Raw genomic sequence first — 72,089 nt, 5'->3', positions numbered from 1 at the left:
CACTTTAGGACTCAAATCACATCATGCTACTCCTGTGCTTAAAATCTTCCACTTGCTTCCTACTGCACACTTAAAATAAAATCCAATCTTCTTACACTAGATTGTAAAGCCCTATGTGATAGACTCCCTGTATACTTCATCTTTCTTTACTATCTTTTTCCAATCTCTATGGCAATCTCACAATGTCTTGAGCACATTGGACTGTTTCCTATCTTAGGACCTTTGCATAAGTTGATTCTTCTACCCAGATTGCTCTTAACCATAAACTGTAATGTCTGGCTCCTTCTTGTCATTCAGAGCTTGCCTTAAAAACACCATATCATGGGGCACCTGGGTGGCTCAGTTGGTTAGGCAGCCGACTTCGGCTCAGGTCATGATCTCATGGCCTGTGGGTTTGAGCCCGTCAGACTCTGTGCTGACAGCTCAGAGCCTGGAGCCTGCTTCCGATTCTGTGCCTCCCTCTCTTTCTGCCCCTCCCCTGCTTGCTCCCTGTCTCTTTCTCAAATAATAAACATTAAAAAAAAAAAAAAAACCACCATATCAGAGTGTTTTCCTCTTACTAACCACCCAATCTAAAATAGCCAATTAATTTCTAAAATGTTACATTATTTCTCTGAAAACAATTTATCACTAGATGATCGTTTTCTTGTTTACTTGTTTATTTTATCTGTAACCTGCAGGAGACATTATCTTATGATATGATGAGCACACAATAAGTACTTAACAAATAATTGAATAAACAGGTTGGAGTCTTCCAAAAAATCCTCTGAAATCCCTACATTTGGTTGATTTCTTTGAGTCTTCCACTAGCCTCTTTCACGACCTTCCTTCAAGATGCAATGCAAGTTATTTAAAAAGATAAAGTCTTGCAAAGTTCCATTAACAACAGCAAACATGTGTGGGGAAAAAAATAACTAGAATCCAAACAGTATAATTTGTCCAGAAAGAACTGAACCCAATAAACTATTCCAAAGTCACAAGTCACTATCTCCTATTAAAGAGGAATCAATGGGGGCACCTGGATGGCTCAGTCAGTTAAGCGTCCGACTTCAGCTCAGGTCATGATCTCACAGTCCGTGAGTTCGAGCCCCACGTCGGGCTCTGTGCTGACAGCTCCGAGCCTGGAGCCTACTTCAGATTCTGTGTCTCCCTCTCTCTCTGCCCCTCCCCTGCTCATGCTCTGTCTCTCTCTCTCAAAAATAAATAAAAACATTAAAAAATTAAAAAAAATAAAGAGGAATCAATGTTTTTAAAAATAGGAATTTTAGCTTTTCAGTAAACAAACTGCTAGTGGTAAGAAGAGCCAGCTAAGGAAAATAAAGAACTGTTTTAGCCCAATGTCTTAATTGTTGTGTAAATTTTATTTTGGTTCTTCATTTTATCTAATTTCTACATCATTAAAATGTGACAAAATAGTTCAAGAAAGAGATGATTGCACTTAATACATAAAATAAAACTATTAGCATATTAGACATAATGAGATAATTTTTGTAAACTACACTAAATTTCTTAGAAGAAGCCTTACAAAATATTGTTCAATTGTGACACATTTACAGCAAAGGATATTAAATGAGACTCTTCTTCAGAGTTTCAGAAAAGACCCAGAGGCCAAAACAATCAGTGTTAAGTACCCCACATCCTATAGGGAGGAGTAACCATCATTGCACAACTTGGAAATAGGTGGTTCAAATAATTTTCCCAGCATCAGTTCATCACTAACATCTAAGCTTTGAGAGAAGGAGAATGCACAAAGGTAAAAAGTGGAGGATAAAAAACTTCAGTATAACCTTCTATTAATGACAAATAGAAATGAAAACCAAAGCATGAGAAAACAAAATCTACTTGAAAGTTAAAAGAATAACAAGATATTGAAGAATTACAATGCGAGGTTCTAGGGAAGACAAAAGCTTCTCAAGTAAGAAGTAAGTTTCTCAAGACAATATTATCAGTTTGGGATTACTCAATATCTTTGCTGATTCCTCAAAGTGTCCCTAAATGACTAAAAGGCTGAGCCTGACTTTTGATGACTTCCATGCACTATGAAGAAAAAGATCGATGTTCAAGTCCCACAAGTGAGGTACTATCTGGCAACCCAGAAGCAAATAGGTAAACTATAAAGAGAAAAACCGTTATAGGAACAGAAGATAACTGAATCATCTCAATTGCTAAATTTGGATTATGGTAACCTCATACTGGCTGTGCTACCAGGTGCCTAAAAAAACAAACAAAACTCATCTCTATAGGAAGGTATGCTTTAAATTATTTATCCAGACAGTTCTGCAAACACAAGGTCTAGCATGTTAAAACAACCAAAGAGACACATGAGACAACTCAACATGAATAAAGCCAGCAAAAACACTAACAATAGAAACACATCCAAATAGAATATAAAGTTGGAGTTATCTTGCATAAAATTTATAATAGCTATATTTACTATGTTCAGTGATATGAAAAAAGAAAAGATTGAGAATCTCATTAGCTACTTCAAAATATATATAAGAATGAAATGGGAATTCTGAAACTATAAAACACAAAAATGCAATAACCAAAATAAGAACTCAAGACAAAGCTGAGAAAACACTTAGGAAACTGGAGCATGGATTAGAAGAAAATTTACAGAATAAAAAAAGAAGTGACAAAAGAGTGGAAATACAGAACATAGTATGTATGACATAGATGATACAATGGAAAGAGCTTACTGAATTCAAGAACAAGAGAAGAAGGTGAGAATAGGAAAGAAACAATAGCTGAAAAGATTATAGCTGAGAACTTTCTAATACTAATGAAAGACTTCACAGATATGAGGAAAGTTATAGGATGAAAAGAGAAACTAGGTGTATTGCAGTAAAGCTTCTTTTGATAGCTAATGACCATGAAAGGAAATAAAAGAAGTATAATCTGATATTCTTTAGGCAGATGGATAATAACTATAGGTGGAAGCTGAGAGACCCAAGGAAAACCATGAAAAGTATAAAGACATGAGTAAATCTAGGAGCACCTGGGTGGCTCAATCAGTTAAGTGTCTGGCATTGGTTCAGGTCATGATTTCACAGTTCGTGGGTTCAAGCCCCACATGGGGCTCTGTGCTAACAGCTCAGAGCCTGGAGCCTGTTTCAGATTCTGTGTCTCCCTATCTCTCTCTCTGCTCCTCCCCATCTTGTGCTCTGCCTGTCTCTCTCTCAAAAGTAAATAAATATTTTTTAAAAATTTAAAAACAATAAAGACATGAGTCCATCTAAAGTAATCGTGATGGTTTAAGGCAAAGGCAATTATGCATATATAACATATATAATAATTATATGTAAAGTTTATATGTGTGTGTACATATATATATATATATAATTAAAATATAATAATAGCATACAAGTTAGGACAGAGAAATATGGTAAAGGCATTCCAAAATTCCGAAGTCCTTACATTGTCCTTTCAGATGATAAAAGTGTCAATTAATATTAGATTTTCATAAGTCAATAATTCACACTGTAATATCTAGAAAAGCCACTAATAAAATATTTAATGTGTATAATTTCAAGCTAATAAAAGGAAAAATTGGATATTTCTTTAGGAAGTTAAATAATCCAAAAACAAACCTGGTGAATGTGGAAAAACTAGAAAATACTTAAGATAACAGAGCTAAACTCACTATGCTGGTACATATGCTAAATATAAATATCCTAAGGCTCCAATTAAGAGATAAAGAATCTCAGACTGAATTAAAAATAACTGTATAGATAAATAAGACACATATCTAAAATATACAAGTATAAAAAGTGTGATTGTTCTATAGGTTACTAAAAGAGCTTTGTTAGAGTCACTCATATAATTATGAATTTGTCTATTTCATCTTGTAATTCTACTGATTTTTGCTTTATACACTTTCACATTGTACTAAATTCAGACAAGTTAGGAATTTTTAATCTTTATGGAACAGTACTTATATCTCTAGTAATGCTTTTGCCTTTAAATCTACTTCATTAGACTTCACTCTTACAGATATATCTTTTGTAAAATTATAGAAAAAGTAGTGATTACTTAAACATTCAAAGAATAGGGGTTTATAATGTAAATCCAAGTTCAAAGCCTTTGTTGTACTCCTTTGGTTAAGCTTCACAAATACATTGTATAACTTCGGTATCTGTGCCAGTTCAAATAGAAAAAGATGTCCTTCTCCAGCTTTCTCCTGCCAGGGTTTTCTACCATACTTCTCAGTTCTCAGGAGCCCTTTTGCCCTCTGGCCAAAAAGATTGGACTCTATCAGAGTTTTAACCTCCTCCCTCTTGTGCAGTTCCAAGTAGATGTTGTACAGTGGCAAGGGAAGAAGAAAACAATCATGGAGATTCCCCCCCATGTTCTCCTATGACGGGACCCCTTTTCCCACTTTCTCTATCCAAGATCTCCTTTCAGGATTTTAAATGCCTGTGCTACAGTACATTTGGAGCTGGTTTTGGGGAAAATCAAGGAGAATAAAAAGAAAATAAAAATGGGAATTACAGAGAAGGATGTCTCGCAAATGGAATGTATCAAAAGTCATCAAGGTGTGAATCAATTTTACATTGTCTATTCAATGTTGGCAATTTATATTCAGGAGTAAATGGAACCACTTTAAATTTCTGGTGGCTCTCACAAGTGCATGGGTTCCCATTTTGTCTCCATGAATAGTCATCTTCTACTATATTCTTGGAGAGCATGGGCCAATGATAATGAATAAATGATAATGAGGAAAAATCAAAAGATGAGATCTTCAATAAGAAAAGAATATCAACACTAATTATATATGTATATTCTAGGTAAATGTGTAAATAATATGATACTGAGATGCATTAAAAGGCCTGTAGAGTTCCTATTTATTTCTGACATTATTCTTGGTAGTTTAGAGGTATAGCCTAGTAATGTGTTTCAGAAGATGGTTATGAGAAATAAGAAAAACTCACTAAAAAATGGAATAATTTTTGCTTCTGTTTATCACGAAGATTATCTACATGAGTCAAAGGATCTTCAACTGAAATTCATTCAAGATATACCCATCACTTCCAATAGATTGGAAATTTGTCCATTATAAATATAGGTTCATGAGAGTAATAGAGTTACATTTTCATTTTATAGCTCTATCATTATGGCGTGAGTTGTCTTTAAAGAGGACTTTATTATTTCTATCACCTTCTTAATTGGAATCAAGGTATTATAAGTTTTCAGGAGACATCAGTGGTCTTTTAAATATTTGAGAGCTGAGCATAGATTTCTTTTGATTATCAAAAACTTCATCTGGGAGCCCTGGATCCAATTTGTCTATTACTATCAGTAGATAAGGTGATTCTGAGCTATTACACCCTGAAGAAGAATATAATGAAAATCTAATACTTTCAGTTTGTATATCCCTGTCCGTGTGTTTTGGAATTACACGATTCTAGGAAAATGTGAAAGTTATGATAGGCAAAAGACCTACTTGATAAATTTACAATTGTAACAAGATTGTGATACTGAAATCTGACAGCAAGATACAGTTCTTTAAGCCAAGTTGATAGATTACAAATATGTATCGATTACATTATAATCTATCACCACAATGCTAAACTGTTATCAGGAAGGGAAATACTTAAAAATACTTTAAAAATTAAAAAGAAGAAATTTAACCATACAACCTTGTATATTGGAATGTAAGAGAATGTTTATTGTCATTGCTGACTTAGTGTCTTGGGCAGGTGACAATTTTTGCTATAATTAGAAAGCTGTGACTAAATTTCCTAAAGCCAGAAAAGTTTCAGTGTTCTACAGCTGTGCTATCTAACTACATGTGGCTTTTAAGCCCTTGAAAAGTGACTAATCCAGATTGAGAGATGCTATAAGTTAAAATACATACCATATCTTAAAGATTTAGTTTGAAATAAAGAATATAAAACATCTCATTTATAATTTTTAAAAAGGTTATATGTTGAAATGATACTTCTGATGCACTAGGTCAAATAAACTATATATTAAAATTAATTCCATTTATTTTTACTTTTTTAAATGTGACTACTAGAAAAATTAAAAATACTTGATGACTCACATTTGTGGATCATATTCCATTTCTGTTGGATAGTGCTGTTCTAAACCATAGTGATAATAATATTAAGACGACTGGATAAAACATTCTACTTCTTATATTAGAACTCATCTCTCCAAGAAATTTTCTAGTGTGGTGTGCCCAGCAACCCCTCAACAATCATGCATGGTCCCCTTGGTTTAGTTAAATTATTTTATTCTTACTTTCTTATGGTATAAGCCTTGTTATATCTGCTATACATGTATGGGTGCTGCAACTTCTTATCTCCATGTCTGTTTCTCTTATTAGACTATGAGCTTCTTTGGGAGAAAGACCTATCAGCACATAGCATATTGCCAATAAAATATAAAGAATAAACTTTAAAAAAGAAAGAAATTGATAATTTTATTCATACCATGTCTAGGACGATTCTACATTAGTACGCACTAAATAAATGATGTGGCCTGGCTTGAGTAACTGAGTTAGTTAGGACACTGTTAAACTAATCACAATTAAAGAGGGCCTCCTCATTCCATCTGGAAAGTCTTTTAGAGAATCTCTTTTAAATTAACCAGAGGCAAATACAGATAGTACTACTGGTACTTAAAATGACAGAAATACACTATTTCAAGACTTTTGTATTAATGTATTCAACGTATGTTTACTTACTTTCTGTTAGGTGTCTGACATGGGGACACAAAGATTAATAAACATTATTACTGTATTTATGTAGTTCACAGCCCAGATGAGGAGACAGATATCAATGTATTCTGAACTACAACTGAAGAATGTGCAGATTATAAGGATGGAGAAAGTTATCAGTTCTTCCCGGCTTTATAGCAGAATTCAGGATTTAGCTGAAGCTTAAAAGATGAGGAAATGTTTCCACACACAGGTCAGGGGGTAGCAGTCTAGGGCAATCTACAAAGAGAAGTAAATAAAAATGGCAGCATTGAGACACAAAGGAGCTAGTAATTCTATATTTTAGAGTTAGGGAATGTAAGTTGGAAGTGGTAATAGGGTCAGTTAATTCATATACTCAATCTATCCAATAATTTGAATATTATTTCTTGGGGAAATGCAGTGTATAATCTTAGCAGCTCTAGCTCTAGAGTTAAATTTTCTGAGTTCAAATTTTCTACTACAACCTAATCACGTGATCCTGGGTAAATTGTTCTTAAAACAACTTTAAGCCTCAGTCCGCTTACATTGTACATTAAGAAAGGTAATGATAATAGTAATTACAATTTGTAATTACAATTACAATTTGTAGAGATGTGACAAGAGTTTAACAAAATGATCCACTTAAAATACTTACCATTGTCAATTCTTTCCAGTCAAAGATCATTCGGAACATACTTGTAGTTGAAAAAGCTGGGTTTGCTACTCATTACACAAAAATAGAAAAATATCAATTGGTAACGTGGGTGTCTCTGTAAGATGCATTAGAGAAGACCTATTATAAGATTTTGGCTTTGGGTGAGTGATTGGGGAAAATCCAAGAAAACAGGGGTTTGCTCTAGACTAGATGCTGTTGGAACATGGGGGCAATTCTATGATAGGGCATATCAGTAAATTGTATTCTTTGAGAAGGGCAACTAGAGCAAAGCTTAAGGCTATTATTGTTAAAGAAGCAGCAGCCATTCATATTAGCCAGCAGAGACGAGTGTTTGCTATTTTGGACAGTGATCTTGTTTTTGTCTGTACTTTAGATAAAGTTATGAAATGGTCTTGTTCTGTCTCACAGTCTCAGAATGACTTTGTCTGATGTTAGTCAGATAATTTATATACAAGAGGAGAATAAAATGGCCTAGCTATAAGTGTCAGACTAGTTCCTAGATGTCAGGGGCTGCTTTTTTTTTTCTTGGCACTGTGCCTAATACATAATAAGTACTCAATAAATATTTGAAGTTACTTTCAAGATGTCAAGTGGAGCTGCAAGTAAATAGAGAGTTTAGGACTATGTTCTGAGAAACTCTATCATTTAATGTCCAGGTATGGGAGAAAAAGGTTGCAATGGAAAATAAAAACAACCAGGAAGATGGAAGGAAAATTATGAGGGTATTATGTCATGGAAGCAAAAGGAAGGGGACTTTTTAAGAGAAAAAAAAAGTGGTGGAGAGCTAGCTGGTATTGCTAAGTCAAGGAAGATGAGTTCTGGACATGGAATTAGCAATAGGGAATTCTGTGGCAACATGGGTGAGAGAAATTTTAGTGGAGTAATGGAGAAAGTCAGGATTGGCAGAGTGAGAATGAGCAGGTGGCAGACCATTGCTTCCAGAAGGGAATTAAAATTAAGTGTGCAGAACAGTCATGGTAGGTCAAGGAGGATGTAGGTTCTGTTTTTTAATATAGAAACTATTTTTAATATTTAAGTGTTGATGATTCCAGTCAAGGAGAAGTTAAATCTATAGGAAAGAGAAAAATTGATAATGAAAGGTTCTAGAAAAAGCTGTAAGGAAGAAGGAAGAGAATCCAAAATAAATGTGAATAATCATAGGACCCATTGTGGGGTGTTTTGTTGGCTATTGTCTTTGTTTATGGCTTTCAAGGTATTAGCCATAATTGCCTAGATAAGGTTAAACTGATGAATGGTTCTAAACTGATACATAACATAATTATATTTATATTTCAGAAAGCTAACAGCATAAAATGGAAGCTGCATTCAAGGATTTCAAAACTGGAGGCACAGATAACATTTAGGAGGCTAGTCCAATCATCCTGAAAGGAAAAAAAAAAGGCACAGACATGAATGCCAGCAATAAGAGCTAGAATAGAAAAGAGGTGGAAAGTCAAGCTCTCAAGGATGGGGAACGGTGGGATATCAGTTATACCTCGTTTCATGAGGGTCACCAGGGTAAATGAGATGGGATATAGTGACTAACTCCTACACTTTAGACTCCAACAACTGGGGAGAAGGTAGTGCCACTCATTTTGTAAGAAATTCAGGAGGAAAAGAAGACTTGGACAGGAAGTCCAAGTCATGGGGAAGATTATGAACTTTTAAAAAACTCATGTATAGTCACTCATCCATTAATCAAATCTCTTAAAAATCTATTTTATGTCAGGAAGCATATTAAACTCTGAGGAAACAGTCATGAGCAAGAGAGCTGTATTCCTGTCCTATTACTGCTTACTTTAGGGGGTGTGTGTGTGTGTGTGTGTGTGTGTGTGTGTGTGTGTGTGTTTTCTTTTTTGAGTTTGAGATACTTCTATGATTTCTAAGTAGATATGTTAAATAAACAATTGAATAAACTAATGTAGGGTACAGAAGAAAGGTCTGGGCTGAAACCTGTGTCTGTGTGTGTGAGTAAAAAATACATATTTTTATGTACTTTTATATGCAAATATACATTTTTGTATATATCCACGTGGAATACTTGATTTACCTTTGAGTTTAGACAGAACTGGGGATGAATTCTAGCTTTGCCCTTCCAGGTGTAAGAACACAAATCATCCAGCATTTACTGAGCACATGCTATGTACCAGCCCAGTGTAAGATACCGAAATACAAGGTTAATAGTCCATTGTGCTTGCGCTGGAGACACTTCTGGATTTGTGCAGCAAGTTGATTTTCATCCTTGCCAATGTGAGAAAAAAAGCATCTTTATCATGGAGTTGTTAGGAGTAAATGGGGCAAATACACAGAATGCTCTATGGCTGACATATATTTCTCTGGATCATGCTATGAAGTCAGCTGAATAGTAGCATCATCTTTTAGGGTCACAATGTCACCGAAAGTACATTCTTCTAAAAATTAGTCACTACTTCTATTTCTGGAATTGTTAGTGTTCCCAATAAAGTGTTAGTTGTATTTATTAGCTTGCTTTAGGGAATCTTAACAATAGTTGTACTTTGATGAGCTGATTTTACAAGCCAGAGGCAACATTTTCCTGGTAGGATATAGTTATGTCAAAGAATCCATCTTGTGTAAATAAAAAATGGCACATCCATCCTGGAGTTCATGTCCCACTGAGTCTTGATGAATTAGCTTTTTACCGAGTTTCTGTTTACCTGTCTTATGCAATGCCTTGTCTCTAAAATAAAAGAGACTTATGCAATGTCTCTAAAAGTACCAGGATGACTTAGGGAAGTTGTAATTAAGGAAGGAACGCACAAGGAAGGGAATCATAAAAAGGGGGTATCTGCCATACATTTTCACTAGAGTTTGACAATGAATCAAGGTGCTTAACAAAGTTTTGTACATGAATATTTTCCATCAACTGCTTATGAAGTGTCAGCCCTTTAAATTCACATCGAAAAGCTGAAGATCCTTTGCTAGTCACAGAGCGTTAGGGACTATTGACCCAAGTCAACAGTTATACCTGGAAACCGCAAACCACCACAGAAGACCTAGAAAGTATTCACTTTCTACTTCTAGTAACAACTATCTTCATGCACCCATGGGTATGCTGCCTGTGAATCCTCTGTGCAATACTGCACAGAATACATTCAGTAATTCTTACCCAGGAGTATGTGCAAACCTTCTGGGAGAGCTGATTTCTACAAAAGGTGATTCTCACAAGAAAGCTTTTTTCCCTAACGTGAGCAATGTCTAATACACCTAACTACACCTCTTATAAATATATAGATAAAAGAGAGGAGGGTGAGGGTGGTGCTGTAACTCACCAGTACTAGTAATCTTAGCTTTCTTTAGAAAGAAGACATTCTCAAACTTCACTGTGCATTAACAAAGTGATTGACCCTAGGGAATATTCTAGAAGTATTTAGAGCTTTTTATGTTCACATGGAAAAATGGAGAAAATTACATTAAACTTCAATAAAGCATACAGGTATTTTAACCCTTTTCCATCAATCTTCCACCACATCTCTGGAAGTAGTATAATCTATTACCACATCAATGGTGCAATGAAACACACATATCTTTAGCATCAGGTTTTATTTCTGGTTATGGATTTAAATCCTTTTAATACCAAATCCCAAGGCTCTAGGACAAATTGCTGTCAGTGACATTTGACTATACATTAGTCATTTGGGGCTCAGTAGATTTTCATATGGGTTATGCCAACTTTCCCTACTCCATGTGGTTTTCCAACATAGTAAATGAAAGGAAACCACCACAAACTTTAGAATTAGACACAATTCACATAAGTCCTCTGTATTAGTCAGGGTTCTCCAGAGAAACAGAACCAACAGGACATATAGATACATATGTAGGAGGAGACTTATTTTAAGAATTGGCTCGTGTGATTATTGAGGCTGCAAACTCCCATAGTCTGCCATTTGCAGGCTAGTAACTAGGAAAACCAGTGGTTTAATTCAGTCTGAGTCAAAAGGTCTGAGAACCAAGCGGGTGGATGGTGAAGGTGTAAGTTTCAGAGTCTGAAGGCCTGAGAACCAAAAGTTCCAATGTCCAAGGTCAGCAAAAGATGTCCCAACTCAACAAGAGAGAAAATTTGCCCTTTCTTGTGCTTTTTGTTTTATTCAGGCCCCAATGGATTGGATGATGCTAAACCACACTGGGGAGGGTGGACCTTCTTTATTCAGTCTATTTAATCAAATGCTAATCTTTTCCAGAAACACCCTCACGCCCACAAATAATGTTTTACCAGCTAGCAGGGCAACCCTTGGCCAAGTCAAGTTGGCATATAAGATTAATCCTCTATTTCTACAATCATGGTGATGCTGAAAAAATAACACACTTTTTGATCTTTGGTTTCCTCATCCATAAAATAGTAATAATGATACATCTGTAGAGTTAAAAAACACCTCTAGTCTTAAAAAGCATTCACATGCCTAATATACAGATGTTCAATATGTTGTAGCTATTATTTTTAATTATAAATGTGGATTATTATCAACAAAGGCAAACTCTGAGATGCAATGATGGCAGAAAACAGCAGCATTTCAAGTACACTTCACACTGAAAAAGGAGACTTGAAATCAGCCCTTCCTATATGTCACGAACAAAGAAACAAAAGCATATTGAACAGTGCTATGTAATTTCTGTATGACAGAAAAAATGCCTACTAGTTCTACTGGTTTTAACCTTCTCCTCTCAATATGCTCTTTTCCTAAACTACCTGAAATATAGATTATAGGATGCAAAATATTTAGATGGCCCCAGGATTTCCACCCCTATGCTATACCCATGATTCAGTTTCCTTATATGACAAGGTTGAAGGAACCTTATTAGTGGTAGTAAAAGGCCCAGATTAGTTGACTAAATTAACCAAAATGGAGATTATCTGGGTGGGTCTAGCTTAATCAGGTGAAGCTTTTTAAAAAAAATTATTTATTTAAATTCAAGTTAGTTAACATACAGTGGAGTATCGGTTTCAAAGAGTTGAACCCAATGATTCATACCTTGCATATAACACCCAGTGTTCATCCCAACAAGTGTTCTCCTTGATGCCCATCACACATTAGACCACCCACCTCCCCCCTCCAGCAACCCTCAGTTTGTTCTCTGTATTCAAGAGTCTCTGAAGGTTTGTCTCCTTCTCTGTGTTTTACCTTATTTTCCTTCCCTTCCCCTATTCTCATCTGTTGTTTCTTAAATTCCACATGAGTGAAATCATATGATATTGGTCTTTCTCTGACTGACTTATTTTGCTTAGCATAATACACTCTAGTTCCATTCATGTTGTTGTAATTTGTTGAGGAACTTCCATACTGTTTTCCAGAGTGACAGCACCAGCTTGCATTCCTACCAGCAGTGTAAAAGTGTTCCCCTTTCTCCACATCCTTGCCAACATCTGTTGTTGCCTGAGTTGTTAATGTTAGCCATTCTGACAGGTGTGAGATAGTATCTCATTGTGGTTTTGATTCGTATTTCTCTGATGAGTGATGTTGAGCATCTTTTCATGTGTCTATTAGCCATCTGGATATCTTCTTTGGAAGAATATCTATTCATGTCTTTTGTCCGTTTCTTTACTGGATTATTTGGTTTGGGGGTGTTGACTTTGATAAGTTCTTTATAGATTTTGGATACTAACGCTTTATCCAAAGTCATTTGCAAATATCTTCTCCCATTCTGTAGGTTGCCTTTTAGTTTTGTTGATTGTTTCCTTTCCTGTGCAGAAGCTTTTTATCTTGATGAGGTCCCAATAGTTCATTTTTGCTTTTGTTTCCCTTGCCTCCAGAGACATATCTAGTAAGAAACTTGTATGGCTGAAGTCAAAGAGGTTGCTGCCTGGTCTCCTCTAGGATTTTGATGATTTCCTGTCTCACATTTAGGTCTTTCATCCCTTTTGAATTTATTTTTGTATATGGTGTAATAAAATGGTCCAGTTTCATGCTTCTGCAGGTTGCTATCCAGTCTTCCCAGCACCATTTGCTGAAAAAACTGTCTTTCTTTCCATGCATATTCATCCCTGCTTTGTCGAAGAAGAGTTGGCCATTCCTGTGCTCTATTCTGTTTCATTGATCCTATGTGTCTGTTTTTGTGCCAGTACAATAATGTCTTGATGAGTAAAGCTTGGCAATACAGTTTGAAGTTTGGAATTGTGATGCATCCAGTTTTGGTTTTCTTTTTCAAAATTATTTTGGCTATTCGGGGTCTTTCCTCTTTCCATTCAAATTTTAGAATTGTTTGTTGTAGCTCTGTGAAGAATGCTGATGTTATTTTGATAGGGACTGCATTCAACGTGTAGATTGCTTTGGGTAGTATAGACATTTTAATCATATTTGTTCTTCCAATTCATGAGCATGGAATGTTTTTCCATTTCTTATATCTTCTTCAATTTCTTTCATAATTTTTCTACAGTTTTCAACACATAGATCGTTTACCTCTTTGGTTAGGTTTATTCCTAGGTATCTTATAGTTTGGGGGACAATTATAAATGAGATTGATTCCTTGATTTCTCTTTCTGCTGCTTCATAATAGGTGTATAGAAATGCAACTAATTTCTGTGCAGATTTTATATTCTGTGACTTTGCTGAATTCATGTATCAGTTCTAACAGTTTTTTTGGTGAAGTCTTTCAGGTTTCCCATGTAAAGTATCATTTACAGTCATCTGTGAAGAGCAAAAGTTTGATTTCTCCTTGGCCAGTTTGTATGTTTCTTATTTCTTTTTGTTGTCTGATTTCTGAGGCTAGGACTTCCAGTACTATGTTGAACAGTGGAGAGGGTGGACATATGTTATAGAACTCCTCTGGGAAGCCATGTGGTCCAGGACACTTGTGTGTTGGGAGATTTTTAATAACTTGCCTAATTTCTTTGCTGACTATGGGTCTTTTCAAATTTTCTATTTATTCTTGTTTCAGTTTTGGTAGTGTGTGACTTTCTAGGAATTTGTCCGTTTCAACCAAATTGTCCAGTTTGTTGGCATATAATTTTTCAAAGTATTCTCTTATAGTTTGTATTTCTGTGGTGTTGGTTGTAATCTCTCCTCTTTCATTTGTGATTTTATCTATTTGGATCCTTTCTCTTTTCTTTTTGTTAAGTCTGGCTCAATTTTGTTTATTTGAAAGAACCAGCTTTTAGTTTTATTGGTCAATTCTACTGTTTTTTCTTTGTTTTTTTTTTTTTTCTATATAATTTATTTCTGCTCTAATCTTTATTATTTCCTTTCTTCTGTTGGCTTTCCCCTTTACTCATTTCTCCTTTTCTAGCTCCTTTAGGCGTAAGGTTATACTGTGTATTTGGGATCTTTCTGACTTCTTGAGATAAGCCTGAATTACAATGTTCTTTCCTTTAGAACTGCCTTTGCTGCATCTCAAAGGGTTTGGACTGTCATGTTTTTATTTTCATTTGCTTCCATGTATTTTTTTTTATTTCTTCTTTAATTTCATGCTTAACACATTCATTCTATAATAGGATGTTCTTTAACATCCATGTATTTAGAGATTTCCAAAATTTTTCTTATGGTTGATTTCAAGTTTCACAACATTATGATCTAAACATATGCATGGTATGATCTCAATCTTTTTGTACCTGTTGAGGGCAGATTTGTGACCCAGTTATGTACTCTATGCTGAAGAATGTTCCATGTGCACTTGAGAAGAATGTGTATTCTGCTGCTTTAGGATGAAATGTTCTGAATATATATTAAATCCATCTGGTCCAGTGTGTCATTCAAAGCCATTGTTTCCTTGTTGATATATTCAGATGATCTGTCCTTTGTTGTAAGTGGGATATTAAAGTCCCCTACTATTATGGTATTATCATCAAGAAGTTTATGTTTGTTATTTTATACTTAAGTGCTCCACGTTGGGGTTGTAAATATTTGCAATTTTCAGATCTTCTTCATGAATAGACCCTTTAATTATAATATCCTTCTTCATCTCTTATTACATTCTTTGTTTTAAAATCTAGTTTTTCTGATATAAGTATGGCTACTCTGGCTTAATTTTGACCTCCATTTGCATGATAGATGGTTCTCCATCCCCTCAATTTCAATCTGCAGGTGTGTTTAGTTCTAAAAGGAGTCTCTTGTAGGCAGCATATAGATGGATCTTGGTATTTTATCCATTCTGATACCCTATGTCTTTTGATTGGAGCATTTAGTCCATTTACATTCAGAGTGATTACTGAAAGATATGGATTTAGTGATTATGTAAACCATAGATTTGGTGTTTCTTGTGATGTTCTCTGATCCTCTGTAGTGTTTGTTGCTTTGGTCTTCATTTTTTTCCCCCACTCAAAGAGTCCCCCTTAAAATTTCTTGCAGGGCTGCTTTAATGGTCACAAACTCCTTTACTTTTTATTTGTCTGGGAAACTCTTTATCTCTCCTTTTATTCTGAATGACAGCCTTGCTGGATAAAGAATTCTTGGCTGCATATTTTTCCAATTCAGCACATTGAATATTGCCTGCCACTCTCTTCTGGCCTGCCAAGTTTTGGTAGACAGATCCACTGCTAACCTTATGTAAATTCTAAGTAAGTTTTTATGTAAGTTCCTACCCTTGTAAATTAAGGACCTTTTGTCCTTAGCTACTTTTCAATTCTCTCTTTACAGCTCTGTATTTTGCCACTTTCACTATGATGTGTTGTGGTGTTGACCTGTTTTTGTTGATTTTGAAGGGGGTTCTCTGTGCCTCTTGGACTTAAATGCCTGTTACCTTCCCCATATTAGGGAAGTTCTCAGCTATAATTTGTTCAAATAAACCTTCTGCCCCTTTTCCCCCACTCTTCTTCTTCTGGGATCCCTATGATATGGGTATTGTTTTGTTTTATGGAATCACTAAGTTCTCTAAGTCTGCCCTGGTGATCTAATAGTTTTCTTTCTCTCTTCTTTGTAGCTACATTATTTGCCATAATTTTATCTTCTATATCACCAAATCCCTTTCTTTGCTTCTTCAATTCTGTGACTGTATCACAGAAAGTTGGTTTTGCATCTCAGTTATAGCAATTTTTCAGGTCTTTGATCTCTAAAGCAAGGGTTTCTCTGGTGTCTTCTATACTTTTTCTCAAGCCCACATAGTAGCCTTATAACTTTTGTTCTAAATTCTTGTTCAGATGTATTGCTTCTATCTGTTTTGAGCAGGTCTCTGGCTGTGATTTCTTCCTGAACTTTCTTTTGGGGAAAATTCATCCATCTTGTCATTTGGACTACATTTATGTCTTTTGTGTGTTTTAAAAGCTTGTTATGGGGGCGCCTGTGTGAATCAGTAGGTTAAGTGTCCGACTTTGGCTCAGGTTGCAATTTGTGGGTTTGAACCCCACGTCAGGCTCTGTGCTGACAGCTCAGAGAGCCTGGAGCCTTCTTTGGATTCTGCGTCTTCCTCTCTCTCTCTCTCTCTCTCTCTCTCTCTCTCTCTCTCTCACAAATAAAACATTAACAATTTAAAAAAAAATAAAAAATAAAAGCTTGTTATGTTTCCTGCACCTGAGAGTATTACTATATTAAAAAGGGGTCATGCTCTGTTCAAGGCCTGGAACTCCAGGAAGTGTTTCTGGGGTATGCTGTGTGCACTCTGCTTTGTGGTCTGGCTGCTCTTTCTGACTGGACAGTCCTCTTCAGAGTTTCTTCTTGCTTGAAGTGGTGAGTGTTTGTACCTGTAACTAGGTGTGCTTTGACTTGTTTGTTGGAGTAAGCCTCACACCTGCTACGCTGTCCCCTTGCAACTGTGGAGCTCCTTCTGCCACTCCACAGATCAATTTCCTGGGTGTTCCAAGTGACCTGACTTCAATACAGCTGTGTTTGAAGGACAAGGAAAGCTTAGGGTCCCCCTACTTCTCTGCCACCTTAACTCCTCTCCAGGTGAAGCCTCTTAAAAGCAAGATTAGGCCTTCTCTAGATTAGAGAGATTCCCCTGCTGGCCTGAAAAGTAACTTTCATGTAGCGAGAGACCTGTGGCAGGGTCACAGGCAAAGAACTGGGAATGACCTTTTGGACCTGAGAGTGGCCCCTAGCCAGCAAGAGAAAGAGCTTAATCCTAAAGCTACAAAGAACAGAATTCTTCCAAAAATAATGTGCACCTAAAAGAGACTCCTGCAGTCTAGAAAGGGTCTGAGCTTGTTTGATCCCTTGATTGTAGCCCGTGAGACTTCTGACACACAGAAACAGTGAGATAATAAATGCATGTTTTCTGAACCTGCTAAGTTTGCGGATATTTGTTACATAACAGGAAAAAACTAATACAAAATCCACCTGTTTCTAACCTTCCAACAGGTTATTCACATAATGGTTCAGGAGTAGATACTGTCTACTGGTTTAAGAGTCAAAAAAGAATGTGACTGGAATAAAATGATTTCAGCAAGTAAGGCATTTGAACCAGCTCAAACTTTTCAAACATTTAGGCAGAAGTTAGTGGAGTAAGTAGGAGTTAGTTAGAATGCAATGTCAGGGCAGGGAAATATTTTTTTTAAAGGAGAAGAAACTTCATTCCAATTCCATTAACAAACCACTCACCTTTAGCAATAACTAAACCAGTCCAAATTGTAGTGGGTCTTAATTAAAGAGACAGTAACTTGACCACTATCCTAATAAAGCAGTCAAAGTGTTAGGACACAATTTAATTGGAAGAAATGACTGTGTTTACCAGCATAAATAATGTAAACAATCTCAAGGAACTAATTATAAGAGACTGGAAACCCTTCAGAGGGTTAATAATAAATTTAAATGTCAGTCCTTGAGTTTGGTTGGCTATATGACTTATTCTAGAGTCAGTCCCAGTCATTTACGGGTTCCAAATATGATATTAGGACTTAATATGTAAATATAAAGAAGTTGTAAACTTTGAAAAAGAGGAAAATTAGCTTGAGAATTACCATAATGGCCTCTTACTTGAAACCTGTATATAATGAAATGAATTAAGTAAAAGTGGCACATAATTACACATTTTTTAGGTGTGAGCCCATGATAAAGAAGAGGAAATCTTTATTTCTTTTTAATACAGAAAGTTAAAATCGTCAACTAGCAAAGCAAAGTTGTTCTGCGTTGAATTTCTTATCATCCTTGAAGAAATTTACCTGGGCTCACCTACGAAGAAAGGCATGCTAAAGACTGAGACACAAAAATGACTTCCGGAAAACTGCTAAGAAATGAAAAAGTACCAATGAGCCACATACTTTATTCCTTGTGAGCCAAGAACACATTAGTCATTTCAGAGAATTTATGTGAATAGATTTCATTCATGAGGACTTGAAAATTTAAATGTGAATGTCTGTGTCTGTGTGTGTATATTGGTAGATGTGTATTTGAGTATTTTCATGTGAGTGTGTAAATATGAATGGAAAGACAGAAAGGACATAGAAAGAAATTCACCCAAGATCTTTGCCTCTTACCTAAATGGATTTAAAAGCTATGTCAACCAAATTCTTACCAACACACACACACACACACACACACACACACACAAACTAAAAAACAAAAACAACTGATTTGTAGTTTTATATGAGTAGATCATTTAGTGTAAAGGTTGTATTTCAATGTCTCCTAACTGTTCTCCTTTATTCCCAATCCAGGTAAACTTAAAAAAAAAAATTCGTAAGGCTATCAACCTTAGCTAGCAAAGATATGAGACTAACAGTAAATACGTGAACTCCATTTTCTGACTATCTAAAGTTTGAGCACTGGTCTGGTATATCCACAGTGTTGATGGAACAGTGTGGATATCCTTTTTTTTTATGTTTGTTTATTTATGTTGAGAGAGAGAGAGAGAGAGAACACAAGAGAGGGCAGAGGGAGAAGGAGAAAGAGAGAGAGAGAGGGAGGGAGGGAGGTAGAGAATTTTAAGCAGGCTCCACACTCAGCACAGAGCCTGACACAGGGCACAATCCCATAAACCATGAAATCATGTTCTGAGCCAAAATCAATACTTGGATGCTTAACTGACAGAGCCACCCAGGTATCCCTGTGGATATCTTTGATAGCTATTACTCATGAGCCTGTCATCATTCTAAATATTTGTATTTGGAGGAACATGAAAAAATAATTTCCATCAATGTTGAGCAAATAATATACATGGCTTCTCTGGCTGATCAAATGAAAGTTAAGTTAAATCTCCTCCACCAGGGTAAAATCTAATTTTCCTATTGTAAGGGAATAGTTTTGGGAATATAAACAGGAGATTAGCACTAGTTTCATCATCACTTTTTTCTATTCCACAATAACTAACTTAATTTAAAACTGTTTTACTACTCAAGTATACATGTTCATTGTAGAAAAATTAGAAAATACAGAAAGTAAAAAGAACAAAATTAAAAGCATCCATAGCCTTTTACCTATTTTAGCTTTCTACTAGCTATAAAAGTATCTAAAGCCTTCCCTTTATCTAAGCAAAATATGTGTGTGTATGTGTGTATATGTATATATATGTATATGTATATATGTACGTATATACATGTGTGTATATGTAATATATATGCATATATGTAATTATATATACATGTATATATAATGTGTACCATGTATACATGTATACACATGTATATATAATTACATACACACACATACATACATATATGCATACATGCATAGCCTTTAAAAATACAATAGCGTGGGGCGCTGGGTGGTTCAGTCGGTAAAGCGTCCAACTTCCACTCAGGTCATGATCTCGCGGTTTGTGAGTTCAAGCCCCGCATCAGGCTCTGTGCTTATAACTCGGAGCATGGAGCCTGCTTCAGATTCTGTGTCTCCCCTTCTCTCTGCCCATCCCATGCTCATGCTGTATGTCTCTGTCTCTCAATAACAAATAAATGTTAAAAAAAATTTAAAAATACAATAGCTAACATAAAACTTAAATGGAAATTCCTCTGGGTAGCTAAATCACTCTGGGTTTTACAGCAACATAAGTTGGAGGGTGTAGCCAAGAGCCCCCCTGGGTCCTCTAAATTGCAGAGGGAAGCCCATGATATAGAGTAGGATACGGTGATATTTATCAACAATAATGTCTATATTTTCATAGATCCTAGCAATAAATACTTGTCACATATTTAATAGGTTAAATTTGTATTATAATATACTGATATGATACATACACACCTTGCTTCAGGGTGTAACTGCATTTCAGCATCGAACAGCAAGCTAATAAAAACTGTAGCAAGAAACAGTTTTACGACCCTCCATTGACTTGTGTTTTACATTATGTTATCTTATGGCAGACATCTGAATTAAAGGTTAACACACACTATTTAACGGTGTCTGAATGAATGTACAGTGCATGAATACATGCTTCTTGAAATTTTTTATCAGTTTTGATACTACACATGCTTTGTGATTGGGTTAAGACATGACTTTAAGTGGGTGATGGCTCCTGCTTGACTCTTTTGAGTAATAGGAAATAACACATTTTGTTAGGATTCCTTGAATTAAGTGCATATCCACCATTAAAGCGATCTGTCATTATTTTAGCAATGTCATTAACATCTACAATATAATTCACAGGGGCTTTGTTCTTCTTTCAAAATTAGTAGTACATGCATTTATATAGAAAGCTTGAAATACAAAAACAAATTTAAGCAGCTTTCAACTCCAAGCTATACAAATATTTTTAAATGGATTACATAGAAGGTATGACTTTACTAAGAAAGAAAAGCCCACAGAAATTATATATCCATTAACATGGATTAATGATATAAAATATGAATTACTTTTCTTTCTAATGTGACAAATCAAGAAATACAGTTTAGTGTACTACTAAACGTACTTGGCCTAATGAAAATAATTTAAATTACTGGGCTACTGAAAGTAAAAATCAGTATATAAAATTTATGATTTTTATATATAAATATTATCAGTCTTTAGAAATATTTTGGAAAATTTTTAATGCATAACAATAATGTATTAAGTGCTTAATAAAAAAGATAAAATTTTATTAGCAAATTTACATGGCAACCGTCAACTTTAAATTGCTAAAATAGATCTTATTTACTCCTGTGGATTCAGTAAATAGGTTAAGATTCAATTACAAATAATGCAAGGAGAAAGCTGACGTTTACAAAACAGAGTAGAGGTTTGGCTACAATAAAAGTATATTTTTCTATAGGATGCCTGCGTGGCTCAGCTGGTTACACATCTGACTCTTGGTTTCGGCTCAGGTCATGATCTCATTGTTTCGTGAGTTTGAGCCCCGTGTCTGGCTCTGCGCTGACAGTGTGGAGCCTGCTTGGAACACTGTCTCACCCATTCTCTCTACCCCTTCCCCACTCATGCTGTTTCTGTCTCTCTCAAAAATCAATAAATAAACTTAAAAAAAGAGTATATTTCTCTATATTCAGAATATATATACATATATACATATGTTCTATATATTTGTATATATAAAAAGTATATACTGTTGTATAAATATGAACTATAAAGTGATATTTATTTCCTGTTACCTAAAATTATTGACATGTATAAAAGCTTTCTTTGACAAAATTTTCATCTCTTGTCACCTCAATGGGCTGTAGACCTGGGGCGACAAAGGAACTGAGAAAAAGAGACGACAGTATAGTAAGGCACAGGGGACCATGAGATACCGAGGTTTATTGTACATCTTCTTATATACGTTTTCAGGAAAAACAGATAAGCAATGATTAACAACAGAAGCTTAGCAAAGCATGTCAACAATGTACATCTGATTCAGCTATCATAAGTATATTGCATACGAGAGCAGCCTTACAGATACTTACGCTCCGATAAGAATCTTTACGATAGAAGCAAAGACAAAGAAGGGAGTGGATGCACTGTGCTATATACAGCTGGCTTCCTTTAAGCAAAACATCCCTATCTACGTACTAAAGAACAGACCACACTTCCCGAGGGCAATTCACTCAAGTCCTTTCAGGTGATTTTTAACCTTAGGATCTTGAGTTTTCTCAGAGATCTTGGAGCCTGAACGAATATGCGCCTGTAGTCATTGTGGTGTTCTTGTTCCCACAATCACTGATAGTTAGGTTGCAAGTAAAATATCAAATGGAACTTAACTAGAAGCATAGAGACATTATAATCATTTTGTAGACCATAGAAATCTCTGGACTTGACCTGCTCTCTCTTGCAATGGCTCTTAGAATAATCTAGTACACGTTATAGATAGTTGGGAGTCATGTCTTTTCTCCCTCAACAGAGTAAAAATTCTTTAAAGTAAGGATTACTATTCTGTGTCTTCCCAAAATTCTCACAGACTTTAGCCCACCACTTTGCATGTTACAAATATTAAATTAATAAATGTCCTCCAATTATCTTAAATATGACATCCAAAATAATGCACTGCCTTGACCTCGATAGCTCTTTTTCCTCAAGATTCCTCATCTCAGCAAAATTTCCAACCATCTACCCTCTCAAGCAAAACACAGGGAGTTATCCACAGTTCTCTCTATAGTCTCAAATTCAGTCCAAATCCTGCTTCAAATCCTGTATTTCTCAAATCTTTTTTTTTTTTTATGTTTCCACTACCCCATTTCTTGCTAAGCCCTCTTTTTCTTAGCATCCATCCCAACATGGTTATGTAATACCTTTCTGATTTTAACACTTGCAGTATATTTGAGTTCCATTTCCTGGGTGCAAAAACATAATCTTCTGTGATACTGAGGTAAGTTTGGTTCAGTCCATTGAGAATTTGTGAGCATTTCCCAAATTTGTCCCATAGTAACCAAGCTGCAACCTCCTTCAGCTCTCATTTCTCCCCAGAGTTTTGCCTTTTTCGTAATTTTGCCCATCAGGAGTGACTCACCATTTGTTTGTGGTAAAACAAAAATTCTTAATGTTGCTTAAAGGATAAACCCAAGGAGGTGCCCAGATATCTCAGTCGGTTGAGCGCTAACTACGGCTCGGGTCATGATCTTGCAGTTCACGAGTTTGAGCCCCGCCTAGAGCCTCAGAGCCTGGAGCCTCCTTCAGATTCTGTGTCTCCCTCTCTCTCTGTCCCTCCCCTGCTAGTACTCTATTTCTCTCTCAAAAATAAATACAAAACATTATTTGAAAAAAGGATAAACCCGAGACATTAAACATATACTGTATTAGATTAGGGCCAACAAGCACTTAAATGTGGAAATAAAATGCTACATAGACAGGCAAGGATCAAATTTAAAGGATTACCAAGAGAGATCAAATCTGTGCTTTTTCTTCTTTGGGAGTTTTTAAGATACAGTGATAAATTTCTGGAAAACCGCTTCTCTTAAAAGTTAGTGGTCTAAATTCAAATGAAGCTAATTATTTTACTTCATCTTCTGTACCAAATCTTTTTTCCCCTAAAATAACCACCTTAGAGAACAAAAATACTGTCCCAATGGTGAATTATTATAGTGTACTAAACTGAGTTCATTGCTTCTGAGGCTTTTTCATGTAACATCCACATAATCAACACAAGATAAGTAAGTATATCTCGAATTGCCTCTCTTGTGGAGAAAGATATAGTACATGGCAAAAGAAATTTTACCCTACAAATCTCATGATAAACAAATTCCCAATTTATTTTTTCATTCAACCAACGCATATTTTCTAAGCCCTTTTACTGGTGAAAGCCAATGGACCATACATGGCCTACTTCCTCACACTTGATTTTGGATGCCTCATCAGGGTACAGAATTAGGTTCTCAAGCAAGGATAAAGGCAATCAACATATGGTATATAGTAATCATTTTGACATTACCCAGGATTCATGTGGAGATACCCAGATAACAAGATAGCTATAATGGAAATATCATACCGTTTGGAATCAGAAGACCACAATCTAAACCATATGTTAGATTCACACTATTTTAACTTTTTAAAATCATCTAAACCATCTGCCCTGAATTTTTTTTTCATTGAGTAAGCACTAAGCATTCCATTGAGGAAGGATTAAGTAAGATAATAGGTAGGTATTTGATACCTGCATGATATTCTGCATAATTGTTGCATTAGTCCTCACAATAATCTTAGAAGGCAGACACTGTTATTTTAATTTTATGGATAGGGAATCAGAAATACAGGGCTGAGAAGGAGGTACCACAGGCCAATTAATTAGTAAACAAGAGAATCTAGATGTAAACCAAGGTGGTGGTTTGACTTTAAAGTTAACACACTTTACTACAAAACATACTGTTTTCTTTATTAGATCATTATGAAGAATGAATAAGATAAATAAAAAATATGTCTTACAAAGCCTAACATACTATGTGAATTTAATGAAAATTGCTTATTGCTATTATTAGTCTATTACTAATCTGTTAAAGTTCTAATGTATTTCAGAGATTGCCACAATCTTGCTTATATTAGCAAACCAGAGAGGCGGGAAAGTTCCTCCCATATCCTTCCTGATTAAATGAAGAAAGAGTAGAAGGAAGAAAGGAAAATCCTATTACTATTCTCAGGCACTTTCACATAATATCTAATTAAACCCGAAAACACTCCCATGACTTAGGCATTCTTACCCCACTATAAGATAAGGAATATATGATCCAGAAAAATAAAAGAAATTTCCTGTTTCCAATACACAGGAGGATGGATTTAAGCTCATATTCACCTGATTTAAGAGCCCAGTTCTTTCTGCCCTATCACACTTTCTTACAAGATAGGGGATGAGGTATCTTCACTATCTCTAAGATAATAATAACCCAGCTTGCTATGTTTAGCATTTACTATAAATACATGTTTGAAGAATGTTTTCACTTGCTTAACAAAGAAAATGTCCTTATCTGGAGTTAAATCATGGATCTCTACTTCATTTATAACTTCTAGGAAACAATAGAAATTTGTGCCCCATTAGAATATTCAAATTAAAGTATAAAACCTTTTTCAAATGGCTAAAGGAAAAATTATGATTAATGGAATCATTTATAAATCTATCAGAAGGCCATATATGTAGTAGACCATATAACTGCATTCTCATACTTTGCTGACTTAAAGATCAGTAATTTTCTTATCTTGAGATTAAAGTTTATGTGTATAAACTAGTTCCATTCACAGTTTTTAAGTTCCACTAAATTGAGAGAATGAGAAATTAAAATAGACATATATTTTTTCACTGTTACAAAACATACATACTTTTTTTTTTACTATTACCTATACAGTTTTATTAGGTTCACTGTTTTTGTTAACTCACTGACTTTGAATGCAAACCTGTTGGTTGAAAAAAATTTCTACAATTAGCTTTAAATTAAATTTTTCTTTCCATTTATACACGTAATACCTGCCAATCTGCTTAAGCAGTTATTCACCTATTTACTATATATTCAGTTTTTTCTTACTCATTTGAAAATCGTTTTTGAACATCTGATATGGACTGGCCCCTCAGACTGAGGTACAAGAGATGCAGAAGAATGTAGCAGACTTGATCTCTGCCATCCAAAGTTCACTGTCTAGTCTTGGCAGTTCAACTGAAAGAAGAGGATTATACAAGTAGTATCAACATTATGTAATCAATATTTTCATAGTAGAAGGTACTGGTTGCTATGTGAGTACTTGACAGGGAACCTAACTTAGTCTAAGGAGTCAAGTAAACCTTCTGGAAGTTGGAGCGTAACATCTAAGGGCTAAAAAATGAATAGGAGGGTGAGAGAAAATGATGTGGAGTAGGCGGTACTCCAGAGAGAATAACCAAATTGCATATAGCCTGGTTTCCCACAGTGGCCATGATAGATACCATTCATTAGGCCCTATCTTGTAAAGAATAATCTATGCCTGCAGAAAAAGTATTTTGTGGACTTTAGTAGAAATACCATAGTAAGTACAGAAGCCATGTTTGAACAGCATTCTGAACCATGATTCTACAATATATGGTCTTAAACTAGGATTGAGCATAATTGTCAATATCAAGTGATATATTATCACCTTTAGATAATCAGGCATCATGTTCTATTAATTGGCATGCCAAGTACTTGATAGCACCAGATATTATGGTTAATGCAAATGATTATTTTTCCTGTGAGTTTAATTAAGAGTCTCCATATTGATGTAATTAAAACCGCAGTGGCATTTGAAATGCATCACCTAAATAAAGTACCATAAGATTTACTCTATTAAGATTTGTAAGAGATCTCAGTAATTGCAATTTGCATTATTTTCTTTCACGTATGTATTTCTCTGAAGAAATCAGTCACTGCATATATGTATGGCCATATTATCATCAAGTATTTCATTATTTTCATGGACAAAATTGTTCACGAATAGCACATCAACATTAGATGTAGGAACAAATGTTTTTTCAATATTTAAATTTAGGAGTTCTCATTGCCCATTATCTATCTATTAAGAATTACAAGTTCCAGTTTAACAGAGAATTCCATGTTAATCGCATGCTTTATAATGAGACTGTTTGTTATCCCTAGCATGCAACACACTTGATTAAAACCTTCAGTGTACTCACCAAGCTGATATTTTTTACCTACTGCCTTCACCTCTGGTACAGTGTAATTTTCAAAAAGCAAAATGCAGAAGAGTATCATTTATTGTTAGCTTCTTCTACAGATATCCTGTGTGCTTGTAACTCTCTGACATGTACAGGTAGCCCACACAGGACAAAGAAAACATTACCCGTAACAAAGGAGCCATTTATATCTCTGCAATCCAAATCAGATCCTGCCCCAATGGCACCCTAGACTACACGCACACATATGGAAAATTGTCAATTCAGTAATGGCAGGTAATTTCCATTCTATTTAGGAAACTGAGGCTCAAAATGGTTAAACAATGGTGGTGTATGATTTAAACCCAAACAAATGATCCAAAGTCTGCAATAATAATCTACATGCTACTAACTCTCAGGTGTTAAAAAAGAAAAGAATTTCTTTAATTAAACGTTATTTGATTTTTTCATGGGTAATAAATATAAATAAATAAGCATAGTAAGTCCCCCAAATACTGTCTTGAGTCCTATAAGTTCTAACCATCTCCCACCCATATTTCCAGAAAGGAAAAAGAAAGGAAATCCAAATAGTAACTTTGAAACACTGCATTTTACCTCTGCTTACAAAAACTCTAGCAGTAAAGAAATATTTGCATCATAATATTATGGAAATATAGTAAACATAACATAGGGTCGTTTTACTGGAGAAGCAGTTTTTTCAAAGCAAACAGGGAGGAAAGAACAGATGTATAATAAAATGAAACCACCACATGAAACTTTATTTGTTCCTATTGTGATCGCCCACATGGTGTGGTACAAGAATATGTAACTACTCCCTGTTCTGGTTACTTCTGAGCATATCACTATACAAAATTATTATATCCAGTGGCTATTCGTAATGTAGAAAATGAATATTTTATTCACAGAAAGCAGATGAAGATTTCAGTCCTGAACTTTTAATTTTTTGTTTGTGTGTATCTATGACTACTCAAAAGCTCAATCCTAATTTCTGAGGCACACTTCCAAATCTTTTTCACATCTATGAAGGAAGTTTATCTTCAGGCCTCTGAGAAGTAATTAAGATTACTCCTACTTTACAAATAGGGAAACAGGGTCATAGGTCAATGTAACTTACATAAGTGAACAGACTTGCAACAAGATGGTACCTTAAAAATGATTAACTGCCTTCTTTTCAAAACTATCATTGAAATGGCTATCCATGTACAAAATGAGAGAGCCTATATCAGCATTGGATACTGTCCATGGGAACATCATGCATTAGAATTCCTTAGTGGTCTGCTACTGCAGACATTACTAGAACGAAGGACCGGCTCAACCCATTATCACTCTGGAGCATCTAAAAAGTGAGTACACGGAATCCCAGCATAAATCCATAAACACCTTCTAATTTGATTGGGTGAGGATAACTAGAGGCCACTGTGAGCAGGGATCACACGACAAGTCTTTTTCTCCTACGGTAACCATCCCAGAATGAAAGCACTGCCACAGCTAAATCCTGCCGGAAGACAGCTACGGTGAGTTTAAAACATAGCCCCCCAGGGCACCTGCATGGCTCAGTCGATAAAGCATCCCACTCTCGATTTTTGCTTTGGTCATGATCTCAGAGTTCATGAGATCTCCTGCTTGGGATTCTCTCTTCCTCTCTCTCTCTTCCCTTTCTCCCGCTCATATATGTGAGGCAAGAATGCTTGTTCAAGGGGACCAAAGACCCTCATGGAACCATGAGGCCAGGGAATAGCACTTCGTCCCCCCATATATACATATCCTAGGCAACATAGATTGAAAAGATCTGTATTTTGTTATGTTTCCTTGGAACTACATAATAGGGAGGAAATTCATACATTCATTCCAGAATAAAACAAACAAAAAACTACATTATCTCTAAAAGGAAAAAAAAATCATGTTGTCTTCAGTTATTTCTCTAACACAAACTTTCCAGGACAAAACAGAGCATGAGCTACAGTTTTGAGAGAGATTTCCCTCAAACATTTAAAAAAAAGAATAAAGCATAGCCTCCATAACATTTTGCAATTGTTTTATTTAAATGATGACATATTTTTTCCCCTTCATATTGATCTACCTTTCAAAACATCAGCATATTTTCATATGCCAAGAGATGTTTCTTGTTTTGTTTTTCCTATTTGTTTCGGGTGCCTCTATGTTTGATAATATCGGGATATTGGGTAAATTTTGTCTGAAAAGTGTGATTCTATGTTTAACTGTGCCTTTGATGTCCAGAAGGAGAAGTAAGGAGAAAGTTAATAGTTAGCTATAGTTTTACTTTGTCGGATCAGAAATTCCAATAACCCAAAGGGAAACATCCTAGAACTGAATTTGAGTATTGCCCCCATTTTGGGGAGGGAGGGTGTGTTGTTATAGTTACCTTCTGCTAGGTAAGGAAAATACAAGGCACATAAAATACACACACACACACACACACACACACACACACACACACACCCCAAAGCAATCATTGGGATTTTAAATGAAATTTCTAAATTTAAGAGAAACAGAGAGAAAGAAAATAGAGGAGAAAATAAGTGAGGAGAAGAAGGAAGAAGATAAATTTTCTGGGCTGAAGAAAGATACACCTGGGGACTGAAGGACACCAAATATATAAATACCAATACCAAATATTTAAGCTTTGGATGGAAGGGACCACAAACAATCACAAAGAAGAAGGAAGAACCGGGTAAGAAGAGATAAAAATATCAGTTGGTTAATAAGTCTGAATGGAGAACCTGACTTAAATCTGAGGCTGCAGCAGCATTCCCAATGGATTAATCATGAATCAGACAGATACACCCATATAGTCACTAGCACAGCAGTGTGACTGCACGACTCCAACACAGGGGTTTACACTTACCACAGGGGTGAGAGAACACCGGACATATATCCTCTCTGTAGGCAGGATGTACTAAAAAGAGAGAGAGAGAAATGTTCAGAAGGATCTCACCATCATTTGCCAAACTCACAAATCAAACAAGTAACTCCTTGGAGGGAATGTACAAAATGGGAAGAATGCTGACTTGAGGGGACCAAAGACCCACATGGAACCATGAGGCCAGGGAATTATGCTTCCTTCCCACATATAAACATACCCTAGGCAATACAGACTGAAAAGATACATATATTTTTTTATATTTTCTTGGAATCACACAATAGGGAGGAATTTCATCCATCCATTCCAGCAAAAAATAAACAAAACACATTAACCTCTAAAAGGAAAAAAAGAATAATCAAGTTGTCCTCAGGTTTTTTATTTTTCTCTCTGTAACATTAACTTTCCAGGACAAAATGAAGCAATAGCTACAGAGTTTTAAAAAATAAAATGACACTAAGCCAAGAACTAACAGAAATATATTGCCAGGCATATTATAAGAATAAAAGAAATATGTTGCCAAAAACATAGAGCTCAGAAACCTGCCACCCACATTATAGTCCTTAAAAATTATCCAAAGCCATCCTCCAGCTGATGGAGAAGTGGATCTAACACACTTAAAAATATGAGCTATTATATTATAAAGGGGCAGTGGTAATGCTCAAAAATATTATATCACAGCACTGCTTGACTATTTCTTATACATATGTCCATCAAATTTCATACAAACGTCATAATATTAAATATTGAAAAAGAAAATATATGTTCTAAAAATGAACAATAACCTGAATTTTGAAATTCAGAATTATGCTACAATGAGCCAGAAATTTCAACATGGTAGGTATGTGGGGAGGAAGCAACTAAAGTACAAGTACCTGAATTTTTCATTTTCTTGAAATCACTAGAAATTCCTTCATTTTTAATTTAATAATTAGAAAAATGTATTTAATATATTAAAGAATACTAGTAAATATATCTTCCTTTCATATTTCAATGGACCAACAAAATAAGACAAATTAAAATATCTGAATATTGACACTCCTGGGTGGCTCAGTCAAGTGAGCATCCAACTCTTGATTTTGGCTCAGATTATGCTCCCAGGGTCATGGGATCGAGCCCGGCTGAGCATGGAGCCTGCTTGAGATTCTCTCCCTCTCTCTCCCTCTCTCTCAAATAAAATATATATATATATATATATATATATATATAACTGAATATTAAAATAAAAAGAAAACAAATTATGGAGTTGTGAGTTGAAAAATAAATCAAAGTTTAAATGATAGGCTAGACATAAGTTAATAAAAATTTTAAAGGAGTATGTATAAATTGACTAATTTAGACAAAGATATACTCACCACATACATTTTGTGTTTTTAGTAAAAAAAAAAAAGTGACTGAAAAGTTAAAGATTAGATGAATAGCTACTAAATAGCAAATGACAATTAAAAATAATATGTAAAATAAACATAAGAAATGATTCTTTCAAAATTGTAAAATGAAAAAAGATCATAAATCTAAAAAATACAGAGCAAAGAAAAATCAAGAATGAGTTTAAATCATAGAATAACACTATATGCAAAATCATGATGACTTTCTTTTTGAAAAAATTCACTGAGAAGGTCAGTTTTCTCGAAAAACATAAACTATAAAATTGATGCATAAAATAAGTAGATAATGCTTTTATAAGAAATTTTTCTAAGCTATCAAGGCATTATACTCAAATATGTCTTCATGCATTGATATATTTACAGATTAGGCTTTCCAGAATTTTAAAGAGTAAATGATTCTCATATCATATAAATAATTCTAAAAAGTAGAAATAAATTAAAGTATTCATAATTCACTTTTATATAGTTAGCATAATGAAAATGTGAGAAAAATGTATATTAAAAAAAAACAAAGGCTGACAGCTAAGACCTCTCTGAGTCTTTATTTCAGTCCTTGGTTTAATTTATTTTCTTGTTGTAAATAAGAATTATACTCACAGAAGGTATTACTAAAAAATTTCAGCTAGGGCTTCAAATGAATTTATTAATTATTACTGTAAATATTAATATCTTTACATGCCAAGTTGTCCAATACAAGAAGAGGGTATAACTTTGCATTTTCTGAGCTTTAAGCATCTTTAATACAGTTTTAATTATTCCCCAAAGAAATTTCAGGAATTCTTTGTTTAAATATAAAATACTTTATACTTTTTGTTGATAATGCTAAGTAAAATCTTATATTTTGTTAAATTCTCTGGTTGCTTGTTACTATTGACTTCTCATTAATAACTATCATAAGTCAATCTTACATTTGGAACCAGTCATAACAATAATTCTGAATATATGGTCAGAAAAATTATAGTGGAATATGAAAATAAAATAGACATTTACCAGTTATTGGCTGACAAATATTCTGAAATATTATTACAATATGCAATTCAAACAGAAGAAGAGTGGATTCAGGAGTAAACAGCAATAATGAACAAACTTTTTTATACAAAATTCATTATGAGGTCTACATAAGTGGGTTTTTTTAAGTTTATTAATAATAATCTGACAGTAAAATTTCAGATGATACCAACATGGGAAGTTGGGGATACAGATGAAAACATAAATATGCTACTGTTCTTGATTTATATAAAGAGAATATACATAATGACCAGAATATGATAGAAAAATATAAGTTCAACTATGTTTATTAAAAATCTGAAAGTCTCGGGGCGCCTGGGTGGCGCAGTCGGTTAAGCGTCCGACTTCAGCCAGGTCACGATCTCACGGTCCGTGAGTTCGAGCCCCGCGTCAGGCTCTGGGCTGATGGCTCGGAGCCTGGAGCCTGTTTCTGATTCTGTGTCCCCCTCTCTCTCTGCCCCTCCCCCGTTCATGCTCTGTCTCTCTCTGTCCCAAAAATAAATAAAAAACGTTGAAAAAAAAAATTAAAAAAAAAAATCTGAAAGTCTCTTTTCTCTTCCTTTGCAGAGACAGAGGAATGAGCCAGCTCTATTGATATATTCAGCATGGCTGGGGCCAAGGAAGCAGCTGAATGTTAGAATTTGGGTTGAATATAGACAGCTTGATTGACTAAATAAATATAATGAAGGTAATGGGAACAACCTTCCTCTTTGTCAAAGAAAGAAATTATAAATATAAAAAGGGGGAGGGCTAGAATAAACCCTGTGATGTGTGAACACAAAGTTTTTTACATAGAAAGAAAAATATAGAAATAAGTATAGAGATATATGTGGACACGCATGTTTCCTAGCTCTGTCCTAGAAGCAATGACCCCTCAGTAACAATGAGTCACTGAGCCTCCAAATCTTCATTTCCATACTGCTCTTCACTAAAAAGAATTAGAAACCCTTGGACAAATTACTGTGTCAGAAAATAACTCCTCAAAGAATGAAGTGGACAGATAAAAGAACACAAAAGCAATCTGGAAGGGCCAAATCTCAGAAAATCTAAGTATGAACATAAAGAAAAAGATACTAATGGATTATAACCCATTGAATAAAATGGGACTCCATGACTCTACACTAATATTAAAAAAAAGAGCAATACCTGGGGGAGACTACTTTATTTTACAAAAGAATGCCAAGTAATAAATCTGGGGGGAAAATGGAATTGATAAACCCCTTTGATAATCATCATAATAATTATTTCAGGCAAATATCAGCAACGGACACTAAAGATGGTAGGCAAAATTTTGATGAAAACCAGGATATTTACAAAGTATCCCTCTAAACAATGGCATACCCTAATTCTAATCCTGAAAAAACAAGACAAATCCAAAATGAGGAACATTATACAAAACAAATGGGTCTATATTAAATATGTGTGTGTGTGTGTATATCAAGTTGATGAAATTCAAGAAAAGATTAATAGACTGTTCCATATTGAAAAAGACTGTAGACCCATGATGATGATTCTTAAATACAATTTATGACACGTGACTGGATATCGGGCTGGGAAAAAATAGAGGGCATTATTAGAACAGCCAATATATTTTACTGGTGATATTACATCAATGTTAATTTCCTTATAGGATGATTATAATGTGTTATCTAGGAGAGTATCCTTGTTTAAAGAAGTGCACACTGAAATATTAAGAGGCAATGGACCACTTACTCTCAGGAATTTCAGCCAAAAGTATATATGTATGTGCGACTAATGTAGTAAAAATTTATTTTTATGTTTTTAAGTTTGTTTATTTCTTTTGAAAATAGAGCACAGCATAGAGAGAGGGACAGAGAGAGGGAATCCCAAGCAGGCTCCACACTGTCAGTGCAGAGCCTGATACGGGGCTCAAACTCACAAACCAAGAGATTAGGACCTGAGCCGAAGCCAAGAGTTGGACGCTTAACCGACTGAGCCACCCAGGCATTCCCCCCTCAATTTTTTTTTTAAACAGCCAGAATCTGGGTGAAGGGCTTATAGGAGTTCTTTGTATAATTATTACAACCTTTCTGTAACTTAGAAATTATTTACAAATAAGTAAAAGTATTTAAGGGTGGCTAATAGAGAAAGAAATATAATGAACAATTTTCAAACCCAGAGAGAAAAAAAAAAAAGACAGAAAAATGAAAGAACAAAAAAGGAAGTCTATAAAGTAAAATATATCAAAAAAAGAAAAGATTTTTAAAAAGCCCAAGCATATCAGTAATTATCATAAATAATTATTCAACCTCACTTTTTTAAAAAAAGAGACTAATACAGCTATAAAAAAAAGCAAACTGCCATTATATGGTGTTTATAGGACACACACCTAAAACAAAATGACTCAGGGAAATTGTAAATACATAAAAAGAAAAGTATACACTTTTATAATTTAAAAAGTTAATGTAGCAATATTAATCTCATTCAACATAAAATTAAAGCAAATTCATTAAAAGAGACTAGCAGTTTATATTTATAAAATAAATAATAAATTGAGAAGATATAGTATCTATAAACCTTTCGTACTTAAAATATACCTTCAAATATGCAAAGTATATTTGCATAGGATAGTGCAACAACTATAGATATATAGATATATATATAGAGATATATAGATATACAATACATATATAATATTGGTGGGAGACTTCAGAAAATTCTTAGGAATCAGCATGAGGAGAAAGAAACTATAGAGAGATTTGAAAAATATTCAACATATAAAATATTCAACATACATTCTTTGAAAAACATTTGAGGAGAACCTGGGTGGCTCAGTCAGTTAAGCATACAACTTCAGCTCAGGTCATGGTCTCGTGGTTCATGGGTTCAAGCCCTGTGCCAGGCTCTGTGCTGACAGCTCAGTCTGGAGCTTGCTTTGGATTCTGTGTCTCCCTCTCTCTCTGCCCCATCCCCCACTCACACTGTCTCTCTCCATCAAAAAGCAATAAACATTAAAAAATTAAAAATAAAATTAAATAAATAAATAACATTAGAAACAAATGTAGAAATTGACCAAATTCTAGACAACAGGCAAGATGGATCATGTAGTTTGCTCAATGACTACATTGTAACTAAAAAGCATTTATTTATAGAATGTAACAAAGGAGAATCTAAAAATGTAAATTAAATGTTAATTCATTATGAAATAAAATTATATAAGATCCTAGTTTAACCTGAAAAGAATGCGATTAATGTTAACATTCATTTATAAATGTAAAGATGGCACTTAAACTGGAAACCAAGAGGAATGTCCTTGACTTAATAAAAGGTATGAACCAGGGGCACCTGGGTGACTCAGTCAGTTAAGCAACTAACTTCAACTCAGGTCATTATCTCACAGCTGTGAGTTTGAGCCCCGCATCGGGCTCTGTGCTGACAGCTTAGAGCCTGGAGCCTGCTTTGGATTCTGTCTCGCTCTCTCTCTCTGCCCCTCTCCCGCTCGTTCTCTCTCTTTCCCAAAAACAAACATTAAAAAACATTTTTTTAAAGAATTTAAATGAAAAATAAAATAAATAAAAATAAAAGGTATGAACCAAAACCCATAGCAGTCATTATGCTTAATGGTGAAATATCACACGTCTTCCAGTTAAAGTCAGGAATGAAATAAGGATGCTGTCGCTAAGGATACTCTTACTGCATTATAACTTATATAAATAAAACTAGATGATCTGGTCTCCAAGTAACATAAGAAAAAGAAAATTAGATTAAGATATTGGAAAGGAAGAGACAGGTGTCTGTTATGTGTAGAGTGTGCAATTACCTAACCTAGAAAACAAAAGACAAATCAAGTATGAGCTACTAACACTAGTATTTAGGAAGGTGACTGGATACAAGATTAACATATAAAAACAAATGGCTTGTCTATAGTCTAGTGTGGAAGAAAACAGGTAACCAAACAAATCGGAACCAAAACAAACTGTTCCGTTATGATGGTGGTGGTTAAGTAAGGGATTTCAGAAACCACATTATTAAATTCCATGACAACAGGAACAAAAAAATGACATAGCTCCCAAGACTATAATAACATAGTGAAACTGTAATCTTTTTTAAAAATAATTTATCTTTAAGAAAACTCAGTTAACTTACTGTGGAATCATGTACATTAGTTAGTACCCCTTTTGTACCACTGTTAATTTTTGCAGTAATATATTTATCTACAACTGTAGTTTTTAAACAACTAAGCTACATAAACAGTCTTACGTGAAAAACAAGAATTACTAAAACGTTTATTAAAAATAAAAGAATTTAGGGATACCTGGGTGGCTCAGTCGGTTAAGTGTCCAACTTTGGCTCAGGTCATGATCTCACAGATCGTGGGTTCATGCCCCACGTCGGGCTCTGTGCTGACACCTCAGAGCCTGGAGTCTGCTTCAAATTCTGTGTCTCCCTCTCTCTGCCCCTTCCCCAGCTAACACTGTCTCTCTCTCTTTCTCTCTCTCTCAAAAATAAACAATCATTAAAAAAAAGATTTAAAAAATAAAAATAAGAATTTGTATCTTCTACTGCAGTCTAAAACTTAAAGACAAATGGATACTTTTGAAACATTACTTGGCCCTTTGAAAGTGAGCTAGAAATTGAGCTGGAAGTTGATTTCTATTTCTAGAGAAAAAAATGCATATTTCTAATCTTATGTCATTTTTATAATGAGGGGTTTTTGTTATGGACTGAATGTTTGTATCTTACCAAGATTTGTATGCTGAAATCCTAACCCCAAGGAGGTATTTGGAGGTGGGGCCTCTGGGAGGTGATCAGTTCATGAAGGTAGAGACCTCATGCTGGGATTAGTGCCCTTATGAAAGAGACCCCAGAGAGCTCTCTTGCCTTTTCTGCCATGTGAGAACACAGTACGAAGATGGCTGTCATCTATAAATCAGGAAACAGGCAGGTCCTTAGCAGATAGCAAATCTGCCTATGTCTTGATATTAGACTTCCCAGCCACCAGAATTGTGAGAAATAAATGTTTGCTGTTGAAGCCCCCCTTGTCTATGATATTTTTGTTAAAGCAGCCTTAACTAAGTTTGCATATCTTTCATCCCAACCAGCAATAATACCAGCAATTTGAACATATGATACAAATCTCATTCATAAGAGTAACAAAAATCATAATGTACCTGGGAATAGTATTAAAACTTTTATACATAAAACTATATATTTTTACTGAAGGGCATAAAAGAAGACTGACTAAGGAGAAATACCACTTCAACTGACGTGATGGTCTCATATTGCAAACCTGTCAGTTTTTTTCTCCAATTCAATCAATAAATTTGATCCATTCAAAACCAATAATTTTTGTGTGTATGTGAGAGAGAGAAAGAGAGAGAGAGAGACAGAGAGAGACAGAGAGAGAGAGAGAGAGAGAGAGAGAGAGAGGGACATGGAAAAATGATAACTGGGTAAGGGTTGGAATTTAATATGGTAATTCAGGTGGACTTTAACCTTACCTTTAGCAATTTGTTTTATACACAGAGACGAAGTGTTCAGGAATTAAGTGTGCAATTAACAACTAGTTTTAAAATGACTTGAAAGGTATTTTCTCCATTTTAATGGTGTTGCTGAGTATGTTTATTGCCTATATTCTTTTTATTCATCTCTTTTTTTACATTTCTTACAATAAACATGTAATATTTTCAAAATTAGAGAAATATATTAATTTTAAAATAAATACCACATTAAAGAGGAATACCACCTGACTCTTAGTCCAGAACTCTACAAGATTACAACATCTAGATTTATTCCACCAAAAATGTATACACAAGTTTTTTTTTAATATTTCAATTATAGGGCCCTAAAGGGGAAATATAACTTTAGTGGTCTAGAAATCTATAGTCCAGCTTGATGCCAATAAGTATCATCTTTTCATGAAGGCCTGTGTATATTCTTGTCAGGGACTCATGGGTTATGCCAGGAAGCATTTAAGAAAAATAAGGAGCTATGGCTTTACATTCCTGAGAAGAGTATAGTCTAGAAGTTCCCTGAGAAGTAAGCATGTTTATAGAAACTCAGGCTTTAATTAGCCAGGACCTGGAGGTCACTAAGAACAATAATAAACAATCTTAATCATCACTTTAGCACAGTGCTCAGAGATGCGTAAGAAACAGAGCAGCCAAACCAACCCTGGCAATTAATACTAAGTTTAAGATCACAGTCAGACATACTTACCACACAGTGGCCAGTAAGGAATACTGGCTGTATCAGATACACCCAGTCATAACTCTTCCAGTACTGTGGCAAAATTATAATGAACAGATCAAAACCACAACATCTCCAAAATCTACTTATGTTAGATGTACTTTTTTTAAAAGCATATTTTTGAGTCATTTGAAAAACTGTTGTGACAATTTTTCAGTGAATCTAATATGGAAATTATGTCCAGGCTGTATCAAACATAAAAGATATTAATCATAAAATAGAAACTTCACTCGGACCATTAAAAATATTGAGAAAAAGTTTGAAATGATTCAAAAGAAGAAGTTCTCTTTAGAAAATTCACTTCTGAAGTATACTTAGTTGTTTAAGAAAAATGAAGTTCTACTTTAAGAATGGAGCAACAACAGATTGATGATTTGACCCTCATTTAAAATGCTATTATTTATTACTCTTTGTTACTTCATATACTTTTTTTCAGAATTATGGGCATTGATCATGCATCCTCAAAAGATTCATAAAGAAAATCCACTGTAGCAGTAATAACATAAGTACAGTATATAAATATAGAGAGACCTGGTTTTCCTCCCCCACAAAATTAGCATTTTTAATCTAGTAAAAACCAAAGGCAAAATTGTCACTTTAACTGAGGCAATATGTGAAGTTTTCACTAGTACCTACTTCGTCAAATGAGTCTTTGTTTTTTTTTGTTTTGTTTTGTTTTTTTAATCAAGGACAGAGGTGCGTGGGTGTCTCAGTCGGTTTAACGTCCGACCCATGATCATGATCTCACACTTTGTGGGATCAAGCCCCACGTTGGGTTCTGTGCTGACAGCACAGATCCTGCGTGGGACTCTCTCTCTCCCTCTCTGCCCCCCCTTCCTCAAAATAAATAAATAAACTTAAAACAAAAAAGCAAAATCAACAATGATGAAACCTGAGAGAATAATATTCTACTCAATATGACATGTTGAGTTACTGGTATCTATCAAAATCTTGACTAGTAATGGAAATTTTTTCAAACTATTTTTTTCTGTCAGCTATAACATTAGTGAGTCAAATGTATTTAAAAGTAGAATGGTCAGCTATTGGCAAAACTGTATTTAAGATACAGATTTTGTTGTAAAAAAAATAATGCTTAACAGAAATAGAAAGTGAAATTGCATTTGTACAGTGGCTAGTAGTCCTTGAGGCAGACTTTGAAACAACTTTCCACCAGAATGTCTATGAAAACCAAACAATAAACTTCATACCAGTGCCCAGTCAAACCCTTGGAGAGAAATTATTGTTAACATATAGAGAAAATTTACCCTTCAGATAGGACTGACAAAAAAAGGAAAGCCCACTTGATGTGAAAAAAGGGAATGTAGGAAAGTTTCCTTCATCACTACCTTTGGGCTCAGATAATCTGTAACTTCCAGAATCACTGGGCCACTTCCTTTACTAGATCTATGCTGCTTTTGTGAAGACAAAGTAGATGTTCAACTCCCCACATCCAATCCAAGTCCTCCAGTGAAGGATAAAGAAAGCAGTTTGTAATTGTTGAGTAATGGAATGAATTAATCTTTTTGTATTCCTTTAGACCTAGAAACTCACAGAAGGTGGACAAGCATCAATTTTGACAGCAAGTTTCCAGGATGTTTAGCCCTGACCAAAAGAACTTTAGAGCTAAAAAACAGGAGCAGAGAGGACCTGGTACAGATGAGTATTACAGAGGTGGAATGGGCATCTATTTGAGAGCGTCCTTCTGTACTGGTCCAAGGAGCAACACCAGAGAAACAGACCAGACACTGGAAACTGGGAACTGTGCTCTGAGCTCCTGAATCAATCTGCTTTCCTGCCCTACCTCCAAAGGAGATTCTACCAGCATCCATGTGGACAGTGAGTAGAGCCAAAGAACAGACCTATACCTTCGGTGTTGACAAATAATGACAATAGAAGACTTTTTCCTTTCCCATGAATAAGAAGAAAGAAAAAGAAAACCAAAAACATGGAGCCTGTGAAAAATACAAACAGGGGAAAGGAAATGCATGCTGAAGACCAGAGTTAAGCCCTCTTGTGAAAATAATCTGGTATAAGAACCAGGACAAACTTGGGGGAAAAAAGCATGTAGCATCTACAATAGCATGTACAAGCATATGATAGAGGAACAGAAAGCCATGAGGAAATAACGAGCTGAGACAAACAAAAAGATGAGATGCAAAGATGATAAATTAGATGACAAGGAAATGAACTGCCACAATAGAATTATAAACCACAATGGTTATGAATGTGAGACTGGATCAAGACGGTAAACTCTCATCATATGACTCCCTTCCCTCTTGTCACAAATGCTGTGAAATAACACACACACACACAGATTGTTTTCAGATAAATGATTTATAACAATGCAGGAAAAGATGTAAGCTAGAAAGGAGATGTTATTGGATTTATAAAAAATTAAAGCTGAAGAAAATTATGGCTCTAAAAATAATATACAGTAATAAGTTATTATGGAGTAAAGGTTGCTAGGGAAGAAGAGGTTTCAAAAGCAACAATTAGTGGATACAAGGAACCCTCAAACTTTCATCATAGAAAGTTGCATATGGAGGAGTTAAATAAATTGAGGCCCATCCTCACTCAAACCATCCTCCAACAACACTCTGTGTATTTATACTCTTATAAGAAAAACACAGCAGAAAATGGAGGCACTAGAGCTGGACAGGCAGAGCAATGATCCAGGGAGGAAAACACTTCCAGAAGAGATGGGGAACACCTTTGTACTACCAAAAAAACTCTTGTTGGACCACTGCATTCGGTAATATAACCCATGCCACTCTCTGTCATCTGATACAGGCTGCTATAAGCATAATCGGCCAATCATTAAGGGTGCTCACACTCAAAGGTGACTAGGAAAAAAAAAAGATATTTCTAACCATTTGAGAAACACAACACCATGAATAGAAAAGGTCACACATACACACATTCACACACACACACCCAGGAGAGGTAACATCAAAGCACACACACTCAAAGTTTTTAGAGAAAACAATGTAAATTAGGCATAATTGTCTTTAATAGTCTCTAAGAAATTCACTATTGTATCCATGAAAAATAAAAATGAACTCATCTTTAAAACAAGTTTTATTATGAAATCATGTATAATTAATTTCCATGTTCCTCTTACCCACCTTCAACAATTAACAGCCTATGGCTGCTCCTATTCCATCTATATTCCTACTTATCACTCACCTGGGTTATTTTTTTTTTTTAAGTTTTTTTAACGTTTATTTATTTTTGAGACAGAGAGAGACAGAGCATGAACGGGGGAGGGTCAGAGAGAGGGAGACACAGAATCTGAAATGGCTCCAGGCTCTGAGCAGTCAGCACAGAGCCCGACGCGGGGCTCGAACTCACGGACCGCGGGATCTTGACCTGAGCCGAAGTCGGCCGCCCAACCGACTGAGCCACCCAGGCGCCCCCCACCTGGGTTATTTTAAAGAAGTCCTACATATACCATTCAACCCATAAATATTTCAGAGAAATTTTTGTTAACTAACATTTTAATGAGAAAATTAAAAATTCCACAGATGGGCAAAATTACAAAACAGACACAGTCAAAGATAAAATTGAATGATTTGGGAGTCCAAATTTTTCAATTCTCCAGGAACAGAATGCAAAAAGATAAAGAGACCATGTGATTCTGTAGAAGCTGAAGAAAAGGATTTTCATGCAGGAAATTTAGTAAGGGAGTGCTCACCAAAAAACCAAAACCAAAAACAAAACAAAACAAAACAAAACAAAACAAAACAAAAAACAAAAACAAAACAAAAAAAAAAAAACTTTTAAGGGAGGAGGGAAGCAGAAAAGATAAAAGGAAGAAGTCAAATAAGAATGTTACCTCAAAAGATGTCTACCTTCACTCTGTTTCATGGAAAACCCTGGAACAAATTGCACCCAAAGTCTGTCTCACCTTGACTTGGGCTTTTATATCACCACATTAGTAGCCATTGGCTACTGACTGTTCCACAAGCAAAGCAGCTACAAGTGCCCAAGGAAATTTCTCCAAAGGTTATAGGTATGAATCATCGGCATCACGTCAGGTAGCCGCTGAGGTATGTGCTCACGAAACCAGTCAAACTGAACTCGGAATCTGGGTAGGACATCCTCAGTACCAGCCTCTGATAAAAAGTGTGACCAAAAAGTCAAGTGACTAGGAGAATATAGAACCTTCAAAATCTTCTAGAAGTCATTAAAGAAAATGGAAAAAATAAACAAATTATAAATGACATTTCCCCAAATAAAGATGAATTTTTTCAGAGTGAAAAGACCCACCAATTGCGAACGGAATGAATGCAAAAAATACACATAATTGGACATTTCTGTTCTAAAATCTTAGAATAACATAGAAAATTCTAAAAGTTTCCCAAGAGGGAAACAGTCTAGCTACTACAGTACAGATTTAATTTTATGATTATGCTCAGACTAACACACCAAAAAGGATAGTCATCCAAAGGCATGAATGAGCAGAATAAATAATAGATTTACTAGTATGAATCTTTTTGAGTTATATGTATGTTGCTGAACTCAATATTGAGTGATATGAAGCTATATATCACTATGTCTCACCCACAAGGAAAGGATGACAGCTACCAGATTTTTGGTTGATTCCCCAGACTTTCACACTCGACGAAGTATCACTTCTTATAGGCCACTTTGTCTAAGGCCTGCTGGCTAGGGCATCCCAGCAGCACTGACAGAAATCAGAGCACCTGCTCTAAGCAAATGCTGGTTGCTCTTATCTTTTCTGAGCTGTGCTGCTACAACTCAGTATCTATGTCCTAAAGCTATATCAACTTTGCATATGGCAATGATTCTAGTATGAATTCTTATTAAGAGCATGCAGTCCACTAACCACAGTAGTACTGATCTCTTACAGCTACAAAGAAAAAAATCCTATCAGTCAGACAACTTATTTATAATATTGGATATTAAACACAATGGAGCGATGACTTCAAAATCATAAAGGGAAATGATTTAACCTCTAATTTATATGTGACAAACCATCATTCAAAAATGAAGTCTAAGTAAAAGTAGTTTTACAGCATGCAAAAATTCAAAAAGGGAAGATGTGAGATACAGGGAACAGTGGGGAATATCATAGTTAAGACTCAATAAATGTTCATTCATAAAGTCAAAATGTAATAACAGTCTAATCCCAGGTGATCTTAATAAGAGAAGTTATAGAGGAGCTAGGGAAGAGAAAAGGAGAGACACAAAAGTATATGAGGTTTCTCTCTTGGTTGGTGGAAAGCTGTATATACTAGTTCAATTTTGACTTTAATAAAAAAACATAAATTTTAATGTATGTTTTAAGATGTAAGAATAACCATTGTAAGAGTAGAAAAATGTATGACTGTCAATCAATAGGAAGAAAGAAATAAAATAACAAGTTCAATCAACCCAAAAGAAGACAGGAAAGCAAAACAAGGAATAAAAGAGCAGAACAAATAGAAAATGCAATATAAATTGTCAAAGATAAGTACAAACATATAATTATCCAAGATAAATAGGATTATTAAATCCCCATATTAAAACAGACAGCATCAAAAAAATAGATATAAGGTGAAAACTTAGAAATATACCAGAGTTAATTTTACATTAATAAAATGTACATTTACTAAGAACACTCAAACAACAGAGTGCTGAAGTGTATAAAAAGGAAAAGAGATTGAGATTTAAGAAAATATATCGCAAACACACAACATTGTGAGAAGTATGCCTTATCAGTAATCAAGACTAAAAGTTGTCAAGCATCAAATGAAGTTTTCCTTGCCCCTAATTCTTTTTGCTTCTCTTCTCCTCTCCATCCAAATTCTTGGATGAAGTCCAAGATTAGCTATAAAGACACGGCTATAGAAAGAGACTTACAGAATGAGACAGTACATGCATAGAAAGATCATATTATTACAGTGATGCAATGGAATTACAATGTGAGAACTAGTCAGTTCTATTAAGAAAAATATTTCTTTCCATTGTAGCTATTTCCTTCTAAAGCCTATGCTGAATGGGACTTGAAGGTATGACAACTCCTCTATACTCCCCAAATGATGCTTAAATTTTGGAGAATTTTAGACAAATAGCGAGGAAATTATGAAGAAGGAAAGAGAAAGTGGGATCCCAAAGAAATGAGCTCCTAGTTGCCCAGTCACACAAATTCTCACAGTCATAAAGGATGGGTAAAAATAGGCCAATCTGGACATGTAGGAATCACTAATGATATGTTAACTGTAAATTAAAGCAGGCTCTGTGCGGTCAGTACTGAGCCCAACTCAGGGCTCGATCCCACAAAGTGTCAGATCATGACCTGAGCCACAATTAAGTGTCAGACACATAACTGAAATAATCAAGACCTGCATAAAGAAAACTGCACAACGTGATGCAATAACCTAAAAGAAGGTGCAAATAGATGGAAAGATGCACCATGTTTCTAGATGACAAGATGTAATTTTATAAATATGTCAACTCCTCCCCCAAATTAATTGAATGCTTTTGAAGTTAAAATCCTGACAGTATGTTTTAGAGGACTTATTAAATTTATTCTAGGATTTACATGTCTAGAAATATTCAAAATTTGCCAAGAAGACTTTGAAAAAGAATAATACATTCATTTGAAAATATTTATTAAGTTTTCTCTATTTTCCAGACATTGTTCTGGGTACTACAGATACACTTGTAAATAAAAATTATAATCCATTTTATGTCAAAACATGGCAAAATCAGTTACATAGCAGTCAAGAAAGAGGAGAAAAGGCTGAATATACTTACTATTTTTTCTATTGATTTTGAAGTACTAATTTATATTAAATAGCAGGAACAAAAAAGTAGATGCAGGTAATGAAAAGCCAATTCACCTAAAACTCTAATAATACTTAATACATATTGAACACTTACCTTCTCAGGCACCAAGCTCTGAATATTAATGCTTTTCTCTTAATCCTCACATCAACTCTATAAAATAGAGGCTAATACTATCACCATTTACATTTGAGTAAACTGAGTTTTAGGCAAGAACTTTAGCTCTGCCCAAGTATGTGATGAAGTCTGGATTTGAAATGAAATTCAACTATTTTTAGAGCTTAAGAATTTTATCAGTATGTTCTCCAAAACCCATAATAACAAAATATAGCAATGTTTTTAAATGTTCAGCCCTAACTACTAATTAAAGAAATGACTACTCAAATGGCAGTGACCAACAACCAAGTTGATTACAATTAAAAGGATACAATGTGGACATGCAAATTTTAAGCTTTTCAGGAAAGATTCTGACAAAAGGTTTTAAGAGTCTTTGATACAGTGTTTTCACCCCTAGGAATTTCTCTAGATGAAGCAATCAGCAAAAATTTTAAACTCATTAAATAGTGAATACTCATTAATAGTGAAAAACATTACAGCATCTTCATAAGATGAATGACAGTATTAAAAAACAAGTTTAGAAAGAATGTTGAACCACATGGGATGTGATAATTATACAATATTAAGTAATGAGAACTGGATACAAAATGACGTATAAATTATAAGCTCACTGCCAAATTTTGCATGAAAAATACATTTATATAAAGCTCAGTATATATACAAAATAATTATATATAAATATTATATTTATAATCAGGGATGTATACAAAAGAATTAATAGTTATTTATATATTTTTTTTAATTCCAAAATAATAGGGATTATGAAATCAGTGAAATAATTTGGGGAGAGAGGTATTAATTTTGATCTTGAAATTTTTCTATACTTCCTTAATTTTCTAAAAATGAATATGTATTATTTGGCTAATAAAAACACATAGATACAACTAAATGAAAAATAAAATTGGGTTAGAGTAATAATCATTGTTTTTCACATAGAATCCAATTAAAACTTCTAACTATACTAAGGCAGTGTTGGTAAGACTACATCTGCCTTTCCTAATAGAGGGAAAATGCTAATTAATTTATAGGTAATATTTAAAGTTTATTTTATGTAACATGTCAGCAGATGCAGTTAAAAGAGAAAAGTGTGTTTTATGGTCCTATGGAAGGTAATAAATGTCAGACACATGTAGATACAGTTATAACTTTATGAACACCCAGGGTAATGCACACAAGGAAAACCTTATATGAACACCAAATAAAAAGACATGTTTTCTAAGCACAGTCAGGGGACTGTTTTTAACTCCATGTGTAATATAGGTTAGATAGAGGGTTAAAGACTGCAGTGCAGTGGTCTGACAATGAACCCCCTGCAAGTGTGTGGTTTGATGGGGTGTTAATTGAGTAGCAGGTGAACATAAATAGAAAGCACCAAGGGTGTGTAGGGGGGAGTCTTTTTGTTGATGAGGGAACATAAAAATGCTGAGCTCTGTAATAAGAAATCAAGACAATCTGGGGTTTATTTCTCTGACTTCATTCCACCCTCCATAGTATGGGCCTCTCTAGTTTAAAATGATTGCCATGGAATAATAATATGGCTTTTAAAATGTGTGGGTGATTACAGAACAAGCCAGATAGTCCTGAAGGTTATAAAAACCCAGGAATTTGTTTTGTTTGTGGTTATTTAGTTAGATGTGATGTTTAGTATGGTTGTTACTGTGGCTTCCTGTCATTACTGGTTCATACTATCTCAAGACATATACAGCGGCTGGGTCATTCGGTATCTAAGGTGAAATTTCATGAGGATTGCATTAGGATATAGACACCAAAAAAATATAAAACATGAAGAATGGCTCAAGATTTCTAAAATTCAAGAATTTTTGTTTTTTAAGAAAGGGGATTTTGCTGTATAGTTCACCTAGACAGTTCATATGAGAATATACAAGTAAATTCCTGAGTAAAATAGGTTTTAAGTTCTAATGCTGGTATTTCACTTTTTCCAAGGAATCACCATAAAATAAATGCACACAAGCACCATACTGAACATTTACCTCTCTCTGAGAAGTATCTTTGGATGCTTGTACACTAGCATAATCTCCAAGAATGTTGCCAATTTGAAAAGAATGAGGTCTCTGCACACTGTATTGTTACATCTAACAAGGTATTAAACACATCCAAAATGTTTTTAAAGCTATTTTATTTTTAATAATGATAGCTAATATTTATGATATATTTCCTGTGTATTAGGAACTGTGCTGTTTCACAAATATTGTCTCATTTGACCCTTACAAAATCTTAAGAGGTGAGAACTTTTAATTCATGTTTACAAATGACGATACCAATCTATAGAAACATGAAATATCTTCACTGTAGTCACATCACTAATTAGTTGTGAAGCCATATTTGAACGCAAATAAGCTAATTCCACACAAAGCACAGATCCTAAATTACTATTACTATACTCTCTCTTTATATTTTTTTCAAGTTCCCATGGAATATTCAGTAATAAATATAATAGAGAATCTTCCTCTTCTGAGAGAGCTAAGATAGAATCACAAAAAGTTCACTTCCTAACATGGTCTAAAGCAGTGATTCTCAAACTTTAATGTTCAGAAAAATCACCTCAGGATCTTGTTAAAATGCATACACTGCTTCAGATGGAACCTCAAAGTCTGCATTTCTAATAAGTTTCTACGTGATGTCCCAACTGCTTCTGCAGATCATTCTCTGAGTAGCCAGTATAGAGTATTTTATTTCAAATGGGTAGAAACGATAGAAGTAAAGCTCCTTTTGTTTTTCTGTGCCCTTCTTCTCATTCCTTAATTTCTGTGAAGTCATAATGTAGTCTAGAACCCATCTAAACTTCTTGCCTTTTTATACTTTCTTCTCTCTTCTCAAAGAAGAAAACTAGTATACTAATATAAACATAAATGCTGTAGTCAAATTCTGACAAATAGTTCAGATGTGTATTAAGAAGGAATAATTCTGTGTCTTCTTTGTATTATTTGGTAGATTATTGAAAAGTATCAGAACAACTCAGCAAGAATAAGAGCCATGAGAAGTGGAATGAGTATTATCTCAGGAGCCAAGATGTTGTCCAGAAACCTGACTTATCTCAGGCTAGTCTCTCACTGTACCCCATTCCTCCATATGCAATTATTAACCATACCCTACAGATTTAACCTCACAAACAGCATCTCTGTTGCTCTGCCATTGCCTTGGGTTAATTCGTCATCACTTCTCACTTTACCATACATAGTTACCTAAAATGGTGAGGGAGGAAGTTTCCTGTCTACCTTCTGGACAACAAGACTATTCTCTACAGTGTTTCCAGAGAAACTTTTCTGAATTACTGATCTAATTCCACTTCCTCGCTTTTCATCCTTCAATATGAACTCTCTATAATATTAACGTTCTGACTTCCCAGGTTAGCACACATAGCTCCTTGTGATCAAGCTCCATCTGTCTCGGAGGGTTCATACCTTCCATTACCTCACACAAACCCCTTACTAGAAGCATACTGAACACAGAATACAGCTTTGCTATTGCATCATGGTGTTTTATACCTTCATGCCTTCCCACACACTATTTTTATTTGGAAGTCCTTCTCTTTTCTCTTACTCTCTCCTTTGCAGCCCTTTCTCCTACACACCTAGTCAACTGGCCAATATTTAGTTCAAGGAGTATTCCAGAAGATCTGTGACTCCCTGAATCATCCCATTAAAGCAGCCATAGCAATGAGTAGAAAAAACAAGACCCCATGGACTACACCTACAGTAACACTAGGTTATATGATAGACACATAAATCCAAAGTACAATTGGGAGAAGCTAAATCAGCAAAATCTGTAAGACCCATTTCGTATCAACAACTATGTAGGAGAAATTACAGGAAAGGAAAAGGGACCATCAGGTACTCACTAGAAAGCACAGTGTGCCTTCCTGAGAACAGCAGGAGAAAACAGGATAGGATTTTGAAAGTTCCAAATTAAGAGGTCCAAAGTATCATCTGATGGTCCTAGACAGTTTGGGAGTCTGGGACTTATAAACTGTAAAAACTGACAAACAAAACAGCCCTTACATCACAAATTTTAATGTTAGGGAGATTATAAACCAAAGTGAGCATGATAGACTTTGTGGACACAGGAAGAGAAAATTTGGAAGAGTACCATAGAAAGAAGACCTAAGAAACATTAACGCGATTTATTTTCTTCATCAAAGAGCAAGATAGGTAGCTATTCTAGTCTATCCCTCTCTTCTAAAAGTATAGGAAAAGCCACTTTGTGTTAGAATGGACAGAAACCAAAGATTACTACATAATGCCACATAAAATAAGTATAAAAAGGAGAGAGAAATAAAGAGTAAAATAAATCCCTCAGATAATGGAAACATACCAAAAAAAAAGGCCCACAAAACATATAAAGAACCTAATGTCCTAATGTTTCAAAATGAGCTTAAATAAATTCAGAAATGACAGAAACTAGAAAGAACAAAATAAATTGGAATTTGAAAGCTCAGAAGAGAGATTAGTAAAAAAGAAAATCTGAAAGAGGGGTAAGAGAATTCAGAAAGAATTAAAAATGAAAGAAAAAGTAACTATCACCAATGTTAAGGAACACAAAAACAAACACAATAGAATATCATTAAGAAAATAATTCAGAATAGAGAAATTTTTATAGATAAAAGAAATTTAAAATATTTTAAAAGAAATATTTGAAAGTGATGGATATGGAAGACAGACATAAAAGATCCAATATAAATATAAAAGTAGCCTTTGATGAAGAAAAGCAAAACAATGAATAGAATAAATACTAAAATTATAATTGAGGGAAATTTTCTAAGATAATAAAAAGATTTGAAAATAAACATTGAAAAGACATATCATATAACTGGAAATCAGTCTATAATGGCCAATACTGAGACATTCTACTAAATTATTATTATTATTATTATTATTAAAAGAATAAAAAGGAGGAGGATACACACACACACACACACACATATATATATATATATATATATATATATAAACACACATACAGATATATATACACATATAAAATGACATCCAGATAAAAAGACCAAGTCACTTACAAGGGAAATAAAATCAGATTGTTATCAGACTTTTCAGCAATAAATCTATATAATAGAACATACCAATATAATATCTTTAAGCTACTCAATAAAAGAAAGTATGAGTAAGGATACAAACTGAACTTCATGTAGAAGAACTACAAACTATTATAAACATGCAGGTGCTAAGGAAGCATCATTTCCTTGAGAATCTATTAAAGAGTGAGCTTCATATATCAAAATTAATTTGAAAGGTTCTGGCATAAGGACTAGAGGTGAGTGTATATTTTTCTACAGAACTAAGGCTAATGGCTGTAGGAAAACAGTGTCCATGTCCCTCAAAATGCAGATATGGTACAGGTATCAAAAACTCAGAAGTTTAATAAACTCACTGATTGTTAAATAGGTATTCATTGGGTCTACAGTGAAATATCAACAATTGCTGGATGAGAGGTAAAAAAAAAAAAAAGAGGAATAAAGAGGTCACGAGCTGGTTTCATTAATGCTCATAGTAGGAAACAATAGTCAATAGCCAATAAGTAAAAAAGATAAATAAGGGTATTAGTACACAGATAATCATTTTTTTAAGTTTATTTATTTTAAGAGAAATAGAGAGAGCAAGGGAGGGCAGAGAGGGAAGGAGAGAAAGAGAACCCCAAGCTGGCTCTGCACCATCAGCACGGAGCCCAACATGGGGCTCAAACACACAAACCGTGAGATCATGACCTGAGCTGAAACAAAGAGAAGACTGCTTAACCAACAGAGCCATCCAGGCATCCCAAGTACACAGATAATCATTAAAACAAAATACAAACTTTCCTAAATGCAGAATATATTTTTTTAAGATTTTGAATTTAGTTATGAAGGAAGGGAAGGACTGGAACGATATAATCAGAGATCAAAGTTATGCCTTTCTTCAAAGACATATGCAGGTATTTTCCATAATTATAAAACAAATTTAATTTACCAAAATATAAACTTTATAAATAATAATACAAGTATGAAAATGATCTGTTTGACCAGTGGGAGGCATAACTACACAGACAGAAATGCCTTCAAGTGATATTTAAACAGTAATTTGACTGTACATTCCTGGTGGGATATGCCCCAAGGATTAAAAAAACTACAGCAAAATACAAAGAAAAAAACATAAAACCAAAAAATTAAACACCTTGGAAATCACAGTTAGTAGACATGTTGGTATTGTTATTCTAAGATTTCTGTGTTATAAGTACTGGATAAACAAATGAAAATTATTATATTGGTATTGTTAAAAGCAGGGACTTTTCATAGCAAAAAAAAAAAGGAGACATTACTGTAATATGGACAAGGTTAAGGAAAACTCTGTAGTATTGAATTGAATTAGAAGTGTCAATATGAACTTCTGATTTCATTTTAAATATATATGTTTCCTAATTCTATCCTCCAGGTTGTCTAGAAAGACAGCATAGCTGAAATGAGTGCCTGTAGCCATCAGAATGCAGGCTGTAAATAGGATACCTCACAAAAAGAATCAGGGATCCTTGGAAAAATTACTGATTCTAGGTCTGGGATGGGAAATGTACAAGATGAGCCTGAACTCCTAATGAGTTAATAAGCTAACTGGAGCAGTTCTTAAAGACTGGTTACTGACCAGCAGCACCTGGGAACTTGTTTAGAATGCAAATTCTATGCCTCACCTCAAACCTACTAAATCAAAAAACTCTGGGGATTGGGCTCAGCAGTCTGGATTTTAACAAGCCTCCGAGTGATGTTGATCAACACTGAAGTTTGAGAACCACTGGCCTAGGGCCATGATTATCATGGCTCTTAACATCAAAAATGAGAAGCAGCCAGACATAGAAATCCTTCTGATAGAAGTACGTATTGCCACCTATGAAGTAATAGTTCCTCTCCACCAAAAAATAAAAAAAATAAAAATTGAACCTGAGTCAGATTAAGCTCCAGTTGTAACTATCAAGTTATAGGAAATAGAGAGGAACAAGTTAAATTATAATATAATATAAAATGCAACCAACCAAATTAAGATTGAGGGAAATTCTCTAGGTCAAATAACCTGGTTTTTGCAACAAAGAAATGATAGGGTTGGGAGGGAGAATATATGTATATATTATATAAGTGGAGTATATGTATCATATATATATATTTAAAATATTAAAAATATATTTATAAAAATATATAAGGGAGAGAATCTATAAAAAGGAAGGGAACAATATTATGAACCTTATTTGATCCCAATTCAAATAAACTAGATAAAAAAGAAAATTTATAGTATACATAATTTTGAACACTAAATGATCATATCGAGGTGTTATAGTTGATCTTTTGGAGGATGGTGATACTGTGCTTATGTTTGGGAGATAAGAACCAAAATATTCAGAGATGAAATTACATATTGTTCAGAAATTACTTCAAAATAATTCTGGGGAGGGAGTGGGGAAGTGGATGAAGTAAATAAAGTTGGCCATTGGGTGATAGAATTGCTGGTGGTTGAACCTGAGTGACGTTATTTAAACATTTCGTACAATATTCTATTTTTATATATATGTTTGAATTTTTTAATAACAAGTTTCACATCAAGCATCGTCTCTTCTAAAAAATTCTTTCTTTAGGATCACTCTCAGCTTGATTTAGAGATCCTTTTCCTATGCTTTGCATCATTCTGTGTGTAACTCTGTCTTAGCTATGAGCAGTTCCTCGAGGGGTAGTCTGGGTTTTGTTTGCCTTACAACCCCAGCGGCTATCACAGTGCCTGAACACAGCATATTTTTCAGTTTGAGGTCCTCACAGGAACCAGAAGGCACACTCAAACAGGGTAATTGTAAAGAGTTTTAACAAAAGAATTATTTACAAGGATGTAATTAGGGTTAAGAGAAATAATAATAAGCAGGGTGACTGGGTGGCACAGTGGGTAAGCATCCAACTCTTCATTTTGGCTCAGGTCATGATCTCACAGTTTGTGAGTTCAAGCACCACATCAGGCTCTGCGCTGATGGTGCAGAGCTTGCTTTGGAATCTGTCTCTCCTTCTCTCTGCCCCTCCCCCACTTGTGCTTGCTTGTTTGCTCTCTCTCAAAATAAATAAACTTAAAAAATTTTAAAAAGAGAGAAACAATAAGGGATGGTCTGGACTCTTGGGTCAGGCAACAGCAGGATGCCACTACCTCTTCTCTCCCAGTGTACAAGGGGAAGGAAGATCTACCTGCAACCCAGTGAGAACTGTAGCTTTAGGGAAGGGCTTCTGAAAGAAGCCCCAGCCTTTGTTACAGGAACAAACATAGAGGTTGCTGGGGAAAGATATACCTCAAAGTCACTCCACTGTGGTACCTTCCACTGGCTGAATCCAAAGCAAGAGAGCCTGTTAATGCAGTCAGTAGAGAAAAGGGTGGAAAGTGGCTCTGGAAGGTGAGATACAATGTCACAGAGGCAAGAAGCTTCTGATCATCCTTACAGATTTAGGATTCCAAATCATGATTTTCAAACTGTTTGGTAAGTGTGTGCACATGTACATGTATATGCGTGTGTGTGTGTGTGTGACAAAGAGAGAGAGAGAGAGAGAGAGAGAGAGAGAGAGAGAGAGAGAGAGAGAGAGGGAGGGAGGGAAGGAGGGGCATTTGATGATACCTTTCTTAGACAGATTCTCTTCCTTTCAGTCCACAGAGCAGATTTAGAAAAAATTCAGAGCAATGTGGCAGATTATTAAAATAGCCACAAATATCTCTTCCATCATTATAAAGAAACATTCTTTGTCTTTTCTGCCAGTGTTTGCTCTCTAGTAAAGACAATTTGGATGCACACTGTATTACCTCCAGTGTATTTTTAAGCAGCATGCTAATATCAGAATATCAGTGTAAATACACCTGCAATTGTCAGTTAACCTCATGCTATTATATTTAGACTGCCTGCGGCAGTGTATCAGTACTGTCAGAAGGAAAAAAATAACACAGAATAAGGCATTTTCACATTCTTTTCATAAGTCAAGGCACAAAATGGGCTCATTATCAACATGTGGTTGCCTACAGTTCAATATGAATATGTCTTTAGCTCTCCAATAACTGCTGCAGAGTTGTGTAATTCAGCAAAATGTAAACATGTGTTCCCCAGAAATGATACGCTGCCAGGCAAATGCGATCTTCCCCCCTTAGTCCTCCCTTGAAAAAAAAAAACTAATCAAGCTTGAGGCTATCAGGACACAATTCTGTAGGAAAATGTTCTTTCTGAACATCACAATGTTGCTTCTACCCCATCAATTCAAGCTAATGGCCTTATTAAATACACGAGTCCTAAAAACATTTATCTCAGAAGGGATGTTTTTTCTTATCTCAGATTCTCATGGGACTTTTACCTGTTAATATCTACTAACATCTATGGTAACTTACCTTATTCTGGAAAATACAAAACTCTATGCTTTGGATGATATTTACAACCATATCTCAAAATGCCTCTGCTTACCCTGTGGTAGGGACTTAAATTGTGGGTATTTAGGCTATAGTACTACCTTTGCAAATCCATGTATTGGGGAGAAACACTAAATACCATAATAAAATAATAAAAATATACCATCCTTTATATGCAAAAGATGGTTTAACCCTCTACCAGTAAGATGGAGATCAGACTTTCTTGTTCTAGTAGAGGTGATGGATTCATATCATACACACAGATACCTTGTTCTTCTTGAAACTAAACAGCATTCAAGTGTATTTTAATTGTCTATGGCTTTCACTCTAAATAGCTACTGAGATACACAAAAATCAAATCTATGACTTCTGCCTAGAGGCTACAAAGCTCCAACCGAGTTCCATATTGCACCCGAGTCAATAGAAATGACTGTTAAGTAGGGTGGTATAATTACTACAGCACACAATCTGTAGCCAGAAACTTGTGGTTTGGGTTCTTTCTGCCACTAATAGGCTGTGTGAATGTGGACAGGGCACTACACATAGGTGAAGCTAAGTTTTCTTATTTTTAAACTATTTATACTTCTTTCTGCCCTACAGAGCTGTTGTGAGAATCAAATAACATAATGCGTGCAAAAGAACTCTATAATGTGCTGAGTACCATATAATGTGGTTCGTTGCCCTCTGATTTAATAGTTTTATCTGATCTATCAACATTAAGATTTGCCAATATCAGATTTTTAGTCCTAGTTCTATTTTCATTTCTTTCTGTCCTTCCATTTACCTTCCCTTTCTAGTCCTTCCATTCTTCTTCTTGATTTAAAATAGTAATTCTCGGGGCGCCTGGGTGGCGCAGTCGGTTAAGCGTCCGACTTCAACCAGGTCACGATCTCGCGGTCCGTGAGTTCGACCCCGCGTCAGGCTCTGGGCTGATGGCTCAGAGCCTGGAGCCTGTTTCCGATTCTGTGTCTCCCTCTCTCTCTGCCCCTCCCCCGTTCATGCTTTGTCTCTCTCTGTCCCAAAAATAAATAAACGTTGAAAAAAAAATTTAAAAAAATAAAAAATTCATGTTTAAAAAAAAAATAAATAAATAAATAAAATAGTAATTCTCAATAAAAATCTCAAACCAAAGTACTATGGAGAAATATTTTTGCAAAGTTTACTCTCTTTCATTACCCTTAAAGGTCAATCTATGTCTAGCGCAGCATTAAAGACTGAAGCCAGAGAGAGCACAAATATAAAGCCAAACTAACAGACATCCTCTGTACTGGGGACTCAAAGAGGCAGATGAAGTAAAAGCCAGCCCAGAATAGCCCATGCATAGAGAGAGTGTCTCAAAGATGTGAGCCAATAGAGTTGGGGGCTGAGACTCCAACATTTTATGAAAAGATATGCCAGAAAGAAGAAAGCAAAGTCATTTTAGAATTTTTTTAATGTTTTTATTCATTTTTAAGAGACAGAGACAGGGGATGAGCAGGCGAGGGGCAGAAAGAGAGGGAGACACAGAATCCAAAGAAGGCTCCAGGCTCTGAGCTGTCAGCACAGAGCCCAACGCAGGGCTTGAAACCATGAAACGTGAGTTCATGACTGGAGCCAAAGTTGGACACTTAACCAACTAAGCCACCTAGGCGCCCCTAGAATGTTTTGGTTCACTAGTGATGTCTCTGGCCAGGGGGAATGTTAAAGAACTGAGTTAGGCTAAATGCTTTATCAGGAAAAGCACTTGACCAAGACTAAGAAGTAGGTTCCACTTTGTTTTGTCCCAAATCAGTTCTGGTTTGAGCAAGTCATTTGACCTGTCTGGACTTCAGATTCTTCAACTGTAAAAACTCTAGATTATTTCTACATTCTCAGCAAGCTCTAAAATACAACAGTGGTTATAAGTAATTTATTTCTATTCTCACTACGCAAAACAAGGTCCACTCACCAGAAATAAATTAATTTAAATAATTTTTTTTAAAAAGCTACAATCACCAAAATTTGTGGTTGACACAGTTTTGAAGTCTTCCCATTCATTTGGGGGAAAATCCAAGGCCTCTACATGAAAAGGTTCAGTAAGAGTCAAATTAATATTATTTTTACCTACCTCAAGATGATGCCTTAACAGGAATCCTAACAAACAACGGCAACTTCTGTCTGTAGCAACCAATCAAATGTATTATCAATGGAACATTTCCATGTAGTCTCATTATCAACAAATCTTTGGCATATGGAACTCTAAACTTTCACATATAAAAAAAAATTATAATCCTTGGAATCTGAAAAATTGTAATTAGAAACTCCTACTGTACCGCATTCCACAGTCCTTGCTGGTTTCGCCACATTGGCCAAAGAAGATGAAAGCACCAGACTACTACACAAGTGTCCTTCACTTTGCACAAACTCCAGACTTGGCCTGACGCCTTCTCATCTGCACCTCTTTCCCATAGCATCTCTTTGCACCTTTCTTCCTTTCTTGTACCCACAAAAAAATCACTGTCACAGTTTTCATATTTATAAACTATTGCAGAGATAATGGCAGATAAGAGTGCTTTTGCTTTATTTCAATGTTGATGTTTCAATCCAGAAAAACAGGGAGTTGAGTTAGTAAAATGAGGATAATGAAGAGTGGGGTGATGTTAAGCAAATGATTTGTCATGCAGAGGAGGCGTTCATAAATACTTCATGTTGATAAAATTAGGAGCAAGTGAGCTAATACCTTTAAGAATACACTTATTAAGCCACGAAAATACTACATAAATACCATTTTGTATCATTATTTTAAGCATAGAAAAAAATGGAAAGGAGACTGAAAGATTACTAAAGAAATTCTTGTTAATTGCTGGTGCTGCCCCCTTCCCCGCGAATACGCATTCAGAGCTAGAAGTCAGTCCTCTTGAGTTTCCTGTCTCCTCATGATGTTATAACTCTTGCTTCCTTTTGAGTCTCTTCATCTTCCCTTCCTTTACCTACGTTGGATTCATGCCTAGATAATACCAGTCTCAGCTACACAGTTCAATTTTTGGATCCACAGTCCACAGACAGAGCCTTATACATTCACTGAAAGAAGTTCACATATAATAAGAAACAAGAAGTCATCTAAAGGTACCTTCTTTCAGCGACTGTTAGTACATGGTGTTTTCAGTACAGCATCTCAGGAGGTCTGTCAGAAAGCACAGACTTTAGACTCTCAAGTTCCAGTTCTGACTGTTCTCAGAGGCTAAGATGACAAATGTTAGCCCATCAGCTTCTCTCTGACCCTTGGCCTCAGATTCTTCCACAGCAGTGTTGATGTCTCCTGTGCGTATGTATACTTGGTTTCCAAGACCAAGGCTAAGAGGATGGTAGGGAAGATCCACCATCCCAACTGGATTAGATACAGAAAATCAAAAAGCATTTACTAGTGATAGAGGTCGAGCAGCATCACCTCCCTATATGCAGGATGATTCATCCATTGCTCAAGGTAAGACAGCAGAATCTTGATATTAGTGCTTTACCCATTTATACAATTTCTGGTATCATTATTACTATAAAAAATAAAAATGTTGAATGTTGGTCCCAGGAAGGCCTTAAAAGAATGCTCCTGCTCTGCTACCAGCCTTCCTGCCATATCTGCAAACAATGGATTAAAGTGGATCACAGAGCCCCAGAAAATCCTTCCTGGCTGTCATGGACCATCTTTAAATGTTAAGAGTAGCTGAATCTTTCTGAAAAACTTAATGCTTCAACAACATAGACATACCGTTCTCAAAGCCCAGGGAGAACACATGCCTGCTGTTGCAAATACTTGCTGCTTTTCCCCAGTTAGAGGGCTATGGGGATCCAGGGAGGTGGTGAGACAAAGGAAAGGAAACCTCTAAGTCACAACAACAAATTTGTGCCCCTTGGAGGAGAGACTGTTCCAACTGCCTGAGTTCACTGCTGGGCTCTGAATAGAATTACCTGCATGTCAGTCAGTCAAGGTAGTTTAAAATACCTGTGCTCCTAAAGCCAGGATGTCATTACAGATTTAGCACTACTAGCAGTGTTCTCTTTGTCACACAATGAAGCAATATGGCTAATTAACGCTCACTAGGGAGCCTGAAATAATGATGCCTCTCTCTTCCTAGAGCCAATTACCCCAAATATTCAGATTACCTACCTACTATTTCACTGAAAGAAGTGTCTGGATTTTTTTTTTTATTTAATTCAGGCATTATGTATCATGTAACGTCACATTATGTGATGTTGTGTCACAGTCTGACAGCTTACAACGAGGGATGTGCTGAATATATTGGGTAGTTAATACCTGCCTGAATTAACAAGACAACCAACTTTCCAAAGAAAGAAAGTCTGAGAAATATCGGCTGTACCTTCTGGGATATCTGGAGGGAGTACATGTCTGATTTACTCAACCAACCACTGTGTGTCACTGTTGCTACTCGTAAAGACACATAAAAGAGTATTTGTCCTCAGAGATGGCACACACATCTACATGTACACTATAGATGGGTTGGTACAGAATCCTTAATGGAGCACTGTTTAAATGATCTCAACCAATTAGGAATTAAGAATCGAGAGGCAGGATAATACAATGGAAAGGCTACCTATGGGCTTGGGATAGAACAAACCACTTGAGCAACTGATATATGACCTTTCTTCATTTGTTCATCAAATTATTCATTCTATTTATTTCTTTTGTCTATTTATTCACACATTTATTACATATGTTCTCTACAGGTATTCAGTTAAGAGAAGATGGGATATAAAAAGATCCATTTTCTTTGCTGTTCCCAAACAAGCAGAGCATGACCCTGTCTTGAGCCTGTGCACCAGATGATAGCACTGCCTGGGATGCAATTCCCCAAGAAATCTTCCTAACCTACTCCCTTTACCATCATTAGTATCCAAAATGTTGATTCCTTTGGCCAATGTACTTAAAATGAGCCCTTCCCTGGTGAACATACTTAACATCTCATCCCCTCCTTCCCTCCAGCACTCCTCGTCCTATTTTTCTCCCTTGGAAAAAAAAATGAAACCAGCACTGTCAGAGAAATCCTATTTCAAGAGAGAATCTAAAGAACAGTAAATGATGAGAGGTAGTCAGCTTTGGGAGGAATGGAAAGAAGAGATGGCTCACTCTCCTCCTCAGTAAACCAGGGATAAATGCCAGCTATCCCATATGGGGGAGACTAAATGAGTTGATATATGTAAACTGCCTAGAATGTACTTTCTATATATTCTAATTATCCATTTAGTTAATCAAAACCTTCAGTGCCTTCCCATTTTCTTCTGAACAAATTCAAGATCTTGGATCAATACAAGATGTTTCATACCCCATTTCCTGACCAGAGGGTTTCCTTCAAACCTCTTCATTTCATCACCAATTTCCTCAATGTCTACCAACACATGTACCCCCTCTCTCCTTCATTAAACCATATTTATTTAAGTTCTTGTAAAACCCCAGAGCCCTGTCCTCTTTTGATTCTCCAGTGGTTTCCCCCACCTGGAAAACATAGTCTTCTCTGAACAAGTCATCCCCGAACAGGCCACCATCCTGTGTGTCCCAAGTACCCTCTACCTTCCTTCATGATGTTATCTACTGTGTAATATTAAAATTGGTACTTTTATGCTCATATCTCGAACTATACCGTAAGATCAATGAGGGTAGAGCTATATTTTTTTATCCATCTTCCTAGCTCGCAATACAGAGCTTGGGATATATTAGACCCAAAATACATTTGAATCAGCAACTGAATCCATCCAATAGATTGTCACTAGATCAATGCTAAACACATAGTTTGTTCATAGTAAATGTTGGCCGTTCCCTTCACTTTGAATGGATTTAAGTAACAATGTGAATATTCAATTTGGATCTCTTAGTTTACATTGTTTATATAAAGCTGTAATTATAGCAAATTACATACTAGTTAATAAAATATTTTGTTTAATGATGCAATAAACATAATTTAAGATTTATTACAAGCAAAAGATGAGATTGCATGAGCAAGAAGTAGGCATAAAGTCATAGATGAGAAATGTAGGATTGTTGTCTTCAATAAGTTTGTAATCTACTAAGGAGGATAGAGATGTGTGAACAGTTAACCAGCTGTAGTTTGAGACAAAATGAATAATCATAATAAGGGCACATATATCAAAACAAGTTGACAGTATTACATAAAAAATGGAAAATAAGAAAAAGGAAAAGATGAACCTTTAAGGGATTGTTATGGGGGTGAGGCTGGAGTGTTAGGCACATTCCATAGGTTCAGAGTCTGGATACATTCAACTATAGAGGTAAAAAGGTAAATGAAGGCTAGGTTGTAGAACAAGGCACAGTAGATTTCACTGGGATATTTATTCCAATATCCCAATCCTAAGGAGTTTGAAGTTTATTTTGCAGGCACATAGAATTTAGTATCAGTGTAGTGACTTGGACCTAAGAACATGTAGATAGTTAAAAGTGAGATGGAAAAGAGGTCATGGAAAGGGCTGGAATCCTGAAGGCAGGGAGGCAGTTTAGGAGGTCATTGTAAAAGGCTGGAGAAATATATAGAGAATATATAGGAAAACAGTAAAACAGAACACTAAGGGGAGGAATGGAAAAGTGTTAGTATTGTAAAGGCAGATCTGAGTCCATTTGGCAAGTGACTGGTGGGATCAACGATGAACCCATTATCCTGGAATAGGAAATGCATACAGTATAGTTTAGGGAGCAATGGGCAGGGGCATATTCATTAATAACTATTCATTCTTGAACATCATTGGCTGGAGTGTTATGGGACATTAGGTGCCACGGGGGCATTCAGATAAACGTCAGACAGTGTGGGCAGTTAGTTATGAATCAAGTTAAGATTTAATAAACAGTATTATGTTTTTGTTAATATAAAGTTACAAGAAACATTTACATGAATATAGTTTTTTCTCTCTCACTTTTGATATATTTCCTTAGGACAAGTTTCCACAAACATACCACATGTCTATTACAAGGACCTCTGCCCAATCCTCTTATCCTTTTACTTCAAGCCAGCAAAATCAACTTCATTGCTTCCTTAGAAACCTTGACATTTGTTTTGCTTTCAGTTTTGTTCCAACATCCCAATATGCCACATTCTTTATGACAGTCTTCAGTAATTTACAGCAATCACTTTCATAATTTTATGACACATTCTCAAGACAAAAATCTCAGTGGTTCAGCCAGTACTTTCAGAACAGTTTCTAAGGCACTGTGATAATCTTGTTCCCAAAACCTCATTAACGTAAGCCAACTCTGTCCAAGAGTACCAAGAGTGAAACATAATGAAATACTAGATTTGTTGGAATAAATCCAGAGCACTACTATGCTATTAGCATATAAAGATATAAATTACTAAGAATCAAGCTTAGATGTGGGATTTGCAAGTTTGCATATTTCTGCTGACAGTATAATGTAAGTGTAGAAGCCATAAATAGCATCTCTGCCTTTCACAAATTTTGGTAAATCCAACAAACATTTCTCTGTGTCTTCCCCTAGTTACCGTAAATGCAGCCTCTCATATTCTAAAGGGGTAATCAGTAAGTATATGAAGCAATTTCTATTTTCATTGGCTACAAGGAAAACCTGGGACAGACATATCCATCCTTGGTGCTGACTCTGATAAAGGTTTCAGTTTTAAACACTAATTCAATAAAAATCTCAAGTAATTTCTGCTAAATACCTTACCTCTGCATGTTAAATTTATCTCTTAAGAAATTATATTTCATATATTTCAAGATTTTTATTCTTGGTTCATCAGAATTGTGTTTGACTTATTTTTCTAATGTCTGGTAAAATTTGCTTCTGCAAAGCTTTCAAATTACTCCTTTTAAAAAGATTAAATAGGAAATTATATCTTTCCAAGAATAAATGAAAGGATTTACTTTAGTTCAAAATTCCAAATCAAAAACATTTGAAAGATTTCACAAACTGGCACAGCATGTTCTACTTGGTCTTATAGGAACAAGATGATCCAGGGAGGGAAACAGTTCAGCTCAGATATCACCATAAGTATCACTTGACCATAGAAGGTAATCTATAAAATCATCTAGCCTAGAGAAAGCATTTGACAAAATAAAACATCCTTTCCTGATATAAACCCACAAGAAAGTTGGGATAGAAGGATCATACCCTAAGATCATAAAAGCCATAAAAGAAAGACCCCCTGCTAATATTATCCTCAATGGGGAAAACCTGATAGCTTTCCCCCTAAGGTCAAGAACATGACAGGGATGTCTACTGTTATTACAGATGCCACTGTTATTCAACATAGGATTGGAAGTCTTAGCCTCTGCAATCAAACAACACAAAGAAATAAAAGGCATCCAAATCGGCCAGGAGGATGTCAAACTTTCACTCTTCACAAATGACATGATACTCTACATGGAAAACCCAAAAGATTCCACCAAAAAACTAGAGCTGATCCATGAATTCAGCAAAGTTGCAGGATATAAAATCAATGCACAGAAATCGGTTGAATTCCTATATATCAATAATGAAGCAACAGAAAAAAAAATCAAGGAACTGACCCCATTTAAAATGGTACCAAAAAACATAAAACACCTGGGAATAAACCTAACCAAAGAAGTGAAAAAATCTATACACTGAAAACTACAGAAAGCTTAAGAAAGAAATTGAAGAAGACACAAAAAATAGAAAAATATTCCATGCTCCTGGATTGGAAGAACAAATATTGCTAAAATGTCTACACAAAGCAATGTACATATTCAACGCAATCTCTATCAAAATAACACCAGCATTCCTCACAGAGCTAGAACAAACAATCCTAAAATTTGTATAAAACCAGAAAGATCCTGAATAGCGAAAGCAATCTTGAAAAAGAAAACCAAAGCTGGAAGCATCACAGTCCCAGACGTGAAGATGTATTACAAAGCTGTAATCATCACGACAGTATGGTACTGGCACAAAAACAGACACTCAGCTCATTGGGACAGAATACAGAACCCAGAAATGGACCCACAAATGTCTGGCCAACTAATCTTTGACAAAGCAGGAAAGACTATCCAATGGAATAAAGATTCTTCAGCAAATGGTGCTGGGAAAACTGGACAGCGACTTGAAAAAAAAAAAAAAAAAAAGAACCTGGACCACTTTCTTACCATGCACAAAAATAAACTCAAAACGTATGAAAGACCTACTCAACACATCTCTGGAGACAAGGGAAACAAAAGCAAAAATGAACTATTGGGACCTCATCAAAATAAAAAGTCTGTGCACATTGAAGGAAACAATCAGCAAAACTAAAAGGCAACCAACGGAATGGGAGAAGACATTTTCAAATGACCTATCAGAAAAAGGGTTAGTATCCAAAATCTATAAAGAACTTATCAAACTCAACACCCAAAAAACAAATAATCCAGTGAAGAAATGGGCAAAAGACATGAATAGACACTTCTCTAAAGAAGACATCCAGATGACAAACAGACAGACATGAAAAAAAATTCTCAACATCATTCATTATCAGGGAAATACAAATTGAAACCACAATGAGATACCACCTCTCACCTGTCAGAATGGCTAGCATTAACAACTCAGGCAACAACAGATGTTGGCAAGGATGTGGAGAAAGAAGATATCTCTTGCACAGCTGGTGGATATGCAAACTGGTGCAGCCCCTCTGGAAAACAGTATGGATGTTCCTCAAAAAATTAAAAATAGAACTATCCTATGACCCAGCAATTGCACTACTAGGTATTTATCTAAGGGATAAAGTTGTGCCGTTTCGAAGGGGCACATGAACCCCAATGTTTATATCAGTGCTACCGACAATAGCTCAAGTATGGAAAGAGCCCAAATGTCCATCAATGGATGAATGGATAAAGAAGATGTGATATATATATACAGTGGAGTATTACTTGGGAATCAAAAAGGATGAAATCTTTCCATGTGCAACTATGTGGATGGAACTAGAGGGTATTATGCTAAGCAAAATTAGTCAGAGAAAGACAAATATCATATGACTTCATTCATATGAGGACTTTAAGATACAAAACAGATAAACATAAGGGAAGAGAAGCAAAAACAATATAAAAACAAGGAGGGGGACAAAACATAAGAGATTCTTAAATATGGAGAACAAACAGAGGGTTCCTAGAGGGGTTGTGGGAGGGGGCTAAATTGGTAAGGGGCCTTAAGAAATCTAGTCCTTAAATCATTGTTGCAGTATATGCTAACTTAGATGTAAATTTAAAAAATTTATTAAAAAAATAAAAAATGAAATTGGGACTGTTGGATTAACATGAAAAAAATGAAATGAAATCATCCTGCCTCACCCCAACAAACTTCTTAGGCCTTTTTGTCATCTCTTGTCTTGCCTATATATGAGAGCGTTTTGAGAGGTTACTCACTGTGTGATAGCCACCATGAGCAATACAGAGAATATAAAATTAAGACACAGGCTATTTCATCAAAGGCTAATAAAACATTTTCCCCATAATGCTAGCCCTCTGGTTTTCTGCCTAACCAGCTTCTTGTCTTCCACCATACCTCCTCGATGTCACCTCCTCTATGAAGTCTTCTGTGCTTCTCTTCTCTGCCCAAGAGAAGTAGCATCTTCTACCTAACTACTCCATGATTCTATCCATACTTTCATTAACTTATTCTGAATTTTAATATATCTACCTATCTTAATAAAAATCCCACAAGGCAGGGACTGTGCCTTATTTATTAGAGATAAGAAGCACTCAGTAAATGGAAATTGGTGACAGGGTGAGAGGCAATACCCCCTACAGCATAGCAACAGAAAACTCGAACTATATGGTTATACTGCTTGGGTTCAAATCCAATCTATGCAACTTACTAGCTATGTAACATTGACTTAGACATGAAGGAGTTACTTAATTTCTGTGCCTCATTCTGTCATTCATCATGTAAAATGGGGAATATTATAATAATAACCTCATAGACATATTTGGCAAATGAAAAGACACAATTCCATAGAATGAAAGTAAGGGAGAAGGTTGTTTAATTATTCTCTTCTATCTTCTGAAATTGACCATTAATAAAGGTTTCTGCACCTGGGAAAATAAGCTCAATGTACGGTTTTTCTCAAGATTTTGTGAACTATAGATATACCTTTCACAGCATATTAGTAACTCTGTTACTTCTAACAGAGAATTGAACTGCAAAGAAATATTACTTTAAATGACTTTTCTGACTATAAAACCCAACTTGCCAACTGTTTTATATATACACACACACACACACACACACACACACACACACATATGTATCATATATATCAAAAAATCATATATATATTATAAAATACAGGAAAATAAGAAAACGAACATTATCCATAATTCTTTAACCAAACGTTCTTCAAAAACCATTATTAAAATTTTATGACTTTTGGGGCACCTGGGTGGCTCAGTCGATATAAGCATCTGACTCGACCTCAGCTCAGGTCATAATCTCACAGTTTGTGAGTTCAAGCCCTTTGTTGAGCTCTGCACTGGCAAAGCGTAGCCTGCTTGGGATTCTCTCTCTCCCTTTCTCTAGGCCCCTCCGTCACTCACCCTCGCTCAGTTTCTAAAATAAATAAATAAACCTAAAATAATTTTTTTTTTTTAATTTATGACTATTCTGTTCATCCTTTGGTTCATAACTCAACTTTATTGGATAGATTTTCATATAACATTAATGAAAAATGTCCCAAGATATTAAATGTTCTTTGAAAACATAATTATCTTTCTATATTTATTTAATTATTCCCCATTATTGGATAATTTAGCAATAATGTTTTGACAAGTATCTATGTACTTAACATATTTTCTATACATTAGGTAATGAATTTTAAATTTTTTTTAATGTTTATTTATTTTTGAGACAGAGAGAGACAAAGCATGAATGGGGGAGGGGCAGAGAGAGAGGGAGACACAGAATCGGAAGCAGGCTCCAGGCTCTGAGCCATCAGCCCAGAGCCTGATGCGGGGCTCGAACTCACGAACCGTGAGATCGTGACCTGAGCTGAAGTCGGACGCTCAACCGACTGAGCCACCCAGGCGCCCCAGGTAATGAATTTTATAACATTTTCATATCTTAAACTCACAATAATCCTGGAAAATTGGTCAAATGTTACAATCTTCACACAGGAGAAGAAACAAAAGGATTATGTGTTACGTGATTTTCTTAGCAAGTGTCTGGTGAAATCAAGACCATAAGCTAATAAGGCTTCTGATTCAGTTTAGTTTCCTTTCCACTATATTACTTCATATGTAAAAATGAAGTCACAAACCTTTAATCATTATAAAATGACCATTGGGATGTGTGTGTGTGTGTGTGTGTGTGTGTGTTTTAATGGGTATGTGCTAATCTACTCACATTCTCTTATGATTTGTGATCAATAGCAAAAATATATTATATGCTCCTAAGGAACCAGAACCCCCATCTTTTGCTCTAATGACCATTGGGCTCCTATCTGCTGAGCTACTCAGCCAGCTTCTACATGTAGAAATTAAATATATATTGGCAGCATTAAAGCCCCACTGAACAATGGAAGAGGGAAATCTTCAGTGAAAGACAAATCAGACAGGGATACCAGAGACTCTGCCTAGAAAAAGATATGACCAGAGGTAGGGATCTATACTGGTTTCTGGTCTGCGGCTGACAGTTTGCATGGATGATCAAGAATTGGAAAGAACAAGATTAGAGCACTGATGATGTAAACACCATAAGGCCAGGATTTTGCTCACTACTATATCCCATATGTTAAGAATAGCTTAACACACCACATACTCTTGAGAAAATATTTGTTGAATGAAGGCATTTAGTAGAAATATGAGGATGTACCTCTCAGAATTGGCCCAGAATTTGAGAATATTTGTGTCTTTTATGAATCATCATCTAAAGATATCCACTGCAAAGGAGTAGACACCCTTTAGTGAGAATTTATCAAAACTGTCCCTCTGTCAGCTTTACCCTATTACTACTCAAGGGTTTGTTCAAAACACCCATGAAGAACAAACTGGCCATGGTGGGCAGGGCATAATATTACGTACACAAGTAACCATAAGAATTTACCCTCCTCAAAGCAGTTTTGTAAACAAATGGTTACTCTGTCTTCCAACAGCAGAAATCAGTGGTCAGCCTCCAATACGGTACCAGTTCCTACTAATTGAGTACATTGGACCCTTCTTCTAAACAGGGAATGGAAATTACTTTTCATTGAAAGAGAACAGAAAGGATTGGTCTTTTCTCCCTGACCTACATTTCCAAGCCAAGAATCCATATATCACTTTATACCATTTTCATCATCACAATATTCTTTCACTGTAATAAAAAAAAAGTCACTATACAGGAAAAAAAGAAGTAAAACAAGGGGTTGGCACATTGGGATTCACTGATATTTCCCTATACCTCAGCATTTGGAAGGAGCTGGACTTACAGAGTTGTGGAACTGGCCAAGTGAATACCTATTTGTGGTACCAGGTAGAATATGACAACTTACAAGCTTGGTGCTGGTCTATGTGATGCCTAAATGATTTGGAATATGCCATAAATTTGTGACTATTTACTATTTTTTCGTATAACCAGAATGAATGAACTGAGAACCAAGGGGCAAAAGTAGGTTTGTAATTCCTCTCACTATTATATCTAATGACCTCCTTGCAAAATTTTTGTTTCCCATCACTGCAACTTTGGGCTCTGCTGGTTCAGAGGTATTAGTTTCTAAGGGAAGAATGCTTCCACCAAGGAAGGCAAATGAAAATGAAATGGATGTTGAGACTGCCATTTTCACTGACCCCCAAGAACAAAGACACTGGGTTAAAAGATAATAGCAACAAAATGTTCAAAGCTACAAAAGGAATAGAGGAGTGGTAAATGACACAGAAGACATTTTAAAAAGCTAAATTCTTAGCCAGAAACAAGGAAACCAAAAAGCAACTTCCTTAGCACTGCAGAACTCTCAAAATATTCAGAATTCCATCACACAAGGTAGAAAGTGGAGCAAAAAATGGTAGAATTGATTAAAAATGTGGCTAAGAAAAAAATAAGGTGTCTCAATCTCCTCCATCACCGTGGAGTTGGGCCACTGCCTTGTGTAATCCTGGAAGAGGACAAAACATTTATTTTTTGGATTGAATAGCTGATTATCCCCAACTGGGAATTTCAGGTGTTGAAATTGGGAAGATTAAGACAGTATGTATCCTGAAGGTTGACATTCTCACCTTTTTCAGGTATGAGAATGTGGTCAGGCAGACTACGTGACACATGAGGTTGAAAAAGTCTAAAGCCCAAGAGGAAAGACCTAACAAAACTGAGGTCAGGTGTTATCTAAACAAAGCAGCCCAGCCAAATGATCCTAAACTGAAGATGCAAGGATAAGCCTCACCTATGAGCTCAGACGTCCCAGTGAAATTTTGTATTTCTCCTTCTTACATCTGAGTCAACTGCTAACCATTTAAAAAAAAAAAGGCCTCTACTGGAAAAGCTGGAGACCAAGACAAAAAGAAAAGGGTCATATGTACCAGAAACATGGAGGAAAGGAGAACCTCAAAAGTTACCATTAGTATCTTCAGGTAGGTAGGGAAAGATGTTAGTGCTACAAAAGAAGGAAAGGATTCTATTTAAGTGGGAAGTTTAAGAATAAAAGCTTTTGGAAATTAAAAGCAAGAAAGCAGAAACAGAAAAAAAATCTAAGGATAAAACATTAAGCCACAGGAACATCCCAGAAAGAATAAGAAAAGGACAAAACACATAAAATAGGTGTGAAAATTAAGAAAATGAGAGGAGCATTCAAAATAACAAAAAGACGCAAGAAAGAAAGAAAATAAGAGGAAGTAGTCAAATACATAATTGCAGCATCTTTCCCAGAACTGATGTACATGGGATTCTAAGCATAAATGGTCTACTGAGAGCAGCAGTGCAGGAAAACAGACCCATGCCAAGGCATATCTTTGTGAAAATTCAAAACAGAAAAGCAAAGAGAAAAGCTTAAAGAGAAAAAAAGATGGTTTCAAATAACTATATTGGAAGAATAGGAAGGCAGGAAGTGAGTGTCTGAAAAATCAGTATAAGCATGTTATTTAGAGGGAGGTAAATAAAAAGAATCTAAAAGTGTGAATACGTTTTTTTTTTTCAAGAATCAGACTAGAAGAAAGAGGGCTAGAGGATTATTGTTTTTCATAAGAAGCTTTGTATAATATTTGCCAGTATGGCTGTGTAGAACTTTGATGAAATTAAAAGCTAAATTAGGGGAGAGACGGGGAGAGAGAGAGTGTGTGCACCAAGAGCAAAATCCTCTTGCACGATATCCCACATGGTGCTTTCAGCATTTTGTCCTCTATTTTCCAGCTTTCAAGAACTCCCTTTTCAAATCCTTTTGCTAACATTTACAGTCACTGAAAATATGATTCCATAGCTTCTTTTCTTCAACCTAAATTTTCTGTTTTAAACTGGTATTATCAACCCTTAAATGTACCAGGATATGTATCTTTCACTCTTTTCTCACTGCAATATGGAGAGCTTTCTCATTTTTCTCCCTCCTACTCACATCCAACACACTGTTGGTACTCTTCTTTGAATCCCTCTGAATTCATAATTTAATGTGATTTGTTATATTACTTTCTAATTCTCACAAGAATTAGTTCTGCTTATGAATGCCTATAATATTCTGTATGCAAACAGGATTTGAAGCCATACACACTATAAATTCCAAAGCATTGTTCATGAATCAAGAATTAATGAATGAATATACACCTACATTCAAGAGGCTAATAAACAGTAAGTAAATGTTCAACTTAAATTTCACTTTTAAAAAACATAATATACTTCTTCAGCTTTAAAGAAAGAATATGCTGTCCCCAAATTAATTCTTTCCAGATACATTTCTTTGAACTAAGAAGACATTCTTAAGGATTTCTAAACACATTTTAAGGACTGTATAGGCTTAGGAAATGGGAAATCAACATTTCAGAATCCATCTTATGTCCACAACAATAAACTAGAATCATCTGAGTCCATAACAATGAACCACAAGAATTTTATGAATTTTATGATTATGGATAATTTTTACAACATTCTCTAAATATTTTTTCCTGGAATAAAGATTGCAATTAAGAAATAATTTCAAATGCTGTACTAAGACTCTTTCTAGCTGAGAAAGAAAAATAGATGCATCCACTAATAAGTGAAACAAGAGGCTGGTAATACCCAGTCACTAGAATGGAAATACAAGTGTCTTCTGGAGGGGCACCTTGCCAGAGTGAATAGTTCACTTAGGCTTGGTGACAGGCTGGTATCCTTTCCTTCATTATTCTCTTCCTTAGCCAAACCACAAATATCCAGATTCAATCACATCTGCAATCTTCGCCAATGATCATTCTCCTCCACTCACAACACATGTACAAAGAACCTAAATTATCAACCCTTCCTATGCTCTGAAATTAAATAAAACTCTCGTCTGTATTTTTCTGTCATCTCTAATTTGCTTTATTTAAATATGAGGGTAAGTATAACTGGGTGGCTCAGTTCAGCTCAGGTCATGATCTCATGGTTCATGAGTTCAAGCCCTGCATCAGGTTCTGCGCTGACAGCTCAGAGCCCGGAGCCTGCTTCAGATTCTGTGTGTGTGTCTCTCTCTGCCCCTGCCCCACTCATGCTCTGTCTCTCTCTCCTTCAAAATTAAATAAACATTAAAAAAATTATTTCAATGAGGGTAAAAATTAGGCCCTGGTATTTTAACGAACAAAACTTCCTCCAAATAAAACTTAGAGGACTGTTTTGCATGCGCGCGCGTGTGTGTGTGTTTTAACAAGGATGGTAGATTATGAGCCATCAAATTTGACAAAAGCTAGTCAGCAGATGTGCAGGACATATGAAGATAACTAGAGCAGAGGTGCCTGAGTGGCTCAGTTGGTTAAGCATCCAACTTCACCTCAGGTCATGATCTCCCAGTTCAGGGTTTGAGCCCTGCATAGGGCTCTGCACTGACAGCTCAGAGCCTGGAACCTGCTTCAGATTTTGCATCTCAATCTTTCTCTCTCTGTGTCCCTCCTGTTCTTATGCTCTCTGTCTCTCAGAAATAAATAAATAAACATTTAAAAAATAACTAGAGCAGATTGGTAAGAATGTACAGCAAAATGAGGAAGAGAATATGTCTGAGCCACCCACCTTTGGACTTGGAAACCTTTGTCTAGCACACAATTCAGAAATGTGGTCCCTTGTCAACCACTGTGTCAATATGGAGTCCCTTGTGATAGTTGTACACACCCGAGATTCAACTTTACTGAAAATATAAATGTGATTCTTAGAAAAGTTAAGCAGTTGTCCCATTTATGCTGTCCACTGTTTATACTAAGAACTTTGCTAAGTGATGAATATTTTATCTTGTCTAATGCTTACAGCAAACCTGTAAGGTTATTCCACTTTGCAAATGAGGAAAATGAGGCTCAGAAAAGTCTAGCCATTTCACCAAATTTACATACATATTAAGTGGAAGAGTCAGGAATGTTAGTGGGATTACACTCTATGTTATAAATGTAGATAGAAAAATGTGCTTTAAGAAGACTTTTAATACTACATTGTACATTGTTCTTGAAAACACAAAACAACTTTCAGGATGGGATGAGCAGAATTTTCCTATCTATT

This window comes from Lynx canadensis, chromosome B3, assembly GCF_007474595.2.
Source record: "Lynx canadensis isolate LIC74 chromosome B3, mLynCan4.pri.v2, whole genome shotgun sequence".
Lineage (NCBI taxonomy): Eukaryota > Metazoa > Chordata > Mammalia > Carnivora > Felidae > Lynx > Lynx canadensis.
Note: the sequence above shows the minus strand (reverse complement) of the source record.